The sequence below is a fragment of the Cryptomeria japonica genome, chromosome 5, assembly GCF_030272615.1.
Source record: "Cryptomeria japonica chromosome 5, Sugi_1.0, whole genome shotgun sequence".
In the NCBI taxonomy this organism is placed as follows: Eukaryota; Viridiplantae; Streptophyta; class Pinopsida; order Cupressales; family Cupressaceae; genus Cryptomeria; species Cryptomeria japonica.
In genome coordinates this window covers 645,391,637-645,463,447 of record NC_081409.1, presented here as the reverse complement: position 1 = coordinate 645,463,447, position 71,811 = coordinate 645,391,637, and the positions used below count along the sequence as shown (strand labels likewise).

Genomic DNA, 71,811 nt, shown 5'->3' with positions numbered 1-71,811 from the left:
TTGTCTTAACAAAATACATATCCTTGACCTTTTGGCTATCATCAAGATTCATCTCACTAATTTTAAACTATATCCATTGAATGTCACATTTCATATTTCATTAATATTTAAAAAAGATATAAAAAATTGATTAAACAAGCAATATGTGAAAAATATGTTGAGATTCAATTTATCCATCCTTAAAAATATATGTATTTTACCTTTACTAGTTATTTGAAATTTACTAATATCAGTGAGATGTAGATATCCATCATCGTACCTTTCATAAGTGGTGAACTAATTATAATGAGGAGTCATATGATATGAAAGTCTTAAATTAATTAATGACTTCTCATCAAAAATAGAATTTTAGTGAATAACAAGAGCTTAGTCGAACTTGAACTAGAGAATATTTTGTGCCAAAATCCCAATGCTACTTTTTACCCTTCAACTCTTCCTTGACATGCCCTATTTTGCATAATTGTAACATTTTACTCCATTGTTCTTTATAGTGCTAGATGGAACATAAAACTTTATATTAATCCTTGAAGAATATTGTCATTATTTATACACTTAGCTTCACACAAAATGTACTACACAAAAAATAACCTTGCAACAAAATAATCATAAAACCTCTAGAAATAAAAAGGCCTTGATACCATTTTTTAGAAATATGGTACTTATTTCAAGTACTCTAAAATCTTGGAATATGTGTTTAAATATGATATTAAATTTGCATTTAGATACACTCAATTCAAAATATGTTTCTTCAACATACAAGTTTCAAAATGTCATCATACATACTTTTGAAAAATGAGAAGTATTCATCCCAGCCTTGCTTGAGAGAATCAAGAATGGCAGTGAATCCATTCAAGAGATTGGAATAGTGTTCAATAGCTTCAGATTCTGTGGGATCCTCCTTCTGCATGTTAGATATAAACTCGGTCTTGTGAAATAATAGATTATCGAGTCAGGGGACTATAAAATTTCTAAGCTCTATTACTCTCCTTATTGTGTTGTCCCTTTCCTTTTCTAACATCAAAATTTGATTGATGACCACCAAAATTTGACCATCTAAAGAACTTGTTAGGTTCACTATCAGGTTATTAGAATTAGAGATTTGAATCAAATTATCGTTACAGTCTGAAATTTGCTTGTCTAAGTGAGCAATAAGCTTTGAAAAATCTAGAGAAGTCTTATAAACCTTTCCACCTTCAACTAGTGCTGCATCAATGGACTGTAAACATGTTTGAAGTTAACTCTTCTTCGATGTAATCATCTACAGAAATGCCTGCTTTCGAGCTTCTACAAAGTTATTCTTAGCCTCAGTTATTGAAAGTTTAACCAAAGAATCATATTGATTAGGAAAGAAATCAATGATCTCCTATAATTTACTAGATGAGCTTGCACTCTCCTGTGCCTAGAAATTCAGTACTAACTGGTTCAAAAATTCAATTTATTATTATTAATCAATTCTCTCTCTTTTGATTCCTCCTAGGCCAATTCATGTGTTGCTTTTGCCTAGTGTGCTATAGTGGCCAAAATTTTCTCTATCGGAGACATAATGTGATATGGCTTGTCAAAACTAATAGGAAATTGTGGCACTTTCCCTTTGGCTAATGATGATGTGTCAATTGCCAAGATGGAAGGGAAGTCTATCACTATTTCCTTGCCTTTGTCTGTCGGTGACTTACCTCTGTAACCTTTATCTCCTATGTACCTATGGCTTTGCCTCTTGGTACCATATTCTATTCTAGTGCATCCTTAGAAACCTTATTATCAGTATCTTTATCCTTATTATCTTTATATTTTACAATATCTGCCTCTACATCCTGTATATTTTCTGCTGAAGGATTCTGAGTATTCTCAATTTCAAAATTGGACTCACTAACTGATTTAATAGTAACCGGTGGAGTGCTAACTCATGGATTTGCATTCTGTTCATCTGCTTTCACCAGTTCCTTATCCCTTGATAATTGAATGTTACATGACTATACAAAATTGGGACTTAACTCATATCTTTGACTTAAAAGAGTTCTGACCCAAATATCAATTGTCTCTTTCTGGATTTCCTCAAATTTCTCTAACATCAAGTTATTTATTTGGTGTTTAGGATTGAATTTTGATGAACCTGTCTTATTGATTAAATCTTCTATCTCTAGTGGGGTTATTGATGGACAAAGATTAACTAATTTTGTCTCTTTTATTTGTCCATCCAGAGTTTGAGCACGTAATTTCCTAACCTCTAACTTATCATATAGTTCTTTAGGCAAAATTTTCTCTAACTCAATCAATTTCCTAATGAAAGAATCATGATATAAAACAATAGCTTCCTCTAACTGCTTCTTATCTTTATCATCAAAATCATCAAAGAATGTTGAAATTTTATCTAGATTACCATCATTAATAATCTGATCAATAATGTCTTGAGCGTCTAATTTCTTCTTATCGGTTCTCCTTTTTGCTTCCTATGTAGGTTGCTCATCAGTCTTTGGCTTCCACTTATGTACAATTTTGATTTTGGGTGTCTTCTTGGGAGGCTCCATAGCCGATTCTTTCTTCTATTCTTCCTTATTCTCCTTCACAACCCTAAAAAAACACCTTTCTTCTTTGGAGTTTGTTTGATTTCTTCATTTGATTTAGTCTCCTCATAAGATATAGTCATATACTACCTAGCCACTTTTGTTTTCTTTATACTAATTTTGTCAGCTTGGGACTGGCATGCTCACCAGATGGTGCTTCTAGTTGTTTGGATGATTCTATAGAAACCGGGACCACATTAGGAGTTGTCTGAGCTTCCTTCCTTTCTTCTCTTTCCTCCTTTCTCTTTTTCTTCATCTCATCCTTCCATTGGGCTTCAAGGATTTTAACCTTTTGTTTAATTTTAGCCCTATCATGACCCTCACTGATTAAATTTTTAGCTACAACCCTTGTCATTTTCTTTCTTATTGCTGATGCAACTTGCTCCTGGTGAACCTTTAAACCTTTTTCTTGAGTTGTGCCAATTTTTTCTTCTTTTTCATCAATTGGAGCTTTCAATAAGTGTTGTGCATAAGTGTCCAGTGTGACTTCATCCACTTCATAGCCCATTGGCATGATCCAGACTGTTCTAGGTTGGACTACCTCCATCATACATTCATCCTTATACACCATAAAACAAATAGCATCTTTATATTTTTCTACAATTGCTATAGGGATTCTAGCCTTGTTCTTCATTTCTTCCTGGAAGGTTTTGAAAAATGCCCATAAATTGGCCTTTTGTTTTTTATCACCTTGACTATCCAAAATTTGTGCTAAGTGCATGGCTACTGGTCTATCAAAATCCCACTGTATTTTACCATAACCGGGAATCATTTTTAAAATGTAAAATGCCAGACATATGAAAAAACATCCATACCGGAAAGATTTTTTCTTATCTTGCTTTATTTTCTGAAGGTTTGACATTAGCTCCTTCAGGATCACACTGCATAGGTCATAGTGTGCATCCTCCTTCACCATTTGATGTGCAATAAGGATGTTGTTACCAGAGACAGAGTTCAGCCGATTTGACTGATAGACTTTGTATCTGACTACCATTGTTGCAAATTTCACATCAATATCTCTAATATCATCAACTCTCATTGATCGACCATCAAAGGTGGCACCAGTGAGTTTGCAGAGTTCGGTGTTAGAGAGTTTTGACCTAGGGCCAGATAGACCTCCAATCTTATGAAGACATGTGATATTTTTGAGGACGTCCTTAGTAATTTTGCAAGACTGGTCCAACCAAATGAATTCTCCATGAATGCGACTGATAATATATCAAACCCATTAAGCTTCGTCAAATGTTGAAAATTTTATAAATTGCGTAAAACCCTCCCTCTACAAATGTTCATAATTTGGCTTCAACTAATTGTCGGTGATCAGGTTTTCGGTGAACATGCAGGACAACTCGTAGCTTTCAAGCTCCTCATTGTCATAATGCATGTATGCCCTAATATATTCAGTATGAAGAACACCATGGGAAACACTCGAGATCGCTCCCAAAGGGTCATTCAAAAGAGATTCGAAAAGATGCTTCTTAAATTCAGGACGGGGGTGCTTCTTGATTTCCACCACCAAAGGAGTATCAACATTCGATGAAGAAGCCATGATAGATAACTAGGGTTTCAGTAGATAGTAAATACCTCAAGATCTTTCCAGATGATGAAATGCTCTTCAAATATAGATGCTCACACAAACCGCCTTTAGACTCTTGAAATGCTCTATAAATCTCTCTTCAGAATGCTCGATCTCTATGTGAGGAAATGACTTAACTTTTTCCCTTTTATTGCCATTAATCCTAATTTTTTACTGTCATAAATGCTACTGAGAAAACTAACCAGATCACAAATTCTACATTTAAGTTTTGGTAAACGCTTGAGATCACTTGTGTATCCATCCGCCATCTTAATTTTTTTACTACAAATCTAATATGGGGTGTTTGTATGATCTTCAATGATTTTCCTACCCCTAAGGCAAAGTGTCTTAGTTACCAGTTGTTCCTTCTTTTGGTGAAGGACCTCATAGCTCTACCGGTTGTTCTATCAGTTGAGTATCTGATCTCCTAACCCATCTTCTCTCATTTTGCTTTCTGATATCTTCGACCTTTGCCTTTCCCTTCTCATCTACATTTCCATTAGCTATTGGTGGGTTCTTACTCCTACAATACTTAACGATATGTCTAATCTTATTGCATGCATAATAGATAGTATTGTTCTTCTGAATTGCTTTCTTGTACCCTTGATTTCCTTGATTTCCTTTTGATCTACATTAATTAGCCATATGACAAAATCTACTACATGCATGACATATACCATTTCCAAGACCAATGAATGATGTATTGTTCTGAGTGTTCCTATTTCTGCACTGACTTGCTATATGACCATATTTATTGCAAAAAAAGTATGTACCATTGAATTTGTGAGCATTAGGTTGTCTTACCAGCAATTTCTGGTTCTGTTTGTTGGCATGATTCTTCTTTTGTTTGGATGATTGATCTTGTTGTGCTGTACCAGATCTTTCTCCTTATTCATAGCCGAGACCTCTCTTGTCATTGGCATCTCTTTGACTCTTCAGTAGCTCATCAAGTTTTGCAGAGCTGGATTTGAACTTGTCTTTGTACTTATTTGGAGTGACTAAATGATCTCTCATGATTATGATCTATCTCTCAAGTTCTTGTTCAATATTCCAGGACTCAATCAACTCAAGTTTCAACATGTCTTTTTTATGTGTTAGTCTATTGCATTCCTTAGATCTGTCCTTCAATGCTTTAGCTAGGTTTTCTTCATTATTCTTCCCATCTTCAATCTCCTTGCACATTCTCATGGTTAGGGGTTGCATTTCACTCTTCAAGATAGTGTTCTCTTGAGTGAGTTTTTTTCATTGATCTTTCAAGGCATCCTCTTCATCACTACTTTGATTTTGCAGTTGATCACAGAGTTCCTTTATGTTGGCTTGAACAACTGAAATCTTTCCTTTCAATGAAATAATATATTCTCTATCTTGCATCAATTCATTCTTCAGTTTACTATTTTCCATATGTTAATTATCAAGATCCTCAAGAGAAAGTTGAAGCTGTTGTTGTAGACCAGTTTCCATTGAGGCCAAGTTTCAAGTGTTCCTCAAGTGGTTAAACTTCTACCAAGGAACTAAGCTCTAATACCAATTTTTGGAAACCAAGAACACTGAGAGGGGGTAGGTGAATTGGTGTTCTACCGGTAAGTGAATTTCTAAACTTATTGCATATGAACTAGTTAATAGTAAATATAATTAAAGTGCATAGACCAAATAATACATAAAGAAGCACAACCATAACACCAATATTTATACATGGAAAATACTGTAAAGGGAAAAACCACGGTGGCGCTGATACCCATATATATATATATATATATATATATATATATATATATATATATATATATATATATATATATATATATATATATATATATATATATATACTCGATCAAGGTATAATAAATATTACATAAAAGGGATTGCACATGCAATCAAGCTCACTACCTAAAGCTCACTTCTCAAACAAAAGTCTCACTCACTTACACAATATTATACAATTATTATAATGAAAAATGAACTTAAGGATTGCATCTGACCATGCTGGATAAGTTCAAGTTTATGCTCTATAAACCTCCTTTGTGAACTAGTTTACTAATACTCTATTGTGCCATGTTCTGCTACTGGTTGGAACTATGCACATGAAACTTCACATAATTTTTTTTACTCACTGATCAAATCATATACCATGAATCTCTGACTAATTCTCATACAAAATTACATTACATTTAACCTTGAATCCATCACTAAGAGATCTCCCTTGATTAACATTTAACTTTTCACCATGTCAGTGTCAATAAGAAAAATAATCCTGTCAGTTGTTGGATCATAACTTATATAATATATTATCCAATGATAATGTCGACCTTCACACGTTGCCAAAAATTTATTCAAAGATATTACTGGGACCCTAAAATATCTTAACGAGGTCCTCTACTTAACCGGGTTCCAAATTACTTGTTACAAGTATCAAGACTAATCAATTATAAAGGATAAAGTGAAGTGTAAATATATCAATTGTGTATAGTGTATACCGATTGACCCAAACAATACAAAATGATAAGACAATGAATCTAATTGATAAATATCAATACCTAAAGATGAGTTGCCATCAATGACAACCCTTAATGTAATTTACCTTATCAGATGAGTATCAATTGCCAATAGGAGCATCTACGAGAGTATTTGAATCTTACATAACTAAAAATAAATAAATAAAATTCCCTTTCTTTGTGTTAATATTTGGTACCCTTTAAGGTTAAGTAAATTTATTTATTTATTTAATTGGGTAATTTTTGGTATTGGTGTTATGCTAAAGTGAAAAAATGGAGCTAAATTATTGTAATTTCTATTTTATTTATTGGCCCAAAACTTGTAGTTTTGTGATTTGTAAAATGTAGATTTTTAAGTACCAAGAAAGTTAAAAAAATAAATTATTGAGTAAATTGAGCAAGGTCCTAAACCCTTACATAGAAGCTAACTAATAAAAAAGGGGGTTTCACGAGTTGTGAGACAACCCAGATGATGAGTCTTGGGATTGTCATGATTCTAATTTTTTACTATCCTTTACATTAGGCATTTTTATATGCTTTAGTTGTACAATGAGCCATACATTTATCCATCTAAAGAGGTATATGACATTTTAAAATAAGAATATGTTATTTTGTTTATTATGATTGATATAATATCAAAATGTTGTAAATGATGATTTATATGGACAAATTCTTGTTTTGAGAACTAACATGCAACTTCAAGGATCACAATCAACCTATAGCCAAAGGAAGACTTGCCTTGCTAATCACATCGAAGTAGTTGTGTTGGATTAGGTTGCTGACTTTGTTTGCTAAATGAATATAGGCAAGAAATTGTAGGAGTTTCAAGACCAATGAAGTCTGCTAGTTGAATATAAAGAAGAAACTATAGGAGTTTGAAGGCAAATGAAGTTATGCTTTGTAAATTTTTCTTAAGTGAATCTCTCCACATTCCTAATTTGGTGTTGTTGTTGAATAAAGAGTCCACTCTAGACTAGGAATCTTGTTTGATTTAGTTTTTGTCATAGTTCCTTTTAAGAATAAGTCATCTACATCATTGCAGAATATCAACACTTTTCTTAGTTTTGAAGAATTAATTGTCCACTAATTGCAGAATATTATAAAAATATGTTTTGTCTGAGTTAACTTCTTTGATAGTTTATCTTTAGTTATTGAATATGGATTTAATACATTCTAGATTTTAATCTAGATTTTCTATGTAGTGAAGAATATCATTGTTGATGTTATTGTGTGCTAAGATGAATTAATTAATGCTTTTTACACTTTAAGTTAGCATATAGTTTTCTCTAAAGATTATATATCCTCAAGCAAGGGCCACTTGAGGTAATGTACATCTCTCCTTTCTTTCTATTTAGTTACTTTTATTTATGCCAATAATTAATTAGATTATTATTACTTCACAAAATCATTAGTGATTTAGTTTCAATGGTTTTTCTTTTTAATTTAGTTAATGGTTAGAGTCTATGTTGCAACTGAGTCATTTTTCTATTACACATTGTCACTGTAGAGTTACTTACCAAGTTACGCATAACAACTACTGAATAGTTCTATTTCCTATTCCAACATTGTTCATGCTTTTGTTAGTTATTTTTTCCCTCGTACAATCAATAGAAGGCTTGAGAATCCTCTACTACACATACAATTATAGCATAATCCAAGAAGATACATTCTTGGACAATAATTACACAAGCCTCTTCTAAGGAAACTAGGTTACTACATTGGGCACCCCAACTGAGTTGAGTGCATTGATACTCTATAGCTACGTTATGTACAAACCAGTCATTTTTAGCATCATTTTCATGGTTGGTTCTAATGTTTAGGACTCTTGAATTTAGATTTTCTTAATGTTAATTTTTTTCTATTATTTTACTTTTTTTCATTTACTTCCAACATTGAGAACAATAGACTATAAGAACCTTATCAACCCACTTAATAACAAGTGCAATAAGAGATCCCATAAGCTTGACATTTACATTTTATGCAGCAATAGAGAGACTCTCGATAAAAGTTTATTCCCTTTGTAGAAAGTGTAGGAGAGATCTTGGCTTCAAGAAGGGGGTGGGATGTCTCACCAGGACCAAATAAAGAGATATAATATCCATTTAGTGAACCTCTAAATCCAACATATTATGATGAAATACAACCACAAGAATTACCTACCCAAAATAACACACAAGAAGTACTAGAATGTAATGGTGAGAAGTAGGGTTCACAAGTTCATGCATGCAAACAAATAACTAAACCTATTTAAAAATAATTATATTAGAAGGAGAATAAACTCAATAGGCTCAACCTAAATCTTATTAAGAATGGGATGAGAAAAAGGTAAAATAAGTACTCCTTGATTGAGTTGAAAATGAGCTATTGAAAAGATGTGAATAGATTGGAAACTGAAAAAATAGAGAACTAGGGCTTGAAAGTGAAAATTGGAAAATGGATAACATAAATAATTAAATGCAAAACTGATAATCACAAAAATAACCTAGATTTAGAAAAGGGATGCAGAGAGGAACCTCTGATAAAAAATTGAACAAAAATATAGTGGAAAATTTCCATAGGCCCTTACTCACAAGTCAATTTTTGAGCACTAAACTAAATCTAGATCTCAGAAGCATTGTAGAGGCTCTTGCTCAAATCCAAACTCAATATTGGAGGACAATAGTTTCATAAGAGCCCTTTTCCAGGGTAATGACACCCTAATTGCCCTTGTCCATCCATATGTGTTCGAATGAGCTTTGGAGAAGTCATTTTTGTTTGAATTATAGTTACTTTTCAGCTTCCATCTTTGTCAAAACTATATAGTTGAACCCGATATGCACACAAGGAGAAAAATAGTATTTGGTGCAATATAGGGGTTCAAGTAAAACCTTGGTTTGGGACTCAAACCTACAACTATGATTAATTAAAAATAGAAATCCAAATTTAAATGCTTGAATTGAAATGATTGACTAAATTGATTATACCTTCAATTTGTAATGTAGTTCTCTTAGGATAAGTCCTCCATGTGATGATGCAATAACTATTGGATATTGTGAAGATGTTTTCTGGAATGATGTGTTGTCATTGATGTCAACATATTCTTTTGTGCATTCCAATGTTGTAGTCAGATTGGATGAGTTGGTTTGGCCACTGTGTTGTAGATGAGGTATTGGGATTTAATGGGTTTAGAGATACTTGTCTCTAGTTGATTCAGTAGAAGCTTCAATGGTCTGCATGTTGAATTGATTGAGTTGTGTGATCTAGCATTGAGGTTGGTTATTCTGTTGTTCGTGTTATTTGGTATTTTGGTTTGTGCTCCAAAATTTCTATGTCTTGGTTTGAAAATTAGGAAAAGTGTTAAGGACATTCATATGTGTCCTCAATTTAGATGGTTTTTTATTTGGAAGTTCGCAAGTGAATCTTTTAGTGTGACAGTCAATTCAGTGTGTATTCTTGAGGTTTGATATAATGATGATGAAGATTCTAGTAAGTGATGATGTTGTGGTTGTTGTTGTGGTGATTCATATTGCTTGTAGATGTTTCTAGATTGTTTTATATTTGTGTTGATGCTTTACATTGATCATTGTGCATGTTATTGATCATTTTATTTATTAGATGGTATTCTTCTTGTCATGTGACATTCATGATGATTGTAGCATGTTGTGGATGTTCACAGTGTAATTATTGGAGGTGTTGTGTGCTTGCGGTATTGATTTAGGTCCAGACTATGTCTTAGCCGATATTGTTTTGGTCTTCATGTATTTTTGTATCATGTAAGTATTGTTTTGTAATTTATGTTGAGGGTTTACCCAACCTTAAAATATAGGTTGATAATTTGTATAAATATATCTTGTGGATGTATCTTCCTGGTATCTACATGAGTGAATATTGATTTGATCTTTTAGTAGCAGAGGAGAAGTGTGAAAGAGTGTGAAGAAGTGTGAAGAGTGGAATTTGAGTATACGTGCTTAATTAGAACTATAACCAGGCATGGGAAGATTATATTTCATCAATTCATTATTCTTTGGATGTAATCCAAATTATTTTGTAAGGTAGTGAGCCTACCCGAGGGTTGTAGCCCTTCTTGTTTTGTGAAGTGAGCAGTGAGGTCTAGGTAGTGTGCCTGAATGCATGTGCATTCCCCATTGTAATATTTACACTTACTCCTAACAGGGTATTATCTCATTGTGGGTAGGTTGCCACCATGGTTTTTCCCTTAACTGGGTTTTCCAAGTCAAAATTCTTGGTGTTATATGTGTTATTGATGTGGTGTTGATTTATGCTTTTACTATTTATTATCAGATCTGCATTTAAGTTTGAGTTGTCTAGAGTTTGTGTGAAAACTGATTCACACCCCCCCCCCCCCCCCCCCGCCGTAGTTTTTTGCATTGTTTCCAACAATTTGTATCAAAGCTAGATCCCCTGAAAGAAGATTGACCACTTGAGGAGATCGAGGATGGCAACCTTTTCTTTTAAGAAGGATATTATGAGATTTTATGGAATGAATTACTCTTGGGAAGAACTGAATGGAATGCCATTTGAGATGCATTGGTGAAGACTATTGCAAGATTACTAAGAATATGTATAATTCTCCTTAGAATGGTCCTACCATAGTGGATGAGATGAAGGAAGTTGAATTCAATATTAGAGCTAAAGAAACATTATTGAGTGCCTTGTCTGATTCTGAGATGACTAATGTGATGGATCTACAGACTACTCATGAGATATAGAAGAAGCTAGAGACTTTGTATGAAGGTAACCATCATGTGAAAGTTGCTAAGTTATAGAGCTTAAAATGAAAGTATGAGATGTTTAATATGGGTGAAGATGAGAACATTACCTCCTTAATGTAGAAAGTGAATGAGCTAGTGTTGAACAACAGATGTGTCGATGGAGTATTGGAAGAATCTAAGATTGTGGTTAAGGTTCCGAGATCCTTGCCCCCTACTTACAAGCAATAAGATAAGACATTTTGGTGTTGTATAGAGGAAGAATGGGACAATTCAGGAAACTGCTAAAACCATGATGATTGAAGATTTTTTTTTTCATATCTATTGGAGAGAAGTTATGGGTACTGTAGTGTATACCTTTAACTAGGTGCATATTAAAGGTCATACCAGTAAGAATCCTTATGAGTTATGGTTTGGTCATGTTCCTACAGAACTTAGCTATTTTAGAATTTTTTATAGTAAATGGTATATCAGAAAAGATGAAGATCTACAGAAGTTTAATGTTAAAAGTAATGAAGGAATATTTCTTGGTTATTCTGCTAAGAGTAAGGCCTACTAGTGTTATAATAAGAGATTGAGAAAGATAGTTGAAAGTGCTAATGTGAAGGTTGATGAAGGAAATGAGAAAAAAATCAGATATTTTAGATATGATTCAGATGATCAAGATTTCAGTATGGATAAAACAAAGAAAGTGCAGATACATAATCAAAGTCAGATTGTTCCAGAAAAGCCTGAGAATGAAGGTGCAAGTGCTAGTATAAAAGAAAGAGTTCAAGAGTCCAAAAATCATGAAAAACCTACGACTCCCAGGTATGTAAGTTTAAATCATTTAGAGAATCAAATAAGATGTGATAAGAATAGAGGTGTGATGACTACGAGAAGAATTTTTAAAGAGTATTGCTTGATTTCTAAGATTAAGCCTAAGGAAGTTGATGAAGCTTTTAAAGATGAAAACTGGGTTAAAGCAATGGAAGAAGAGTTGAATCAGATTGAAAAAAATAATACATGGATTTTAGTTCCTAAACCTAAGGATAAGAATGTGATTGGATTTAAATAGGTGTTTCAAAATAAATTCAATGAGCAAGGTGAAGTTGTTAGGAGTAAAGAAAGACTTGTTTGTAAGGGTCACTCTCAGATGGAAGGTATTGATTTTGAGGAGACTTTTACTCTGGTAGCTAGAATTGAAGTTGTTATATTATTTCTTGCTTATGATGCTTACAAAGATTTTAAGGTTTATTAGGTGGATGTCAAGTCATTCTTTATTAATAGTGAGTCAGAAGAAGAGGCCTACATTGAGAAACCAAGTGGTTTTTAGTTGACAGATCAAAAGGATATGGTTTACAGGTTGAAGAAAGCACTATTTGGATTCAAGAAAGATCCAAGAGCATAGTATGATAGATTGGATAAGTATCTGATGAAGATTGAATTTAATAAAGGTGCCACTGATAGTAATTTATACTTCAAGATTGATAATGATAACATCTTGATTGTTAAAGTTTTTGTTGATGATATTATTTTTGGTGGAAATGATGGTTTGTGCAAGAAGTTTGTTGATGATATGCAAAATAAGTTTGAGATGCCTATGATGGGTGAGATGAAAGTATTTTTGGGATTGAAAATTACTCAGTTGGATAAAGGTATTTTTATATCTCAATCTAAGTATGTGAAGGAATTGTTGAAGAAGTTTGGTTTGGATGATGCAAGGCCTATTGGTACACCTATGGTGACTAGATGTAAGTTGACAAAGGATGATGACTCTCGGAAATAAAATCAAACTAGATATAGATCTATGATTGGTGGATTGTTGTATTTGACTTAAACTAGACCTGATATTATGAATGTTGTGTGTCTTTTTGCTAGATTTAAAGTTCATCCTAAGGAATCTCATGTTGTTGTTGTGAAAAGAATTTTTAGATATTTGAAAGGGACAATTGATTTTAGTTTGTGGTATCCTAGAGATGATGATTTCACTTTGAGTTCTTTTACAAAATACTGATTGGGCAGGTAATGCTGATGACAAAAAGAGTACTAGTGGTGGTGCATTTTTATTGGGTAAAAGTTTGGTTTCATGGATGAGTAAGAAGCAGAATGCTATATCTTTATCTACTGCAAAAGATGAATATATTACTATTGCTAGTAATTATACTTTGATGATTTGAATGATCTAGATGTTGAAGGATATTGAAGTTATTTTTCATGAGCCTACTTCTATATAGTGTGACAATTCAAGTGCTATAAATATTTCTAAGAATTTGGTGTTGCATTCAAAAAGTAAGCATATATCAATTTTCATTTCATTTCTTGAGAGGGAAAGTGAATGAGAAGGAAGTTAGATTGGAGTATGTATCTACAAAGGAATAGATTGCAAATATCTTCACGAAGCCTTTGCCTAAGGATACTTTTGAGTATCTCAGAGAGAAGATAGGGTTGATTGTTCCTCCTAATGAGAACTAAGATGCATAGAGTTGCATCATTCAGATGGATTTCACAAAGATATCTTATGATTTGGATTGATGAGTGAGTTTTCTACTTAGGGGGAGTAGTCAATGTGTGGTTTAGATGTTCAGATTTCAGTGTTTATTTAAGGGAGAAATATTATTTGGGAAAAGTTGTGAGAGAATCAATATTTGTGTTGTATGTTCCCTTTTTCATTGATGCCAAAGGGGGAGAGAAGCATGTGAAAAACCCTATGGGGGAGAGAGTCTGTATTACACTGAGTGCATGATCTCATGAGGAAATTTTTGTGAGTTATGAGGAGATTGTTCATTCCATTTTTGTCAGATTTGTAAGCCTCAAAATTTGTAAATTGTATTTTTATCATTTCCTCTTTCAAATCCATTCCTTTACTATTTCCATTAATTGATTTTGATTTAAAAAATAAAATTAATGGACCCTTATGTTCATTTATATTTCTTTATCATGATATAATTTATTTAAGTAGTGAAATTTTAAAATTGACTGGGTATAATAGGTTTCCTTCACATTTAAGGTAAACGAAACAGCAAGTTGATGAATTCAAGAGTAGACTAAAACCCTAAAAAAGGAACTCAAAATATCATCATGGTCATCATGTTGCAAGATTTGCAACTTTAAAATGAAATATATAAAATTTCTTATAGATTTCGAACGTTGGTAAATTCGTAAGTCCGTAAGCTTAAAAAAAGTTATTGAATAAAATGAGGATGTTCAGCCAATTTGTATTTCACTAATGTCCTGAGTTTGCAAACTGTATGAAGGTACACCAAGATTCTCCATTAGCCCAAAACTATCATAAAGATGAAAGAAATGCCCTTCATAGAAGTGTATCAATAAATTCAAAACTTGTTGCACTCATTAATATGCTAGAAAGAAGCTCCAATCATTGAGAATAAAGAAAAGTTATGTAAGTATGGTCTCAATGATTTTAGAGAGTCAACAACATCTTGATTTCTGAGAATCAAGAACATCTGAATACTGAAAAAATGCTTTCGGTAGAATTCAACAATAATTACTCTCAAATATTAAATTCTGATTATTGTTCTAAACAGAATGAACAAATTTAGAATGTTAATCTAAATAAAATATCATTCAATGTGATGAGAAACTTCTTGAAAATCGGTTCTTGATGAAAGACGTTTTCCTCAAACAGAAGTCCATGAGTGCAACATCTTATAAGGGACTTTCAATTTACGGTTTCGGAAAATCTTAAAGTTTAGAAAAAATTAGAATATTGTGTAAAGAGATTAACATTTTCTCTCTTACTGGAACATATTTACGTAGATTGAAAAGATTATTCATAATTCTAGTCAATGTTACTATGTATATAAAAAGTAAAACCAAATCCATAGTTGAGTTGAATTTAATCAGGCAAATCATCATTTGCCTGAAAAGGCAGACTAACAAAGTCTACACGCAGTTTAAATTTTCAACTTTAACTTACAAAACCAAAATGACTATGGCTCAACCGTCTTTCAAGTTGCAGGCCTGATACCATGATTCAATGGTAGCGGAACTCAAATTCGCTTTACTGATATACAGAGATAAACCCAATGAGACTTCAATGTACTATGAATGCCAAAGCAACGAAGATGGATAATGGCAGCAGCGTTATTCTATTTGTTCATCACTACACTATTACAAACGATAAAATTAGCTGCCTACACTCAGCCAATCAATAAGGTCTGGTGCCAATATAGTTGCCCACATTTCATAATAGAACACCCAACACTTGTGGTTGTGGCCCACATAATCTGAGTATAGTGTGTGCAATCTGGGCCTGTGCAAGTGTTACTGGCATGGATATACCACTTCCTTTCATCAATCCAAGCATTAATCGCCTGACGACGTGTCCAGTTTGGGCCTTTGCCCCAGAGTATGTTATCACCGTAGGGCGATCCTTTTGAATGCTCAAGTAGGCAGTCATTTCTTCTTTGTCTAGCATAATTACGAGCAAAAGCGGCAACTGTGCTGTTCCATTTAAGCGCTGGAACTCCAACGGCTTTTCTCGCCACATTCTGTGGATCAGTGAAGTCGGCAATGGCCTGAGAGTTCGTCAAGCCCTTTACACAGCTTAATAACCCCACCACGAACAAGACTAGGAGTATTTGGCATACTCGATTCATTCTTGAAACAATATAACTTGTAATCTCACAATAACAACTGTTAAGAGTTGATGAAAATTGATAATTCGTTTGTAAGAGAGATTGAGATGAAATTTTATTCAACACTAACAATTGATAACCAATTTGTAAGAGAAGTTCAAATATGACAATGCTGTGTAACAACTGTCTTCCTGAATACATGGACGAAATGATTGAAATTGTAAGTTTCAAGTAAATTATTGATTAAATTAGAAGGTGTTCTAGAGAAAAGAATGAGTATGCCCTCATTTCTAGGGTTATTAGAATCAGTATGCCCTCATTTCTAGGGTTATTAGTAAATTATTGATTTGATTGAGTTGTGTGATTCAGTATTGAGGTTTTTTATTCTAGTATTCGTGTTATTTTGTATTCTGGTATGTGCTCCACATTCCTTTGAAATTACTATATCTTGGTTTACGGGTTTGGTAGAGTGTTTAGGACATTCATATGTATCCTTAATTCAAATGGTTCATGATTTCGAAGTCCGCATGTGAACTTTTCAGATTGACAATCAATTCAGTGTGTGTTCTTGAGTTTCGGTATATCAATGATGAGGATTCTAATAAGTGGTGATGATGTTGTGGTGATTCATGTTGCTTGTGGATATTTCTAGATCATGTTATATCCCTTTTGATGGTCCGCATTGAATGATGTGCGTATTATCGATCATTTTCTTGATGCAGTGGTATTCTTCGTGTTATGTGATATTCATGATAATTGTAGCATGTTGCGGATGTTCGAGGCACAATTGTTGGAGGTGTTGTATTTTTGCAGTATTGATTTACGTCTAGACTGTGTCCTAGCTAACATTGTTTTGGTTTGTATGTATTGTTGTTTTATCTGCTTTGTATTTGTGTGTGCGAACATCGATTTAATTTGAGAAGATGCTATTTAATCAGTTCCTGATTCTCCAGATGTAATCCAAATCTTTTTGTAAGGTAGTGAGCCTTCCCTAAGGTTGTAGCCCTTCTTTTTTATTTTGAGTAGTGAGCTCTAGGTAGTGTGACTAAATGCATTAGCATTCTCCATTGTAATATTTACACTTACTCCGAACATGGCATTATCTTGTTGTGGGTAGCTTCCCACTGTGGTTTTTACCCTAACCGGGTTCTCCACATCAAAATTCTTGGTGTGATCTGTATTATTAATGTGGTGTTGATTTATGCTTTTATTGTTTATTGTCAGATCTAGATTTTAGTTTGAGTTGTGTAGAGTTTGTGAGCAAACTGATTCACTACCCCCTTGCTGCATTGTTGCCAACAATAACATGATAAATCATCATAACATCCATCACGAAATCATAATTGAAACATAACTAAATATTCCTTGATGTAACTTATTTTTGATAAAGATAAACGGGTTTTACATGAACCAAAAACCAATTTTTTTACAAAAGCCGACCTTCAGCCAAATAGACAAAAACCAACTGCAAAATAGGGGAGCACCCCAAGATAGCCACGAAAGAAACATAGACACAAACAAAAAAAAAAAGAACTCAATTAGGAGAGTGCACCACCTCCTTGTTCTTATGGATGGAAATCTTGTTGATTTCCTCTAACTCCTCCATAATGAATCTAGCGGTGCCCTTATTTCTACTCTTGCTTCTGATCCTTGAACTAGGGCCTGTGGTTTTGTTGTCTCCAACAGCCATGTCTTCACCTCCAAGATCTTTCTCAGGTTCACTATGAATGGATGTGTATTCCGCAACCATGGCATTGATCTTTTCGAGCCCCTCTATACTATTATTCATGGCTTCCTTGCTTATGTCAACTAGGTTATTGAGGTTTTTCTTTATCTCAACCATAGACTATTCCACCTTTTCAATTCTTTGTTTATGGTTGCATTTCATCACCTCGACATCTTGGGAGAGCTTCTAGGTCATAATCATGAGCTTCTCAAATTTTCTAGGCTCAGCCGACGCTGTGAAGACATCAATAATCTCCTTAACCCCCACTTTGACTGTATCAAATTCTCTCTCCACCCACTTCCAGCAGCTTTCTTGGATTCTGGTCGCTTAGTTCATCAGAGTACTATTCCTCTATAACCCACTATCCTCTTCTTTAGACATGGTCCCTAGCTTTTCCTTCAAGATATTAATTGGAATGTCCAGTTTAATTTCCTGGTCTGAAGTCTTCGGACCATAGTCCTTAGTCGCAAGCTTCTTCTTTTTAGAAAGGGGTTCGGTCTTAGAAATTAGTTTGTTGGTATATTTATATTTGTTGGCCACCCATCTGGGGGGATTCTTACCGCTAAATGTCCCAGAGGTGACCATCATCTCACCTTCTTCCATAGACTTATAATCAAGGTCGTCAAAAGGAATGGCACCCCCACTATCCTCCAAATCTATTTCCAAGTCAGAGAAATATCGAATATTAGTATGTTGGCATTTCTCAGATATAGAGGGCACAACTTCAAGTGTCTTAGCATACTCCATGATGAGAACAATAAGCCCTTCATGAAGGACGAGATTATTTGGATTGTTCGTATATTTTTCAAGACTATTCTCTAAAGGGGAGGCTAGATAGAAAGGAACAAAAATGATTTTACCATGCCTAAAATGATTCAAAATGGTAAAATGGTAGGAAAAGATACTGACATATCTGCCATTGAGCATAATATACCTCATGATGAACTCGGTCATGTCCACCCAGTGAGCCATAAGATCTTTCCTATTGAAGTCGCAATCATCCATTTTGTTAACTCTTGAGCACTCCTTTTTTTGTCAAAAAAAATTCGTCATGTCCTCCCCAGTTTTCTCGTCTCTATAGAACCTTTTGTGATTCATCACCAGACCAATTACTCTCATCACCAGGGTTTCATCCAACTAGTACTCAACACCATATGTCCTCAGGATCCCTTTCTTCCACCCATTGACAAAGGATTCTATGAGTAGAGGAGAAGGAATATGAAGTCTATCCAAGAAGGGGACAATTCCCCCATCAATGATTTCCTACCATACTTCCTTGTTTTTCTTCCATTTCTCACAAGTAGATGGTTCCTGCCTATTCTTGTCTCTGCCCACAACGATCTGGATTGCCAAACAACAAGAAATGGGCCACACTAGAGAACTCTCCAAACAGTCACAAGAAATGGGCCACACCAGAAAAGTCTCTGAACAGTAGCAGGAAATCGGCCACACAATTAGACAAAAAATCCAAGCACAAGGGAAGTTTCTAGATCTTCCGTTAGGGAAAAAAAAGGAGTTGTTTCCCCAATAACTCTATCAAATCATGATTAAAGATCATTGATTAATGCAAGTGGGTGGAATCATCACAAGCTAGATCACACAGGTTTTTTGGGAATGAATCCCTACTACTCCATCATTTAGCCACCACGTAGACCACTGCCAAATTGGCCAGTAGATCCGCCACTTTGTTGCCTTCCCAAAATACATGCAAAATTTTAAATTCTTCCAACTCATTAATTATATCCCAACAATCCTTGATTAGATTAGAAATCATTCTGCTAGGATCCGTGCACCCATTCAGACAATTGATAGTGTTTAGTGAGTCAGACTCCAGCCAGGCTTTTCTAAAGCCTTCTCTTTTAGCCATGTGTAACCCAATGTGGGCAGTGCTAGCCTCCGCAAAGTGGTTGAAATGGGTACCTAGAGGGAGCGCCACCGCAAAAACCAGCAAACCCATATGATTCCTAGCCACTCCCTCACACCCAGTCGGCCCAGGATTCCCTTTAGCCACCCCATCCACATTAATTTTGATCCATCCCAATAGGGGGGATGCCAAAGAGCATTTTTTCTACACTGATTTTTTTTGTACACTAGAATGGCAATCTTCCAATCAATTTTCCACCGATTGATAGTATCCCAATCCTCCTGGATAGTAGGGAAGGGAGGGAACAGTCATTCTTTCTACTGTGGCAGGAGTGCAGAAAATTCTCCTTGGTAGAAATGCGTATTTTAGTAGCCACAACAACTGCAGGAGATTTCAAATCTCTAAAGGCTCTATTATTTCTTTTTTTCCAAATACACCAAGAAATATGAGTAAGAGACAAATTCTAGAAAACTCTCAAAGCCTGATTGTCAAAGGGGAACTTACATTCAAACCACATTCTTTGAACAGATTCACGGAAGACCCAATTAATGTTCCAAATATTAAGGAAAAAATTCCAGATATCCGTGACAAAAGAGTAGTGAAGCAATAGATGACTAGCATTTTCCTCTGCTTCTTTGCAGAGGAAACATCTATTAGTAAGAGGAAGACCTCTTTTGCAAAGATTGTCAATAGTAGAGATCTTACCCTGCATAAACAACCAAAAAACAATGTTAATTTTTGGAATTAAGAGCTTATTCCAGATACCCACTCAGAAGGTGGGGGGGGGAAGTTTCTGGAGATGAATTTATAAGCATCGACAAATTTGAACTTCCCAGAAGAGTAGAAATTCCGGAACACTTTATCCTCCACATGAGAGTGGGGGATGTGTATACAATTCAACCAAGGTTGCATAGGTATCAAAGCATTATCCACAAAAATTGAGATCCAACCATGCTCCATCTCTAATATAGTCAGCCACTAACTTGTTTCCCTTTATACTTAGAACACTTCTTGAAGAGTTACTCTTGAAATCAAACTTGTAAAAATGAATGAATGTGATAATAGAAGATTATAAAATAAACTAGGTGGGATAAATTATATAAATATCTTAAAGTAAAATCACCTTTTAACCACCTTAGAATTACCATATTTCACATTGAGGAGTTTCAGAAATGGTAAGACCAACATATTATCTTCTCTAAATTCGAGTCAAAAAGCATCGAACAATGTTGCACTAACCAAAATTGTCCCAACTCTTTAGGCTCCAATTTTTAAGGTCACGAGATAATAGGGCCCTAATACTAGAAATATAATTTATCTAAAAACCTATAATACTTAGATGCATAAAAATATGCATTTAACTTTGAAATGATATAAGGACCATTGAAGTCTTAAATGAAATAATTTAATAAATAGTATACATAAAATAAGGGCCCAAATAATTATGTTTTTATGTATTAAAGTGAAATAGGACTCATGAGATGGAATTTAATATTAATTTAAATCAATGAAGGTATTATATATATAATAATGGAAAATAATAAAATGGGTTTTAGGAGTGTGTGAAATTGGACACCCTAATTAAACTTCTACAATTAAATGTATTACATTTAGCCCCCACTTTAATGGAGCATAATCTTACAGGCACACTCATGATAAAGTAGAAATGAAAAGATGGAGCTTCTGAGATCAAAACTACTTAGGGATAGGAGAACATCAAGTTTGAGGAATGAACAAGCCCCCAAGCATAGTATCTTATTGTTGGAGTAATTAGGACATTTATCTAATTTTCTTTTTATAAGGTCCTTTATTACTATTTAATGTATCCTAAACTTATGTTTTTTTTATTATCTAGAGTTTTCTCTTATAGCATTACTTCTAACATGTAGTTGTGCTTAATTTAGCTTCTACTTTGCATTTTTTTGAGTTCTCTTAATTTTAGCATTAGGTTTTTAAACTAGGTAATCATTTATCCTTCATAAGGATTCATTAATTAATTATAATTGTAACTCCAATATTGTATAAGAAATAATATATAATTCATTGGTTGTTATGGGCAAGTGCAAGGTAATGAGTCACAAATTTGCGGAAGTCCGCGCGTTGAAAAATGCACTCTTATAAACGGGGGCCCGTTTATGCATCGGGATCCCGAGCCAAAAGGCAATGGGGGCCCGAAGCAAAAATAAACGGGCCCCCATTTATAAGAAAAATGGGGGCCATCTTTTAAACAAAACGGGGGCCCATTTTTTAGAAACAGGGGCCCGTTTTTTAAAAACAGGCCCCCGTTTCTAAATCGTATTTTTCCTTTTTCTTCCACAAGCCGCCCTTGTTTGAAAATGGGGGCCCATTCTGTGGAAGTTGATTCACAACCTGCCACTTGGCTCAAGATTAGGTCTGGGATAGGCCTGGGATGGGCACACCTGAGACATGGACCTGCAAATTCAAATCTCCATGAATGAAAGTACAAATATGAACTTCTGAAATAGTTTACGTGCCTCTAATTAGAGAATATTTATACAAAATTAAAACCCATTTCAGATTATGCTGTCTAAATTCTAAATATGTAAATTTATTTAAAAATTGATTATTTTAACTATTTTTCATTTAATTTATACTAAATCAGGTCCATAAATTTGAAATATTAACTAATTTTGTTAATTTAATAACTTTTTTATTTTAATGAATTTTCGAAAAAAAATTATATGTCATCAATCAACACAAAATTCTTTTGTATTTAAAAATAAAAAAAATAAAAAAATGTTAAGTTTGCATCAAATTATGTGGGTCGTACACATCAAATTTTTAAAGAGATAATTACGGCCATTAAAAAATTAATTAAAAAAAAATTACAGAAAAAAATTACAGAAAAATATGCTCATCACTCTTCAGTGTGTTACAAACCATTTCCCAAAACGGGTTGAGAAAATAGTTTTAATTGTGTCAAAAAGTGTGGGTCGTACACATGCATGGTATGGTCCTGAAACATGCATTTTTAAAACATAGTTTTCAAAATTCCATTCAAAAAGTTAATTTTTATTATGTGGGTATTAAAATAAATTACATATTTGGAAAATACACTCAAAGGGCTATCTTTTATATTACTGACTTTTTCCAAGATTCAATCTCTAAGTGTTTCAAAATTTAAGCTCAAATGAGACAAAATCTGAAAATCAGGGAAAACACTTCCATTTTTTGCCAAAAAGTGGACTCATCTTCTTGCACTGACCCTATAGAGCATGTTATCTTTTCTTGATCTCTTTTATTTGATAGGAGTTTTCCTTGTATATGAATCTTGGCTCCTATGATTGATAATCAATTTCTCCACTATATCAAATCTCTAGATTTATCTTTTTCTTTCCCACATTATTGAGTGATCAAATGTTGACTGATTTTTCTATGCACATTGGGCTCAAATGGAGGTTTCCATTGTGTCTACAATGTCCCAAACCCTTAGATCAAGTATCATTTCATCAAAATTAGAGTAGTTGAAAAATTGGGTCAAATTGGCTTAGGGCACAAAGATTGAGGCAAGGTATTAGGGTAGCTAAAGAAATTGGGCATTATATAGATAAAAGTGAAGGCCACTATCACATACAGGAGGCCCAAAAGCCCAAAAATTGCTTATCAAATCATAAAAATTCAAACCCATGCAAAAATCAAGTATTTATTGGGGGTCTATTCACATTGTATGGAAATTTGTATAGCTGTATGGATCCATACATATATGTACAATGTACAACTCTAACCTACAACACTAATTCATCCTCACAACAAAATCGTGGTGTGAAAAAAATCTCATGCAATATTTTTATTCTTCAAATTGATTTTCTTTTAAACAAAGTTTTTGGTTAAATGTTTTTTTATTTTCATTAAAATTTTAATAAAATGTCAAAATTCGCACCCAAAAAGTTATTGTAGAAGCCCTGGTCTATTCTGTACCATCATTCACAAGCTTGCAGAATGACTATACATTAGCACATGTGAGCTATTTTTTGTGGTGATTTCTAATATAATTTGAGACCCCTCCAAGTATACTAAAGTCAATAATTTTAGCAAATGTTGGTTTTTTTTGGAGAGATAGCATATTCTACTTGGCCAAGGCATATTTTGACAAGCTGATTTTTCTTTTTGGTATGGTTGAATTTTTTGATAATAGGGAATATTTTGAGAATATTCCATTGACAACAATTGTTGAATAGTTTGACTCTATTTTCCATCCAAGCCTTAAATATATGTAGTAGGTTTTTGCTGATAACTTTTTCATACAAAATCAAATTCAAGCAAACAAGATATCATCATAATTCTAGTTCCAATACATGATCTCATGGTGGTAGTTTTGTTATATTCTACACCAATTTTCTATACCAAGCCGCTATTAGTTTTGTATTTCCAGGTCCATATATTGCACATTCAAACTTCATTCAAAAACTAGATATTGTTGGAAAGCTCTTGGAGTCCTTTATTAAGATCTTAGGTCCTTTCCCATAGATTTTAATTAGGTACTCAGAGATCTCAATCTTATCTTTTTTGGTTTCTTTCTTGGAAAACATGCAAATCAATTTTTTTGGCATTGAAAGGATACATATTGTTATCAATGCATTTCTATACCTCTTATTTTGTCATTTATCATGGATTCAAATCACATTACTTCCCTTACTCCACTGAAATACCATGGTTCGAAAAAAAATGGAGATCCACATAAAGCACCAAGAGTTATATAGTGTGACCATGGGTACAAAATTTGAGCCTATACGTACTGCGAAGAAGAGAAAGAGGTTCAATTTGGGAAATTATGCATGTTTATGTGTCTAGTACTTCTCTTTTATGTTAATTCTTGCACAACAATCAATTAGATTTTAATTGCATTTGGGTCCCTATTTGGGATGTAAGATACATTGAGGGGAAATCAATTGAATAATGAGATTATTATCTTGAATCCTAATGATTTTGACAATATCTAGGACCTATTCACTAAACTCAAGTCATTTAAATTATAGTTGAAGTAAAAAAAAATGAGGATTCTCAGTTGACTCTCTCTATCCTTTCCATCCTTGGTCTTGATTATTCATTATTTTTTATAGTTCATGTTACTATATATGCTCTTGGTACTCATTACATCATGTATTCACTTGTTGAGTTTTCTTCTCAACTCACACAAGAAAACCAATTTGGTTCAAAAGGGTTAATTAAAATCCTCCAAATCATAGGCTCTTATTGCTTCTAAGAGAACCATAGATCAAAAGGCTTCACATGACAAAGGCAAGAAACCAAAATACAAAGATTGAAAGTCACATGAGAATCCTATGGACACACAATCAAATGACTCTATGGATTCTTCTTCCTCTTCCAAGAGATCATCATCTAAGAAGGATAAGCCAAAGTGTACGTATTGGACTAAGCTAGGATGTGATGAGCATCGATTTTATGCAAAGAGGATTGATGAGATGACACATATTTCACAAAAACATAATATTCAACCACCTTCATGTAGTACATCTTGTTCTACCACTTCAAGCTTTGGAGATTCTAGTTCGTCTCCTATGGCATATTGTGAAGACAAGATGAAGGAACATGCTCTCTTTGTATCCACACATCATTCCTCTAAGTGACTTCTTAATTTAAGAGCCTCACATCACATGGCATCGCCATAAGGTATTGTCTACTTTTGAGAATTATTAGTTTTTATAGATTTTAGTGGGTAATAACACTCACATTCAAGTGTAATGTGAGTGGTTCTATTGAGGTTGATGGTGGTGCATTGAATAATTTTTTTGTGTCTCTGCAGTATCTTCCAATCTCATTTCTATTTACCACATTACTCATAGTGGGAAAATAAATATGGTTTAGTTGATCCCTAATTCAATGTTTATCAAAGATCTTCATAGTAGAGAGCATGGTGAAGTTGGTAGTGTTGATAATCCATCATGATTTTATGTTATCTAATTTTTCTTGCATTGAGCATGCAAGTCCATTGACTGGTCCTACATCTCATGCAATGAGAGTGGATCAAAACTCTAAAGAGAGGTTTGGTCACTTAAACCAACATATACTTCAATCATCCATAGTGGTTTTTGATACTTTTTTTCATACTCCTCTTCCTCGTACTTCTTTATAGATGAGTTCAGTTTAGTAGGTTGATTTTCTCCTTCTAGTTTAAGTAGAGTGGGATGAGTACTTGCTAAATATTGTAGGGTTGCTTCATGCATCACACACACCAAACTTTGGAGACATAATAGAGGATATTCCATTCCTCCTTGATGACAGATTCACATTCATGTCATTTCATCTTTAGTCTAGAGACATAATAGAGCATATTCCATTCCTCCTTGATGGTAGATTTAAAATTCATGTCATTCCATCTTTTGTACCTTTAGAGCTTGTTCATGCGGTATCTTCACTATTTTTTGGACTTGCATTAGCATCTTTTGATTTATATAGTTGAACAATTGAGAAGTCTTTCATGGCATGCATCTTGAGACTATTTATTCCATCTCTTTTCATGGATTTTCTTATGTCTTAGACACTTGATTTGTTTCTTCCTAAGGGTAGGAACATGGTTTGCCAGTCTTGGATCTTCATCAACATTTATCTGTGAACCTTCATCTTCATTATTGGAGATTCTCTTATGGGGAAGATAAGTTATCTTTTTAATCACTTATGGGCGTGGTATTGATTGTAATTATGTGACTAATTCAATACTAGAGGGGACATATTGAGTCCTTCATGATTGTTACATCTATTTTCTTTTTCTTTTCTTTTTCTCTCTTTTGGAGAAAGGTGTTTTCCTACTGCATTTTTTTTGTTGTCTCCATTGTGAGAGTTGCATTCATTTGAATATGACTACCTAATCAGGCCTAGTTGTAAAGACTCATTCATGCATGCATTCATATTGTAATTTAATCTTAAGGGGTGGGGAGTATTGGATTAATTAGGACACTTATTTTCACTTAAGCTAAACTTAGGTGATCTTTTATCGTCTAGAGTTTTCTTTTCTAGCATTAGTTCTAGCATGTAACTGAGCTTAATTTAGCTCCTACTTTGCATTGATTTAGTTCTCTTGAATTTAGCATTAGGGTTTTGTACCTAGGTTTTTATTCATTCTTTATAAGAATTCATTCTTTCATTCATTGTAATTCCATCTCTAATATTGTTTGTGCAATAATACAAAATTCTCTAGTTGTTATAAAGCATATTATCCTTTGCTTGATCTCTTTTGTGTGATATTTATTTTTCTTGAAGATGAATATTAGTTGATGTAGTTTATCAAAAAATTCTACACTTATCAATTCATGCAAGTAACCTTCAACTATATATAAAGAAAACAACATTAGTACTAAAATGGAGGTTCTAAGACAACCAATTGAAGAGACCTCAATGCTAAAATATCTTAACCGCTAATATCATTCTCAACTTTTTATTGCAAGACCATAAGTGCACTTATAGAAAGAAAAAGGACATACACCAATTGCAGGAAGAAGAAGAAGAAACCATGATCCAACACTAGCAAAGTGTGTTATGCCTGGGTTAATGGGTGAAGGAGAAAGGAAACATGTATTCCAATGGCTAGCAAGTTATGTTATGCTAGGTGATCTATCAAAGCACAAATTCTATGGGATAACAAGTTGTGTCATGCTATGTGATCTGTGTGACAAAGGAAGAGTTGAAACAGTCTAGCAAGTTGTGTTATGCTAGTCAAATTATTCTAGAAAGGGGCTGCTAATTTTTTATTCTTATTGCAAGGCAATTGATCTGTGAAATTTGAATAAGGATATCCACACAAAGCATTGTCCATAAGGGAGTCTACCAAAATTGAAAGTTGTTACTAGGACACTGCAACAAATATAACCAAACAATGTATTGTATGTAATAAAATCCTACAACATTGAACAACAAGGAGGATACATATATGCCCCGTTTAAGATGTCAACATATCCCTATGTTGAAATCTTAAGGTAGAAAAGAACAAGGATAAACACATTCATTTTCAAGAAGATATTCTTTAGGCAACAATGTATACACATTCCAAAATGGGTACTAAAAATAGGTCATAAAAATAGGGACTCACAATGGGTCATCAAAATGGGTAATTAGAATGGGTACTCAAAATGGGTCATCAAAATGGGTACTAGAAATGGGTTATCAAAATAGGTTGTACAAATGGGTACTAAAAATGGGTCATCAAAATAGGTACTAAAAATGGGTCATCAAAATGGGTGTGAAAAATGGGTTAGCGAAATAGGTCATGTAAAAATAGGTCATCAAAATGGGTGCCAAAAATGGATCATAAAAATGGGTCATAAAAATGGGTCATAAAAATAGCTCATAAAAATAGCTCATAAAAATAGGTCATTTAAAAATGGGTCATTAAAATGTGTATTAAAATTGGATACAAAAAATAGGTTATAATTATCCTTGCAAATTTTCAATCATGCCTCCAAACTCAACCATGATGGTGGTTGAAACCATATTTACTTATGGAACCCTTTGTTATCCCCCCTTTGAAATCAACCCCTTCCTTCCTCGAATTCACCCTCCTCTTCTCCTAGGACCAACCCTCCTTGCCTCCCCCTACTATGCCCCCACCCCTTCCCTAGAACTTTACCCTTCCTTTTCATCTATTCTTGTTTCCATCTTGTACCTTTTATTTATTTTTTTGTTTTTCCTTTGGGTTGATTTTATTTTCTTCTCACCTTTTATATTCTTTTCTCTTAGAGTGGCTTCTCTCTTTACTTTTGGCATTTCTTTGTATTTTCTCTTTCCCTTCTATTTATATTTTGCATTTATACATTCATGTACTTTTTTGTTCCCCTTATATGTGTAGGTAGTTCTTTTGTCATTGTTTTCTATACTTGTATATAGGATTTGAATTTTTGTTTACCTTCTTTTCGTAATTGCTTTTTTTGCATATATAACATTTTCCATTTTCTCATTTATTGCATAAAGATTGTACTTACATGCATTGTGTCGAGGCAAGTGTATATCCATTTATTTATTGTTCTCCTCACCTCATTTCCTACTTTTTCTTTATATTCATGTGTTTCTTGTGTTCAATTATTTTTCCTTTGTCCGTTTTTTCTCCTCTTTGTTTATACACACACAACGCTTTCTTTTTTATTTGTGCATGATTTGTATTTGTGCTTTGATGTATTTATATTTTTTCTTGTTAGTTTCTTCCATTGCAATTTCTATTATACTCTATTGTAATTAATTTTATTCATTTATTTTTTTATTTATTTTTTCTTATTTATGTATGTATTTGTTAACCTACCATTGTTTATTTATATATATTTTTCAGTTTTTATTTGGTTTTTTAATTTTACACTGTTTCCTACTTTATCTATTGTTCTCTTTCGTCTTTCCTTTTCTATTTTCATTTCCTCTTCCTGTGATGTTGTTCTAATTTTACTCCCAATGTTTTGGATACCGTCTCTCCTTCCCCCCTTCTCTCTTTAGTCACCATAATCTATTACTATTTTTATTTCTCTTTTTCAAGCTTACTCATCGGATGATGGATCATAGAGCATAATCTGAAACATTGATGAAAAATATTGATCACACAATCAAATCTATAAACTATTAAGACAACTTATCATAGACTGGAAATTTCATGCATTTATTATAAGAACAAATTTGTGTATATACACATCACAAAAACCTACCCTCCACTGATAAAATCAAACATCCAATTTGGAACATGGCAAGAAACTAATATACCTAGTAGATTAAGATGTGAACAACATTTTAATCGACAAGGAACAACTCCTTACCTGCTAAATCTATATTCTTTTGCAAATGTTTTTTTTAACGGCCCCCTTGCATACTTCTAGGAAAAAAATCTTGTATTGCCTGCCATGTGAAGCTTCGGAGATGACTTAGTGATTTCTTGGTTTTTTGGGTCTTTTTTGGCTAAGAATTTAACTTTTCCACGATCTAGACGGCCTTCTTAACAAAAATTTATGACAAACTAATTCTTTGCATGATGGCTTATTTTCAAAGATATTGAATTTTCTTCGTGTCTAACATTTAATCTAGTTTAAGGCGTTGTTACCTCAATTTGCGCAGTCCATTTAGTTTTTTCACATGAGTGTGACGTTGTAATATAGTTTTTTCAGACATCTTTCGGTGTGAATACAATCATAAGGATTGGCAAACGTGCATCCTCGGTGGCTGCTACGGAGATTGAAGTTTTTCTATTCACACTTAAAAGATTCAAAGCTCTGAGTTAATTGAATAATACGATCATTTATCATTTTATCATATGGATTTCAAAGCTCTCGTTGTCAACTGCTGTATTTTAATTGTGTCATTGTGTCGTTGGTTTCACACTACACGATGAAAGCAGAATTAATTGGACAAGTTTCCAATGCAGGAGAATGTTTACTATAAAGTAAACAAAATAACTGTTGGGATGAACTTTCAGAATAAGTGATTTAAATTTCCTGTTGGAAATTCTCTCAACTGTGCCATGGCACGATAGACTATACTTAATTTAGTATTTATTCCATACTCTATTTTCATCTTACGGCACTAAGATAAGAAAAGTGTACGAGAATTTTGAAGGCAAGTGTTTTATAAGAAGATTGTTTTCTTAGTTTTTGTTGGATATTATCGAAGAAGACACATTATCCAAGAGGATGTAATATTGAAGTACGAGAAATTTAACGAGTAAACATTTAAGCAGTAAATTGATATTTGGCAAATGGCATATATTTATAAATAAGTTTTAGATTATTGCATCGAAATGATTTTTTTTATATAAATTTAAATTTATTAAATAAATGAATATAATTAAGCATAAACTTATTTGGATTTAATTAAGAAGAAAGTTATCAACTATTTCCACGACCCCAACATCTTATAACGTCTTTCAATCTACGATTTAGGAAAATCTAGAAGCCATTAAAATATCTTCTCAAGAGAGAAACATTTTCTCTGTTACTGAAACATATTTACGTAGACTGAATAGATTATTCATAATTCCAATCAAGGTTACTCTTTATATAAAAAAATTAAACCAAATCCATTGTTAAGTAGAATTTAATTGGGCAAATCATTAGCTGCCTCAAAAGTCAGACTAACAAAATCTACATGTAGTTAAGATTTTCAAGTCTAACACACAAAACCAAATAACTATGCCTCAACCGTCTCTTGAATTGCAGGCCTCGTAGCACGAGTCAATGGTAGAAGAATGCAAATTTGAACTCAATTTCATCTTTAGCGACATACAAAGATAAACCCAATGAAATTTCAATATGTTGTGAATGCCAAGGCAACAAAGACGGATAATGACAGAAGTGTTATTCTATTTGTCCATCACTACACCATTACAATCAATAATATTAGCCAGTTCTCTACTGCAAAATATATGCTGCCTACACTCAGGCAATCAATAAGGTCTAGCGCCAATATAGTTGCCCGGGGGATCATAGCTGCATATAACCCATGTGTCATTGCTCTTACATTTTATAATAGAACACCCCACACTCGTGGTTGTTGCCCACACCATCTGCGTATAGTGTGTGCAATCTGGGCCTGTGCAAGTGTTATTGGCATGAGCATACCACTTCCTTTCATCAATCCAAGCATTCATTGCCTGACGACGTGTCCACTTTGGGCCTTCGCCCCAGAATATGTTTTCACCGTAGGGCGACCCTTCTGAATGCTGAAGCAGGCAGTCGTTTCTTCTCTGTCTAGCATAATTACGAGCAAAAGCCGCAACTGTGCTGTTCCATTTAAGTGCTGGAAGTCCAACGGCTTTTCTCGCCGCATTCTGTGGATCAATGAAGTCTGCAATGGCCTGAGAGTTCGCCAAGCCCTCTACACGGCTTATTAACCCAACCACCAAAAAGACCAGGAGTATTTGGCAAAATCTACTCATTCTTGACACAATATAACTTGTAATCTCAAAATGACAATGCTAAGGATTGATAACAACTGATAATTGGTTTATAAGAGACGTTGAGATGTAATCCAATTCAACAATAACAGTTGATAACCAGTTTGTAGAGGAGATTAAGATATGACAATGCTGTGCAACACCTGTCTTCTTATATACACGGGCAAAATGATCAAATTCTAGGTTTCAAGTAAATTATTGATTAAATTAGGTAGTGTTCCAGGGAAAAGTATCAGTCTAATCCTTATCGCTTTAAGCTTTGATGCCTTCATTTCTACGGTTATTAGTCCTATGCCTGCTGGCCTTGTTCACCAAAAACAACCAGCACGTTGAGCAACGTGAGGGCTGTTTACGTAGGGTAACGTGGCGGTTATTTTAGCGTATGTCGCTTCAGACATGAGCAAAACCACAGACAACTTTTGAGATGATTAATGAGTCTTAAAGTATTTTAATAATTACTCACGCAGTAATTATTAACCTCTGCATTCTTCGCATTTAATAGAAGATTACAAGTTTGAAAAGAGAGATTAGTAATGATAACATACAACATTTTAAAACGTATGATTCAAATGTTTCTAAAATTTTCTTTTAAAAATCATATAAGTGCCTAAATTATTTTAAAATGCAAACATAAAACTTTTCAAAAGCTTTTTAGAAAATTTTGTAGAGTTTCCTCTGTCAAAAGTCTTCTTTCTACAATATAATCTTGTATTTATAGGTTCTTCTAATAATTAATAACCACTTTGCATAACTACTTAGAATAACCACTTAAGATAATCACTTTTAATAACTACCTAAGTGATCACTTCTAGTAACTACCTTGGTGATTACTTCCAATAACTACCTTTCAGAAATAAGTTAGAATTTACCAATATTTATAGAATTTAAGCTTAAATTCTAACTTTTAGTTACAATGAGTGACGTAAATCACTTTTACAAAAAGACAATTTGAAACTTGTATCTTTCAAGTTAAGAATGTGCTAAGGTACTTCTCCATCTTCATTTGGTTCTTTTGTACTTGTAATAATCTTGTCATCTATCCATTTCAGGACACAAAAAATATATATCTTTCCTTCACAAGGATGAAAAATAATTTTATGTTCATTGAAACATCTTTCTTGTTCTTTTCTTGACACCACCATGAACTTTAAGCTAGAACGCTAGTACATCGGATTTGATATCATGACATTTTTCATTCTCATGTGCTCATCTTTATTAATCTCCTTAAAGGTGATAATACATCCCTTGCTTAATTAACTCACATGTTCCCATTACAATATTCATATTCTTAGGAATAATTGACATATGTGGTCATTTCTTTGTGATAATCAAGTTTGAAGCAAGGCACAGCTATACCCAAATCCTTTAATTATTCACAGAATCTCATGGGCTGACACTATACTAAAGACTTGGCACATTTGAGCTAGCTCACGACAAAACCCATAGGAAATGCTCTCTTGAACACTTCATCAAAAGTTAATGCAAGCATAGTGATTAATTGTGTCTTCGCTCACCATTTTCTTATTGACCATCTTGGGGTAAGCAAACTTTTTCCTAATAGGTACCTTAATACTTCAACCACTGCAATATCCAACAATTATTGCATTATAATCAACAAGTTTGTAAGCAATCAGTAGAGACGCATGCGTAGCCATATCATTGAAAAATACAGGGTGCCTATCATTTCCTTAAGGTGATTGCCAACTGAGTTTTAAATGCTTTTTCCATCTCCTTATCTTGTGCTTTTGTGACTTCATATGCTAGTTATTTCCTTTTCAATAAATTCATTTTGTGTGTTCTCTACAACATTGCATTTCGTTCCTTGGGATGACATCTCTTTGAAATATTCGGTCAAACAATTCACGGGCTTCGATTATGCTTTCACTTATTTTGCATGCGTATGAACTGAGCATTTGCAACCACAACATTCGACACAAAGTTGCCTACTATCAATTTGTTTGAACGGAGAGGACGCTGCCAAAAGTTGTAATGTTTGGTTTTACATATGCAAAGTGCATTTGCCTGTGATTTTCTAAAGCCTTTTCAACAAATCAACTTTATAGTTTATACATATCATGCATGTAGGATAGAGTATAAAGTTGTTTATGCTTGAAGTGGGTAGAGACTGGAAAAACAAGGGAGGGACTCAGAAAAGAATACATGTACTGCATCATTTAAAAACAGATTTTTCATTGCTTGCACTTTTTTTTAAAACAGATTACATCTACCTCCTTTATAGAGGTTATTAGATTTTTCTAGAATACAGTAACAGTAGACAAACGTGAGAAATAAAAGTCGGTGAGAAGTCGGTGGCATAGTCAACTAGATTTCGGTGGGAAAGCTCTGTATTTAATTTTATAGCTGGAGGAAGTTTTTGTTCAGTGGGAGAAATTAATGTTTTCTGGCACTTCCCGCTAATTTCTATTACTAATTACATCAAAATTTACAATATTCAATTTTTCTCTTAAATATTTAAATTGTTCTTGTGCTAATGCCTTTGTGAATATGTCTGCTAGTTGCTCCTTTGATCTGCAATGTTGTAGAATGATCTCTCCATTGTTCACCAACTCTCAAATGAAATGATATCTAGTGTCAATGTACTTTGTCCTCTTGTGAAAAACACGATTCTTTGATAGTGCAAAGGTGGACTTGTTGTCATAATAGATTGTAGTAGGCTCCTTTGGCTCATGCTTTAGATCCTTCAAGACTATTCGTATCCATATTGCTTGACATGTTGTTGATGTACCTGCTACATATTCTTCTTCTAATGATGAAATTGTCACTATAGGTTGCTTCTTTGATGTCCATGCTACAACACCTATTCCCAAATGAAATGCATATCTAGATGTACTCTTTTGATCATCCATACTCCCCGCCAAATCAATGTCTGTATATACAATCAACTGAAAGTCATCTATAGTAGAATACAATATCCCATAATTCATTATTCATATAGTGTACCTCAATATTCTTTTTCATGTTTTCCAATCTGAGTTCATAGGTGAATCCACGAATCTAGAAATCAAGCTAACTCCATACATACTATCCGACCTAGTTGTTGCGAGATAAATCAAACTACCAACAAGTTTTCTAGATATTGCTGTATCAAATCCGTCTCATCATTTTATTTACTAAGTTTTGTGCCTATTGCCGCAGGGGTAGAAACTGGATTGTAATTTATCATTCTAAACCTTTTCAAAAGATCTTTTAAGCATTTACTTTGACAAATGAAAATGCCCTTATCATTTTGAGTGACTTCAATGCCAAGAAAATACTTCATCAATCTTAAATCTTTCATCTCAAATTCTTTCTTCATTGCAAATTTAAACATGTCAATAGAAAGATTACTTGTAAAGATCAAATCATCAACATACAAGCAAATAATCAAAATATGACCTTCCTCATTGACTTTGATGTATAAAGTAGGCTCACTAGTACTTTTGTCAAATCCACTCTTTTTCATATATGATTATATCCTATTGTACCATGTTCTTGGTGCTTGCTTCAATCCATAAAGTGCCTTCTTCAACCTATAGACCTTGTCTTCATATCCTAGTGGTTGTTGCACATAGACTTCTTCTTTTAGATAACCATTTAAGAAAGCTTATTTGACATCCATTTGGTAGACATTCCAATTATTTTGAGTTGCAACAGCTAGTACCATTCTAACGGTATCAAGTGTTTCTATAGGTGCAAATTTTTCATTATAATCAACTTCATGTTCTTGTGAAAATCCTTTAGCTATCAATCTTGCCTTATATTTATCAACTTCTCCATTTTCTTTATACTTAGCCTTATAAACCCATTTCACACCTTTGCATTCTTTGTCCTTAGGTAACTCACCTAATTCCCATGTATCATTTTTCTCAATAGAATCCATTTCATCATTCATTGTATTAATCTATTGTTCTTCATTAATTGCATCTTCAAAATGTATAGGATTGTGATCAAATAAAGAAAAGTTTGATTGCAAATTTACCATATCTCTTTGAACATAAATTTCTTGCAAACTTTTATTTTTCTTGATTTTAATCTTTTGTCTCAATGATACAACTGTAGGATTTGAATCATTATATACTTGTGGACCTGATGATTCTCCTTGCTCAACTTGCCTTTGTGAGTTATCTCCTTATGGAGCTCTTGATGGAGTTTCTTCTTGTTCGTCATATGGCATTGTGCAGCACCTATAATTGTCTTGTCTATATTTCCACCCCAAGATTCTTCTTCTTTGAAAACAACATCTCTACTTATAATTACTTTCTTGGTTATAGTATCAACCAACTTATATGCCTTAGAATGTTCATCATAGCAAATAAAAATGCATTTTTCACTCTTATCATCCAATTTATTTCTTGCAATACAACCAAATATTATGTAATGAGAAACATTATGATGCTTACCACTCCATGCTTGTTGTGGGATCTTGTGCCTCACACTCTTTGTTCAACTCCAATTCAAAATATAGATTGCACAAGCTAGCGCTTTTGCCCAATACTCATTAGTTAGATTCTTGCCTTTCAACATGCTCCTTGCCATCTCCATTGCAATTTAATTCTTTCTTTCGACAATGCCATTTTGTTGAGGCATGTAACATGTAGTGAACCGCTTCTTTATTCCATGATACTTGCAATAATTCAAGAACTCATTTGACTTGTATTCACCTCCTCCATCTGATCTCAATACCTTGATAAATCGACCACTATGTTTCTCAACCAATGCCTTGAACTCCTTAAACTTTCCAAATGTCTCAAGTTTATATTTGAGAAAAAAAACTAATTTTTTCCTACTAAAATAATCAATAAATGTTAGAAAATAAATTCTCCCCCCTAATTATGGTGTTTGGATTGGACCACATAAATTTGTATGCACAATTTCTAAAGGTGCCCAATTTCTATATGACTTTTCTTTTCAAAAACTTTCCCTATGTTTCTTAGCTAAAATACAACATTCACATGAACTCAATGGTGCTTCAATAAGGGGTAAATCTCTTACCATATTCTTCCTTTGCCACAAACATATTCCTTTGAAATGGAGATGACCATACCTCAAGTGCCATTTCCATGCTTTATCTTGACTTGATGCTTTTAAAATTGCTCCAATCTCCTCCATCATTTCACTTTTCATACAAAGTAGGAACATTCTATTGTTTGTCATTACAACCTTTGAAATCACCATGTTACTAGGAGAAATATCAAATATATTGCACACATTATTTTCAAAAGCAACTCTATAACCTTTTTAAATAAGTTGTCCCACACTTATGAGATTATGCTTCAAACCAAGTACAAAATAAACATCAAGAATATTTTTTTTACCAATCTTTGTTATCATATTAATTGCACATTTTCCCATGGTTTCAAAAATGTTTTTAATTATGGGAAAAAACAAGTTTTGAGGGGACCCAAAACCCCTTACAATAGGTTTTGGAGGGACCCGAAACCCTTAGATTTTACCAATATCTCAAACTCGCAATACATCGCTACCATAGAGAATAAACCGTGAAAACCAACAACTCAATCACAGCTGAGCTGACAAAAGCTAGCCAAACACCAACACTACCACAAGCAGAAAGAACCAGCCAGACACTTAAGATATAATCAATACAAGTCATGTTGGCCACACCAACTAGGCTATAGCCTCAAACTTAAGAGAACATGATGAAGGTTAGCAGGAACCCTCAACCAAACAATAGGGATGTTCTCGACTCCCTTGACCTGAGACTTTAGACTTCAAACAAGAACAAACATGACTAGCCCATTACCAAAAACAACCACAATCTGAATTGGGCCCTTCAAAACTATCAACTGCGAGCCAGATAAGATAAGACAAGGCAAATAAGAAAAGTTGACTAGAAACAAAGGGATTTTGAAAGGCTTCTCTAACCTTAAAACTAGGTTTTGAAATAGCTCCTAGAACCACATCAAAGGGTTTTGAAGTGATACCCTCAACCACCTTGAGCTGAAATAGAGGCCTAATGAAGATATCATCCAAACAAGCAAGCACCGCTGCACTCTCCACCTCTATAGGAGAAGACAGAAAAGAGCTTGAAAGCAAAGACCCACCAACCAAAAAATCACCTGCCTCAAGAGAATGGTCCTCCAAAATGGAAGAGGAAGCACCTGGATTTGACAAAACACTCTCCCCCAGCATCACCACCTTAATAAGAAGAAAAGGGGCAAAGAGAACAAAGAGCCCACACTCAAATCCAAGCCAAACAAGAGCCATAAGCTCCAAGGCCTCCCTCCAACTTCGCCAAACAAGAATCACAACCACCATCTCCACATCAGTAGGAAACTGCATATTTCCAATACCCATCATCTCAACCTCAATATGAGACGAAACCACCTCAAAAAGAAATATTGAAAATAAACCAGATGTCTGAGAAAAAAGAGTGACAAAAATAGGAGAAGGAGGGCAGACAAGGAGGAAATAAAAATAGGGCATAAGGCCCCCTGCAGCCCCACAACCCAAAAGCAAGAAGGAGGAAGAGCCCCCCAAGTACGAACCAAAACTATAACAGAAACATTGGAATCCAAGGAAAAACCTCCTGGATCCCAAATATCCCTGTTGCATCCAAGCACGACCCCTTTAACAATACTCCCTTCCTCAGCCACAAGCATCTCCACAAGAGTAACAACCATCAGGGAGAACCAAATCCCAGAACAAAAACACCTCCTCATGGGGGAGAGGAAAGAGGGCAGGAGCAGCCAAATAGAAAAATATCTGCCCAAGCAGAGTGACCACAAACCTTTAAACCCACCGAGTAGAGCTATAGAAAACCAAGGAAGAAACCCACAAACTGCAAAAAGAATGACATAGAAGAAAACAAGTTGCAAGACAGGTACATCTTGTAGCACTGAGGTCTCTCCCTCCCCCACCATCTACAGTCACTAAACCCAGACACCATCGTTGACCAGGAAGCAAGCCTCACAAGAGCCAAGGCACGAGGAAGAACAGGGCAAAAGAAAAAAGCGCCGCCATCGCCATCTTCATCCCCTGCATCATCTCCATCTGCAGAAGAAACCATCGAACTCCTGCTCCCACTCAGCTCCCATGTGAAGTATTGTTGAAGATATGACTTCGGGACATTCATTTGCAAAGTGACAATTCTTCTTGAAATAATAACATTGAACATTTGATTTCTCATACCTTTGTGATGCTTGATTTTTATTGCACCCCCTTGAGGTGTAAGTTTGATTTCTCCTTCCTCCTATATTGAGACTGCCCTTTTCTTCTCTTTGGTAATTATGTCTGACTAATCCTCTAAATCTTGGATTTCCTCTTCTTCTGCCTCTACGAAATCTTATTTGTGTTTTAAATGCATTCTCTAATGAGGTATTGTCATTCTTGTTCAACTTGCCTTCAAATTTTTTCAAAGAACCCACCTACTCATCCATGGAATATGTAGTCAAATCCTTAGATTCCTCAATTAAAACAACAATTACATCAAATTTTCAGGCAAACTTCTAAAAATATTTTCTACAACCTTTTGATCTATTAGGTCATCGCCATTCTACCTTATTTGATTAACCAAATCCATAACACAATATATAAATTTATCTATTGAATCAAAGTCTTTCATTTGCAAGTTCTCAAATTCTCTTCTAGGTGCTTGTAGTTTGGCAATTTTACCTTACTAGTACCTTGATATGTCTTCTCTAGGATGCCTCGTGTTTGCTTGGTTGCAATGTCTAGTTTAATCCTTCCAACCACTAGATCATCCAATTCTTGTCCAATTATCTACACAGCCCTTATATTCCTTTTCCTATTTTTTCTAAGCTTATTCTTTTCATAAGTACTCAAAGTAGACTCATCTTGTGGTTTTGTGTAACCTTTTTCAACTATTAGTGATAAGACTTGTGAACAAATATCAATTTCATTTTATATGACCAATTATCACAATTCTTGCCAGAAATTAGAATTAAAGGTTGAAAACTACCTGATGCCATACTTTAAAAAAAATAAAAAATTATTCAAAAATATAATCCAAACTTTATCCTGGGCAACACAATTTTGTGAACATCAAAACCTTCATAAATTCTCCAAACCAATGTTCATATTACAACCATTACCTCTATTTGAACAACAAATTTGAATGCTCCAAATCCCACATGCCCTAGACAATCTCTAATTTTATAAACAACGATCTTCAACTGCAACCCAAGGCAGCGATTTCCCTTGCAACAACAACTTACTCAATAATGAAGAACTTCAAAATTTTCTTCCTTCATTCCTTGTCAGCACCAGCATACACAGTTTGCAAACAACAACTTTACAATCTTCCAATCTTCATTTCCCAAAGGATTTGATGTCAATATGAAGGGGCAAAGATAGGAAAAATAGGAGAGGGACTCATAAAAGAATACACATACTATTGCACTTAAAAATAGATATTTTATTTCTTGCCCTTTTTTAAAGATATATTACATCTATCTCCTTTATAGAGGTCATTAGATTTTTTTTTTAGAATACAATAAAAGTAGACCAACATGACGTATAGAGTTGGTGAGAAGTCAGTAGTATAGTCAACTAGATTTCAGTGGGTAAGCTTTGTATTTAGTTTTACAGCTGGAGGAAGGTTTTGTTCGATGGGAGAAATTAATGTTTTCCAACAAAGTTGTTATTGATGTTAGTAATATTTTTAAAGCTCTCATTTTGGACATGATTGGAAGGATGGCAATAAAGATTATGGAATAAAATTTTCACTTGTCAGATGCATTTGCTTGATAGTTCCTAAATTATTTTCAATGATCTTATTTCTCTATTCACTACTACCATTGCATTCCATGAGGTGACATCTATTTGACGTATTTCATCAAACACTTCGTGTGCTCAGTGTATTTTACAATCATGACATGTCATGAAGCTATATTTCTTCGATGGATTTTATGGAACAATTCTACCATTTGGCTAATGTTTCAACATTTTGTGTGCATCTCTAAGTGGTTATTTCTAGTTACATCTCTGTATCTCGCACCAATCTATTTTATAGCTTGTTACACCTACTCACCACTATTGGCTATTAACAATTACATCCACCAGCTCTATTTACTTATTGTAGTGTCTTCTCCAGTCCTGTTTAGTCATTACGACATCCTCCTATTTCTATTTTGGTTCCCAACCAAGTTTCTATTGCAATAATCTATTTTCATAGAACAGTCTATAGTGAATGATTTAGTCATTTCCTAATGGTGGATTGAAGTCAGTTGTTATTAGTTAGTAAGTAGTGCTTCTATATAAGCTTCTCTATTTCCTTCGTAATTATGTTATATATAAAAAAATAAAAAGTGTGAATTCTTGAATTCAATACCTATTATTATTATTGTTATTGTTGTTATTATCGTTCTTGTTGTTGTTGTTGATGTTGATGTTGTTGTTGTTGTTGTTGTTAGCAAGAGGAGAGCCTATTATTATTAGCAACAAGAGAGCCTATTTCAGAGTGACTAAATTATAGCATGGATGAATTGGTAAAACTAGAATCAAATTTGAAAAGTTTTGATAACGAGGGCAAGTTAGCATTAGAGCCAAAATATAATGCTTATATCAATAAATTTGTAATGGTGCTTGAATTTTGGTTGTCTTGGAAGGAAATATATGCCACAAGGTTAACTAGATATCAAGCCTAAATATTAATTCAAAATCCATATAGTCCATGCAATGACTCCATTTTTTTCTTCTCGTCTCTATTTCAAATACATATGCTTCCCAACAACCCATACTAAAATGTAAATGGAAAATGCCTTATAATAATTGATTCTACTTGTTTTGTTTGAAGAGAAATGTTGTTGTCAAATGTAACATGTGACACATCTGAATTGGCTCACGACCCTATGTTCTCAAATTGTATATTTAAGGGCACTTTAGCACTTTTATTTTAGGCACATATTTTAGCCTATAGTATTGCCATAGAGTATCGTGTATAAGTTATTTACATGAATCTTTGTTAGATGCATATATATTTTAATTGATTATATGAATGCATACATCAATACTAGTATCTCCAATTTGCTTTTCTTGGGTTTTTTTGGCTAAGAATACTTGACTTTTCCGCGATCTCGACGGCGTAAATAACGAATTTATGACAAACTAATTCTTTGCATTATGGCTTGTTTTAAAAGTTATTGAATTCTCTGCGTGTCTAACATTTAGACTCATTTATGGCGTTGTTACCCCAATCTGCGCTTTTTCATAAGGATTGGCAAACGTGCATCCTCGGTGGCTGCAGCTACGGAGATTGAAGTTTTTCTATTCACACTCAAAAAGATTCAAAGCTCTGAGTTAGTTGAATATTATTATTGTTTATCATTTTATCATACGGAATTCAAAGTTCTCATTGTCAAGTGGAGTATTTTTATTGTGTAATTGTGTCGTTGTTTTCACACTGCATGATGAAAGTATAATTAATTGGACAAGTTTCGAATGCAGGAGAATGTTTACTGTACAGTAAACAGAATAACTGTTGAGATGAACATTCCTTCAGAATAAGTTATTTAATTTTCTTGTTGAACATCTTTTAACTGTGCAATGTCACGATCGACCATATTTATTTTATCTTTTATTCAATAATTAATTTTTATCTTGCTGGAATTAAGGCTTATTAGCTTGTTATAAAAACAAAAAGTTAGTGAATGAGAATTTTGAATACAAGTATTTTATAAGGACATTGCTTTCTTAGATTTTTTTGGGATATTTTCGAAGAAGATAAATTATTCAAGGGGATGTAATATTGAAGTATGCGAAATTCAACGAGGGAAATCTTTATTAAATTGATATTTGGCAAATGTCATATATTTTAGATTATTGTATGAAAATAAATTTTTGTGTATATAAATTTAAATTAATTAAATAAGTAATTAAAATTAATTATAAAATTATTTAGATATAATTCATAAGATATGGGATTTGGTATTAGGAATATATAAATATTGAAAAAAAAATGAGGAAAAATATTAAATTTTGAAAATTATTATGAAGAATATATAATAATATTGTTTAATTGGTTTGACTCAAATAATAAATGTGTCTAGTTTGATAAATGTCTTGAACTTCTATACAATCTTTTAATATTGTTGTGGGTTGAATCCATGCTAACTAGGGTCAAATTACAACACTATAAATAGGTATAGCCTAATGCATAAGAGCACTCACGATGAGATTAATTTGATGACTTACATATTTTTACAACTCTTTTGCATCAAATATTAATGGCTGAAGATTTTAGTGATCCAAATGGAAATATTTTGAAAATGCCTTCTTCCTTTTTTAATAGATGCTTATGAATTTATATACATGAACTAATTGCATAAGTTGATGTCTTCAAATACCACCACATTGCAATAAGTTTTGCTTAAAGAAATCAATGCTAGTAGATTTCCACAATCCATGAGACTTTTGTATCCTACTTCTAGATTTGATTGTGTGAGTATTTTTTACATAATCTTTCGGATCACACTCCATGATCCATCAACAAGATTTAATCTCCTTGTGTTTTCCATCATCCTAATGATGGATCATGGAGTGTGGTCTGAAACGTTATCCAAAAAATACTCACTCAATCAGTATATTGCAAAAGTTAACAAGAAAAGATTGATAGTCAATAATTAAAATTTTAAAATTTTGAATTTTAGGTCAAGCCCGAGTAGCTCTAGATCAATCTTTCAAACTACAAGATTAACAAAGAATAATAAACTATAAATCTTGATGATATATCGATAAATGTACTATGGTAGGTAACATAAATGGATAATAGTAATAAAAATGTTGAAATATGTGTAATTAGAGATTCAAGAAATTGAAATGCATCAACATAAGTATAAATGAATGTGGCATGGGACTAGAAAAGGAATGGGGATGGAGTAAGACTTAACATAAGAGCATTTCACTTGGTACATATTTTTTATAATGTATTCTATCATAATGGGGGCAAAACTAAATGGAGTCATTAAGGGTATGAAATTTTAACATTAAGATGCATTTAAGTAAACCATGAATATATATTTTTAAATATATGAAAATTGTTTATCATCATGCAATGTAAATTATCAAATAATAAATATGGAACCCATTTAAAATAATGGGTCAATGGGTCAATCTAGAACTATTTATGACTTCCACTTTTAAATTTTATTTTGATCATTTCCTCTTTCATCTTCTTTCTTTTATTTTTTCAAATTTCTTTTATTTTTTCCATCAATGAAAATTTCTTTGAGAAAATTAGTAGACTCCTATATTCACTTATACCATTTTATTGTGATATTTCTCCCTCACCTTATATTTAATTTATCAATTTAAATTATTTAAATACAAGTTTTCAGTTGTGTTTTAAGTTAGACAAAATAGAAATTTGATGAGCTCACTAGTAAACCCCAAAAATGAAACTCAAAATATCATCTTTGTGATGTTGTGAGGCTGACAACTTAAATTAACTTCGTAAATATCTAACAAGATTTGAAACGTTGGCAAGTTCACAAGTCTGTAAACTTACAAAAAGTTTATTGAATAAAATGAGGATGTTCACCCAATTCGTGATTTCTCAAATTTCATGAGTTTGGAAACTCTATGAAAGTGCATCAAGATTCTCCACAAGCCCAAGACTATGATAAAGATGAAAGAATTATTTTATTAAGTGTTTCAATAAGTTAAAAACTTGTTGAACTCATTAATAGGCTAAAAGTAAGCTCCAATCCTTGACAATAAAGGAGGGAAATGCTCCAATCCTTGACAATAAAGGAGGGAAATGCTCCAATCCTTGACAATAAAGGAGGAAAATTATCTAGGTATGATCTCAATCATTTTTTTTTTAGAATCAACAACATCTTGATTGAGAATCAAGAACATCTGATTATTAGCTTAAAATGAATCTTTCGATTAGAATTCAAATAAGAAAAATTACAGTAAAATATTAAATTCTGAATATCACTATAAACGGAATGAACAAATTTAGAATGTTAATCCAAATAACATTATTCAATGTGATCAGAATTTACGCTTTAGGAAAATCTATTGTTTAGAAAAGCTTTTTCCCAAGAAGTGTCAATAAAAGCTCTCAAGGGATCAATATTTTCTTTATAACTGAAACATATTTACGTAGATTGAAAAGATTATTCATAATTCCAGCCAAGGTTACTATTTAGTTTTAAAATTAGACCAAATCCATAGTTGAGTTCAATTTAATTAGGCAGATCATCAGTTTCCTAAAAGGGCAGACTAACAAAACCTGGATTCAGTTTAAATTTTCAACTCTACCTTACAAATCAATATAACTCACTTTTAATTTTCTCAATACAAAGATAAACCCAGTGAGACTAAAATATGCTATGAATACCAAAGCAACAAAGACAGATAATGAATCCAGTTCTCAACTACAAAATATATACGGGCTATATTCAACTCATCAATAAGACCTAGCGCCAATATAGTAGCCCGGGGGATCATAGCTGCATATAACTGTTGTCACATACATTGCCAGAGCATAGAAAAGAGGTCAGTAACACACCATCTACAAGAGGCTTCCCTTCTGCCATATGTTTTATATAACACAATCTTGAATAGAGATAACGTACCAAAATTTTCATCTGTGATGAAAGAGCTTAGAGTGGTTCCTTTAGTTTCAACTAATTCTTTACCTTCTCCTGAATCTACTATAAACTATTTTTCAGAATCAATTTCAAAATGATCAAAATCATTTTTAATCTCTAAGTTCACCTGATTTCTTCATGTAAGCAATTTACGATTTCACCTTAAATTTGGAATATTCTAATGGTATGGGTTATCAAATGATTTTCTATATTAGTAGGTTTTCCATATTTGTTTGTGTGATTTGTAATGAAATTGAGAGGCTTTCTTTCTTGTTTTTTTTTTGTTTTTTTATCAATGTTTTTGGTTTGAATGATGCTTCTGATGCAATTATTCCTTTATAAATGTAAATTTTTTTGTGTCCTTTTCAATTTGTAAATGTGATATAATCATCAATTTCTTGAAAATAAAATTATTTATGAGTGCCTAATGCATTTTCCTATAACTGTAAATTCCTTTTTATCAATTATAATTGTTATCTAATAATCTCTTACTTCAAAATTAAATTATTTTATGAGTGCAAAAGCCAGGAAGACTTTTCCTAATGCATTTTCCTATGTTTTTAGTCTTTTCAAAATTTTGTTTTCAATGTGAATTAATCTAATGGAAGCAGTAGCTATCTAATGTGACAATATTATAAATGGAATCTAAATATAATTAAGTAATAAAATTATTATCTAACCAAGAGAAAAAAACAATTTTATTTTTCAATGGTGACAATGCTTGTTATTTACTAATCTAATTACCTCTGAAAAGAAAATAAAGAACTTATGATACGATGGTTGATACTAATGCTTGGCTTATGTCCTCAGAGAATCAAACAGAGATGGAGGGATTTAACAGTGAATGTGCTCAAGCTAGGTTATTTTGTTGTTTATGTTATGTTCCAAATGGTTCTAAATAATTGCTCATATTGATAATTGTTTATAATTTGACCTCATTTAGTTTATATTGCCAAATTTAGTGGTCATCTCGATGAGTATAGGGGTTTAGTGTTAAACATCTAATTATGTTATTTGCACCCTTTTTTCTTTATGATCTACTTGAATTTTTCCTACTGGTGCCATGTCTTTATTAAATGTCTACAAAACATTTGAGTAATCAATCTATGTATGTCTTTATACATGATTTCCCTTTTGGATGTGGAAGAAATGCCCCAACAATCAGCAAAGAAATATTGGACCACTATTACCAAGTTCATCCAAGAAGTGAATGTGTAACTCTAAAATTTTAAGAAGAGCCTAAACAAGAACCCAGTCCAAAATATAATTTTAAGTCTTGTATCTTGTATTAATGTGGATGTATGTGAAGCACCCTCAGCTTTTGTACAAATCTATCTACCTTTTTAAATGCTACTTATGTGAATACAAATGCTTTGACTTTCCAAAACATGGTTACTTAAAAAACTTGATTATGCATTTCCTTTTACAGATCCTCTCATATTCTTTTGGGCCTTCATGGTAAAGGAATGCCTGATTTTTGTTGTGTATTATTATTTTCCCATTAACTAATAAAAAAATATGCTTTCAAATCACATTGGTCAAGAGCACTAGAAATGTTAGAGACCAAAAAAAAGCAGTAGGTTTCTAATAGGAATAAAATTATATATATTTTTTAGGATTTTGGGATACTAAAACAAGATATAAGCACTCAAATGGGACAATTTCTCTTATAGATACAAAAGAACATAGTTTTTTTAGATATTTTGTAAACTGAACCAAGCTTGCACTATATATAGTTAGTGCATTTTTTAATAAACATAACATTTGATGATTGGTTTTGAGAGTAAAAAATCGCAGCTAGGAATCATAGTGTGGAATAGTATAATACACTCAAAAATCTTGACCAAGTCATTCCTCAGCCACACACCCACCTCATAAATTGTAAAGTCTCAAACCTTTATGTTTCAACCCAAGGTGCTCACAACTAGTTGTAAACCTTTATAAAAAGGCATAGTCAAAATGATCATGGAGGAGGAAATTGGCCTAGAACAATTTGTCACTCTATTCTCTAGTAATAGACTTGCTTGCAATTCTTTCTATATCAACCACTTGGCATGCTACAACTAATAAGATGAGATAATTATATTTAAGAATAAGAAAATATAGTTGATATCAACAATATGGCATTGAGTTCAATGCAACCTGCATTCTTTTTATTTGTTTCTACTTTGTCTAAAATCATACTATCATCTAGTTCAACTATAATACCTTTAGTGCAAATTCACCTAAGAAGTTCAATATCATGCTTCTTATATTTAATAGGCAAATACACATCTTGTAGTCATACAGGATATTTATTGTAATATATTTTGTAAATTACCAAAGGTACTCACTTACAACTTTAAAGAGATGTTTAGTTAACAATGGTTGTACTACCACTGAATCAAATCAGCATTAATTATTACCAAAGGTGCTGACTTACAACATTAAAGAGATGTTTAGATAATAATGGTTGTATTGCCACTAGATCAAGTCACATTACTTAACATTGTTCAATTCCAAAAAAAGGTTTTTGGTCATTATGTATCATTTTTGGTTCATATTATAAGGTTGTCTTACCACTAGAGATTTTACTTGCAAGTGTGTGCAACCTTATTTCACTATTGAAAGGCAAACATAAAATTACTCAAATAATTGACACATGATTAGAATTAATTTTTTATTTCTAATATCAAGTCCTAATCTCAACTTCTTTAACATATGAAATAATCTATCACTTATGTTCAGAATTTTTTATTTCCCTTTTCCCTTTCTATATTGTTGAGTTTGAAATGTGATTTAATCCCTCTCATCATGAGCCACAATTTGTTGTTAATATATATTGTTGATAGGATAAATTGGTTGAATTTAGGAATGATAACAAATAATTCATATCAAGAATGTGGGATTGAATCCAATACAATGCATGTTCTTTTAATCATAATTACCTTCTTGATAAACTATTTATTATGGCGGATACTTTTTTATTATGGCAACTAATTTTCCTTACTTTCTGTGTGTTTCTTTTGACTTGCAGGTCACATGTTGTCTTTAATGTGTCTGCTTTCTAGACCATTGGCATAGAGAATGACACATATAGCATTCAGAATATATAGTTGCATAGATTAGAACTAGTAAGATATTTCTCACTTGCATTTTTTATCATTGAGTTGTTAGTGTATTAGGCATATTATGAAAATCAAAATGAAATTAACAAAATCATTAGAAAATATCGTAGATGTGGAAAACTACAAATCGGTTAATAGAGAAATATTTTTCCAGACAATTGTCAGAGCATTGGAAAACAATAACCTATTTAGGATAAAATGATTTGTATATAATTATCTAACTTCCTTTTTAACTCTTTCTAGGTGTTGTTACATCTAAGATACACTTCTATAGAACTATGCAATGGAAATATTGACCACTTTGTAAATAAGCTAGAAAATAATGATCCTCAAGCTCTGTTTTCATACAACTACGAGCTAGATTGACACATTGTATGAAATGCATGGACTGGATGATGTTGATATTTACCTCCATCGTATGTGATTGACAATAGTTTTCAATCCAAATTGCAATGAGTATGGCCTTTGGGGCGATCTCTTTTGTATTAAGTGGCTAGCAAAATGGCGAAAGATTCAAGTGTATCTGATCTTCAACAAGAAAGTCAAAGTACTTGCAATTCACCGAGGGCTCACAAGCTAGTTCATATTCTATCTTGTTTTATGATGAAAACCATATTTAGGGACACTTTGAACCACTCATTAATAAAAAAGACTTGTTGGAAGCACAGATTCACCATTTTGAAAATCCCAAGACAATCTTCAATGCAAATAATAGTTTTATGGGTACGATGGATGGCCTATGCAAACATGCATTTTCAATATCAGAATGTGGTGATAGCATTTTCAACACCATTTCTATCTTGACAAACAATTAATATGATAGCCAATCACTTAGGAAATACATCAGTTAATCATTTTGCAATGTTATAGTTTGTAGAGACAAAATAGCAATCACTTGTATGGAAACATGCATCAAATATAACCTGGCCATTAGTTATGAGGTTGGGGGTTGAGAAGCATTCATTGCAAAAGTCAGAGACCGATATGAACGAAGTGGAATCGAAGGAGCTGATTTTTGTTTTGAGTGGTTGTCCTACATCTTGCAAGTAAAGATGAGACTTTGGTCAGCAACCATAAACATGTATATAAAGGAGCACTACAAATGTCTAATTCAAACCAAAGAATACAATATCAAGTGTTACAAATTCAATGACATGCATACCCACTACATTCCATATGGAGCAAAGGTTATAATGGAAGGTAACTCTCACATTGAACAATCAAAAAGCATTGCATTGGTCAAAGGAAAACAAAAAATTAGTGTGCACAAATTATTGAAGTGTTTTATTCGAAGCAATGAACATCTACATATCAATACCCCTATAGAATCAACAAATGATTTACATAAAGTCAATTGAAACCTCCAGTCTAATCAAATAAATGCACCTGTACACATGAATACCTTTGTGTGATTGATAAATGCATTTAACAAAATCCCAGATAGCTCACTTCGTAAAGTAAAGCAACAGATGTATCAAGCTACTAAAATTCAAAAGGTTGAAGTGTCAACAAAAAAACCAAAGACATCAGTAGAGTCTTACTTGGCAAAAATACAAAAGACACCCAAACATGTGTGTGCAATATGTGCAGGGCTCCGGTTTAAGAAGAACATGTCAAAGCTTACAAAAAAAAATGATACACATATATCAATTGATGTTTTCAATGAAAGAGCATTTGGTTGGTGCCAAGATATTCAAGTTTTGTAAGCGATAGTTGCAGTGAAACATAAAGTCGTTGTATGCGACACAAGAACATATCAAGACAAATAGGTCACTATGACACATAACTACACTTTCAAATATTGAAGAAAGGCTAGTGTCACTTTGAATAGTATTTGTAAAAATCTAGCAGCTAGGCCATAAGAGATCTCAATTCAGACTAAATGGAACTATTATCAATGTGCCAATAGACATAGACATTATACAAATGATACTACCATGACCATCAAATACAACATGGACAATTATTGTTGCATTAAAAATATGTCTATAGTACACAAACACATATCAAAAAGCTAGACTGAGGCCAAACACTATTAAGAAATCCCTCAAAGCATTATGCAAAAAAACACTATACAAAATGCAAAATGTGCAAGTTAACAACAATTGGCATGGACATTTGTACTCTTCACAAGAATATGAACCTACTAGCAACTCCTCATCAAGTGGCAATGACAATGCAAATCCATCAAGTGATGATGACAATGAGATTCCAAAGGTTGCAGAAATGAAAAGAGACACATTGGTACCTGAGTCAAGAACTATACACCCCCTCCAAGACAAAGTAATAGAAATTGTACCAGCAGAAAGAAAATAACCCCTTAGAATATTTCAAGATAAATATATAGAAAAAATGAACTTCCCGACATTGTTTTCTGGGGAGCCACGTGACGAAGAAATTGGCAAAAGGATTTCATATCAAAAAATTGCCCAATGGGAACTACAAAATTCAAACCGATCATTTGCATATCACACAACCAACTTGTTTTTTAAAACTATCAAAATGCTAATTGGCCAAGTATTTTCCGCGATATGGATAAGAATTCAGAAGGGTAAACTGAAAGGCAAAACTCTACTAGCAAAAGATGTCAAGTACAAGCCAAACCTTAAAAAAAAATTGTGATCTGATATTGGATATATAGATTTAAAAAAGATTAGAAATTCACCAGATTATTTGGAATACCTTAAGAAGAATGTTTTTGCAATGATACGACAATTAGGGCTTCCTACCAATTTTTTATGTTCACTAGTGCAAAGAAGAATTGGTTTCTATTATCAAAAACATTAGAAGAGCTATACATGTCACACTTTACAAAGACAAACAAAAGCCAAACTGCAATTCCTTCTTCCATTGACATTTTCTCTTTGATTAAAAAGGATCCAACTACTTGTACCCGCTATTATAAACATAGAATCAACACAATGAAATAATTGTTATGTTCAGATGACACATTATTTAGAAAGGTAGTCGACTACTTTTTAGTTATAGAGTTGCAAACTCAACGGAATGAACATGACCACTTCATCCTATGGGCTATAGATGCACCAATCTATGGAAAGGATAAAAAAATTACCATTGAATGATTTATTGATAAATATATAACTTGCAATATAGAAACTTTAGATGATCATCTAGCTAAATTGCACATACACCATCACACTAGACAATATACAAAGAAAAAGAGAAAAAAGTGTTGCTTTGGTTTTCCATAGCCACCAATGAAAGCAACAATGATACTTGAACCATGTGCTAACAAAGGACACCACAACATGCATATTGCTGAAAAAACTAGTTGTATCTTAGAAACTTCAACCTATAATTCTTCTATATCCTTTGAAGATTTTCTCCTGAACATAAACATGATTGAAGATGAATACATACTAGCCATATGATCTACATTGCTTTGGCCAACATTGCTCTTGAAAAGGAATCCAACTTAGATATGGAAAAACTCATTTGTAATGCACATTCCATGTCTCGGGGAAGCAAATACAGACAACAATTAATTCTAAATGCACATGTCGCAGCAACTTATTGTTGCTTTTACATGACGAAAGTCAATAACTCAATGACAAATGAATTCAACAAGATACACACAAAAAATAGAGAAAATAACATTGATGCCATCAATATGATAAAAAATCTTGGCAATGCCTTGCTCAACTTACAACAAATATCTACTCAACAAGTTGTCCACATTGTGCTTTTGTTGCCCTTAAAATATAGTTCACGCAAATGTAGATTCATAAACAGGTATATTGTTGAAAACTACACATTTATTTTAAAGACTTCCAAGCTTTTGAACGAACTAGATGAATCACAAAATGTTGCTTGCAAAACATTGATTGACCATTATATTGCACATCCAAAACCATTGGCCAACATTTGCCTTGTAGAAATTTTCACTGAATACACATTTGCAAATAGGAAATTTAAGCAACACACAAGGAAGAAAATTGTTATTTTTATTAAATATAATAAGTATGTTGAAATTGAAAAAAATTACAGAGAGAAACTTTTTCTATATGTTCCTTTCTTGACTGACGAAAACACATTGAAACAAGATTTCACATCATGGCAAGAGGCTTTTACCAAAAATGAAAAAACAGCTCGTCTCAATGAAGCAAAGTATACATATAGTGTCAATGAATTGTGGGGTGATATGGACAATGCTATTATTGATGTCAACAAGGAAGATGGCAAATATAATGATGAAAACAATATGTTTAGGCTTAATAGAATCAACAACGAGCAATACCACATGCAACCAGATTTAGAGACAATAAGAAAAAATGTGTACACAAGAAAAAATCCAAGGCCATTTGAGATTTCTACTCATCCATGCCTACTTGACAACATAGGATATTATAATGTTCATAGAGTGTTGAACAATGAGCAACAAGTGATAGTGAAGGATATACTAATGTGAAAACAACATGAAAACCTGGAGCCTCTCCATTTTTTCTTAACAGGAGGTGCTAGCAAAGGAAAAACCTTCTTTGCAAAAGCAATATATCAAGGCCTTCTTCGTATATACAATAACTCTATTGATAGTGATCCAGACAAGGTAAAGAGGAGATTCCTTGCATACAAAAGAAAATATACTTATAATTTAGGTGGTACGACCTTGCACTCTACACTTCTCATACCATTTAAACAATCTACTTATACTCCCTTGAGCTCGGAAAGATTGGATGCATTGACAAAATAATATCAACAATTTCATGTTGTCATTATACATAAGATAACACTAGTTGGAGCAAGGCTACTACACTGCATAGATAAAAGATTGTGTGACATAATGCAAATTCCGACTAAACATTTTGGTGGCCTAGATGTTTTTTTTTGTGGTAACTTGTACCAAACAAAACTCATACATGATTGTACAATGTTCCAAACTTTTACAATGGATACAGAGCTAATACCATCTGACTTTTGGCGAGAGAACATCAAATACTACAATTTGCAAATAACAATGTGCAAAATGATTACATATTTATCACTATTCTTAACAAAATACGCACTAGATCTCAAATAGAAAATGACATAGAATATTTGATTAGAAAATTCTTATGCTCTCCACCTACAAATCCAACATTCCCATTCCTTTTTTACAAGAAAAAGGATGTACATGCACACAACCAAAAGGTTTTATTTTCTCTTCCTATAGAGATTATTGCAATCAATGTAATTGATGACCATCACAACTTTTCAAACATAGAGCAATTGCTGAAACATAGTGCAAATTTGCCAACTCAAATAATGTTGAAAAAAGACATATTGGTATTTCTATTTGTGCAGTGATATATATACACACACATACATATATACATACATACAGTTCTTTCTTTTTCATTTCTGCATTGATGTATTTATATCATGTTTTGTTAGTTTCCATTGCAATTTCTATTACACTCTATTGTAATAAATTTTATTCATTTTTCTTTTTTTCTTATTTATGTATGTATTTGTTTACCTACCATTTTTTGATATATATATTTTCAATATTTGTTTGGATTTTTAATTCTTTCCTACTTTATCTATCGTTCTCTTTCTTCTTTCTTTTTCTATTTTCATTTCTTCTTGTTTTGTTGTTGTTCTAATTTTACCACCATTGTTTTAGATACCATCTCTCTCCTTCCCCCTTCTCTTTTTAGTCATCGAAATCTGCTACTATTTTTATCTCTTTTTCAAGCATACTCATTGGATGATGGATCATAGAGCATGATCTGAAACATTGATGAAAAATATTGATCACACAGTCAAATCTAGAAACTACTAAGACAACTTATCATAGACTAAAAATTTCATGCATTTATTATAGGAAATCCTCTCAACTTTGCCATGGCACGATACACTATACTTAATTTAGTATTTATTCTATAGTTTATTTTCATCTTGCGGCACTAAGATAAGTTAACTATTGTGGCTTATTACCTTGATATAAACCAAAAAGTTAGCGTATAATAATATTGAATTCATGTGTTTTATAAGAACATTGCTTTCTTAGTTTTTGTTGGATATCATTGAAGAAGATACATTATCCAAGGGGATGTAATATTGAAGTATCTGAACTTTTACGAGTAAACCCTTAAGCAGTAAATTGATATTTGGCAATAAATAAGTTTTAGATTATTGTATGGAAACGGCTTTTTAAATATAAATTTAAACTTATTATATAAATGAATATAATTAACCATAAATCTATTTAGATTTGATTAAGAAAAGAGATATCGTCTACTTTTGCGACCTCAACTTCTTATAACGCCTTTCAATTTACGATTTAGGAAAATCTAAAAACTATTAGAATATCTTCTCAATAGATTTACATTCTCTGACACTGAAAAATATACACGTAGACTGAAGAAATTATTTATAATTCCAATCAAGGTTACTCTTTATATAAAAAATTAAACCAAATCCATTGTTGAGTAGAATTTAATTTGGCAAATCATCAGTTGCCTGAAAAGCCCTCTACACGGCTTAATAACCCCACCACAAACAGGGCCAGGACTAGTTGGCAAAATCGACTTAATCTTGAGACAATATAACTTGTAATCTCACAATAACAACTGTTAACAGTTGATGAAAACTGATAATTCGTTTTTAAGAGAGCTTGAGATGAAATCTTATTCAAGACTAACAATTGATAAATAGTTTGTAAGAGAGATTGAGATATGACAATCTGTGCAATAACTGTCTTCTTAAATGCTTGCGCATAATGATAAAATTGTAGGTTTCAAGTAAATTATTGATTAAACTAGGTGGTGTTCCAGAGAAAGGAATCAGTCTGATCCTTATCGCTTTGAGCTTTGATGCCTTAATTTCTACGGTTATCAGTCCTATGCCTGCTGGCCTTATTCACAAGTTTTGTGATTTTACACTTAATTTTGTTTTAAGAAACTATATTCAACTAGAAAACAATGCGTTTGGCGTTAATAATGCAGCCGACGGTGTAAGAGTAGATCACCAAAAACAACCGGCACGTTGAGCAACGTGACGGCTGTTTACGTAGGGTAACGTGGCCGTTATTTTAGTGTATGTTGCTTCAGACATGAGCAAAATTGAAAACTAATGATTGCTCCAGACACAATTAGATAGCAGAAATAGATACTGTATTAAAAATACAACAGGGAACAAACTTATGCTAAGCCATATGAAAGATATTTTTAATGATGCTAATACAAATGCAACTGCAGATACATTAGCCAGTAATTGATCAACTCGCTCAAATTTGAGCGCTGATGAATACAAGCCCGTACATTAGATCTATGGGAAAACAGATAATAAATTCGTCATACACTGTAGAATCAATAGCGTGGGGTGTGTAAGGCGGTTGCAAACGGTGCTGGATGGCTAGAGATGGCGTGAGGGTCCTCCTGGTCTATGCCGATAGACCTTTCTACGTCGTAGCAGGTGGATAATTAATTTAATCTTTTTAACATATTTTTATAAATTAATTAAAACCAAATATTTTAAATATTTTTTTATGATCTATAAAAGATGGGTTCAGGGCTAAAGTCTTTTTAGGTATTTATGTACAATATAATGGTCAGGATTCACAATGATGCTTCCTCAATTTACATCACAAATGTTTCAGCAATAACAATATGCAATTTTTTTAATGCTATTAATAGCTTTCTTCTTCTTTCAAGTCTTTAGAATCAAATATTTTTTTGCTTGATAAAATCAAATTGTCTCTACGATTTTCTGATTTTCTCTCAATCATGATGCCTTTCTTTTGGCTTTGTCGAACTGTTACAGAAGTCTCTCAAATCTTTGGTTTTCAACTCTTCCCAAGTTCAATCCAATTTTTTGCGCATTCTTTTTCTCTAGACATCTCGCTAGACATTGTTTTCTTTTGACCAAAAACATCTATGATGCCTTTTGAACATACAAATCTTCCATGATTGCTATCAATCATCAAGAAGAGTAATCTTGAAAAACAAAAAATTAAAATAGTAGCAGCATAACTAAAAAGAAAGGGGGAACGAGAGGCACAATATCCAAAATAATGGGAGTAAAATTACAACAACACAAAAGGAGGGAGAAATAATAGAACAAAGAGAACAATAGATAAAATAAAAATGAATGTAAAATTATGCCTCCAAACTCAACCATGATGATGCTTGAAACCTAAATTTCTCTAGACACCCTTAGCTATTGCACCTTCGAAAAAATCCCTTCCTCACTTGAATTTGCCTTCCTCTTCTCATGACTAGCCCTCATTGCCTCCCCACACCTTGCCCCCACCCATTCCCTAACCTTTCCCCTTCTTCTTCATCTAGCCTCATTTCCATCTTGTGCCTTTTCATTGTATTTTCTCCTTTTTCCTTTAGGTTGATTTTATTTGCTTCTTGCACTTTTTATTCTTTTTTCTTGTAGTGGCTTCTCTCTTTGTTTTTTTTGTTTTTTTTCTTGTAGTGGCTTCTCTCTTTGCTTGTGTATTTTTTGTATTTGTTCTTTTTGTTGTTTAATATTTGTCTGTTCATGTATTTTTGTGTTCTCTATGTATGTGTATGTGGTCCTTTTGTTGTTGTTTTGTTTGGTTGTATATAATACTTCAATTTTTGTTTACACATGTTAATGTACTTATATCTTGTTTTGTTAGTTTCTATTGCAATTTCTATTATATTGTATTATAATTATTTTTATTGATTTTTCTTATTTATGTACGTAATTGTTTACTTAATTCTTTTTTACATATATATTTTTTAATTGTATATATTGTTTCTTTTTCTTGCTTCCTTGTTAATTCCAATATTTGTCTATATTTTTAATTTTACACTATTTGCTATTTTATCTATTGTTCTCTTTCTTCTTTCTTTTGTGTTGTTCTAATTTTACTCCCATTGTTTATTATTTGCTTGTCCTTGAAAATATGAAAAAATGGTCCGAGAAAAATGATAATTGAAATAGATTTGCTAAACAAGAATAAACAACATACTATAGAGCCCAATTTACACAAGTTTACAAAATTATTTCTATGAACAACATTCACACTTTTATTATTCTGTAAAAATGACACACTTACAAAGGAAACATAGTAGCTTATATAGAAGCCACACTTAATAGAATATTGATAACATTACACAAAAAAATAGAAACTAACTACTAAGAATTGATCTCATTCCAACATTTGGAAAATAACTAAATCACTCACTACACTGCTTTATGAAAAGAGAATCTTTCAATAGAAACTTGGCTGCAATCCAAAGTAGAAATTGGAAGATGTCGTAATGACCAAATGCAACTAGTGAAGATGTTGCAATTGCTAAATAGAACTCATCGATGTAGAAACTAATTGCTAACATACTCCCCCTTGATGTGGAGATGAGACACAAGATGATCTCGGAGCATCAAAAACTGACTCTTGGCAACTGCCTTTGAAAATATCAACAAGTTGTTTTGTAGTCTTTATGAACCTCAGTTCAACTTCCTTCTTCTACACCAAATCTCTAATAAAATAGTATTTTAGATCAAAGTGTTTAGTTCTACTATGATGTATGAGATTTTTGGCCAGCTTTAGGGTGCTCATATGATCACAATATATAATTGTAGGCTGAACTTGTGTTTCACCTATCTTTTAAAGAACTTTCCTTAGTGACAATGCTTGAGAACCTATAGAGGTGATTGTAACATATTCTGCCTCTACGGAAGATAAATTATGCCTTTCTTCTTTGAACTCCATGAAATCAAACCAGAACCAAAAGTAAAACAATTACCAGAAGTAGATTTTCGATCATCCACACTACCTCCCCAATTAGAATCACTAAAACTAACTAGATTAAATCTTTTATGACTATAGTAATGAATGTCAAAATTCATAGTTCCTTTCACATACCTGAAAATTATTTCTGCAGCCTTCATATGTAACTCAGAAGGTTCTGACATATACATTAAAACAAGAGAGACGACATATGCAATATCAGGCCTAAAGCGATTGACAAACATCATGCTCCCAACTAAACTTCTATAAGTTGTCCCATCAAATTTTTGAGCACCATCATCTCTACAAAATTCAAATCATTGAGAAAGTGGTGGGGAGGCTAGTTTACAATCAGTCATATCAAACTTTTTCAACATTTCTTTGACATATTTTGTTTGACAAAGGAAAATTCCATCCTTACTTTGATAAACCTTCATGACTAAAAATATTGCATTGGGCCTAAATCAGACATCTCAAATTATTTCATCATAGAAGATTTGAAGTTATCTTTCATCATAGAATTTCTACCCATATACAACAAGTCATCAACATACAAACTGACAATGATAATGTCATTACCTTCTTGTTTATAGTATAGGGTAGGTTCACTCTTACTTCTAGTGAATCCATTCTCTTGAAAATACCCATAAATCCTTGCATACCAAGCTCGTGCTACTTGCTTGAGACCATACAAGGCCTTCTTCAACTTGTAAACTTGATGCTCCTTACCTTGCACTTCATAACCTTGTCACTACTCCACATTAATTTCTTCTTCCAAGTACCCATTCAAGAAGGCACTTTTTAGATCCATATGATGGATTCTCCATTTCTTTTGGCCTGCAAGTGAATTCAGTTACATTTTGATAGTCTCTTGGCATGTTACGAGTGCAAATGTTTCTTCGTAATATATGCCATACCTTTGAGTAAATCCTTTAGCAACTAATCTTGCTTTGTGTCTTTCAACACTTCCATCACTATGGTACTTAGTCTTGTATACCTATTTAGTACCAATCTTTTTCTTATCATGTCGAAGCTCGACAAGCTCCCAAGTACCATTTTTGTGAATAGAATCCATCTCTTCTTGTGTATTACTTGTACCCAAACTTCATTAGTACATGCATCCTCATAACATGATGGTTCAAAATCAGCTTGTGAAAATAAAGGAAAACAGATTAGCTCACCTCTAGGATTTTCATCATGGTCTTGAATTACACTTCTTTCATAAATATCAACTAATCTTTGAGCCTTCCTATTATGACTTGGGGTTGATGCTAGTCTTTCTCTTGAAACTGAAGAGCCAGAAGACGGGTTGCTTAGTAGCTGTGTTGCACTTGGAATTAAAGTAGGAGATGGTTGTCCATGTTAAATATCAGCAAGACTACCACCATTCAAAATAGATTTAGACTTCTCAACTAGGTCCTTTTGATGATCATAAACTCCCCCTTCATAAAAAAATATGTCTCTTGAGACAAGAGTGGTATTAGTGCAAGGGTTATACAACCTGTAAGCTTTACTATGCTCACTATAGCCAACAAAAATACATGGATCACTCTTGAGTTCTAATTTTTTTTCTATTTTGATTAGCAACATGTACATAAGCTAAACAACCAAAAAATCTAAAATGAGTAACATTAGGCTTCTTTGCATACAATGCTTCATAAGGAGTCATCATTACAAGTGCTCTAGTGGGACTCCTATTCAGAATGTACACTATTGTATTAACTACATCACCCCAAAAATAATTGTTCAAACCTTTATTTTTCAGCATACTCCTTGCCATTTCCACCATTGTACGATTCTTCCTCTCAGCTACCCCATTCTGTTGAGGTGTATAGGCAGTGGTCAGTTGTCATGTTATGCCATGCATGTCACAAAAATTCTTAAAATCTCTTGAGAAAAATTCTCCACCACAATCAATTCTTAGGGATTTAATTTTACAACCTTTCTCATTCTCAATAAGGTTTTTGAACCTTTTAAATGTTTCAAATGCTTCATCCTAATACTTCAAAAAATAAACCCAACAATATCGTGAGTAATCATCAATGAAATTAAGAAAATAGGATGAATTACCCAAACTTTTGGTTTGCATAGGACCACCAATATTATAATGAATAAATTGAAGAGGGTAATGGGCCCTCCATTCTTTTCCTTTAGAGAATGATTCTCTTGCATGTTTTCCTTCAGCACAACCGTCACAAGGTTCTTTGTATTCTTGTACCTTAGGCAACCCAAAAACCTAATCTTTTGATGTAAGAAACCTCAAGATATTAAAATTCAAATGGTCGTACCTTAGATGCCACAACCAACTTTTGTCCTCATATGCCACATTGACAAGATGGCTACTATGTTCGGAAAACTTCAATGGGAACATTCTATTTGTTGACATTGGAGCTATTGTAACCACTCGATTACCTTGATTTTTATCATAGATTGTACATTTTTTATTTTCAAATACAACCTTATAATTCTTTTCACATAGCTACCCAACACTTAGTAAATTGTGCTTCAATTGTGGAGTATAAAAACTTCGCAAAAACATTTCATACCTTCCTTCGTAGGACCATCCATGGATCCTTTCATTGCAACTTCCAAAGTGTTGTCATTACTAGGAATTATCTTGGATTTAAAACTTTCATCCATGTTAGAAAATAGCTCTTATTACCCGACATGTGGTTTGAGCATCCCGAGTCAAAATACCAAACATCTTTCACATCATTTTCAGCTTTTCCATAGGATAAAAATAAATTAGTTGAGGAAGCCTCTTTATTCTTTTGAGCATAATTAGTGCTTTTATTATTATTACCCAATTTAAATCTACATTCTTTTTTAAAATGGCCATACCTGTTACATTGGTAACATTGGATATTTCCCTTATCGAATTGGCCTCTACCTCTTCGTCCTGGACCACCTCTTCTTTCTCTATTTTCTCTTGAATAATTCTGATTTTGGCCTCTACCTTAGCCATGATTACTCTTGGAACTGCTACTTGCATCTTCAATCTTTGAAAGATGAACTTTAGATGAAAAGGCTTTCTCATCAACAACTCAAGATGAATTTGTCAATCTTTCCTCATGTGACATAAGAGATCCAACAAGCTAATCATACTCAAGAGTGGTCAAATCTTTGCTCTCTTCAATGATGATGGCAATATTATTACATCTGGGTGTTAGCAATCCCAACACTTTTTTAATTACAACTTCTTTGCTCATAACTTCATCTAGAGTAACCATTTTATTTACAACATCTTTGACCCTTACACAATAATCACTCACATCCTTTGTTTTGTGCATCTTTAAATTTTCAAACTCCCTTTTTAAGGTTTGTAGCTTGACAACCTTGATCTGATCACTGCCTTGGCAAGCTTCCTTTAGAGTCTTCCAGGCATCCTTTGCTGATTTTGCATTAGCAATTCTAGGAAACAAGCTCTTATCAATAGCAATCTGAATATGAAACAGTGCATGTGCATTCTTCTTCTTTGCTTCCTTCTTAGCCATCTTATCATTGGGTGTAAGTGCATTCCAATCAGCTGGCTCTTCATATCCTGCTTCTACAATTTCCTATAGATCTTTTCCAATCATAAATGTCATCATTTTAATACACCAGTAATCATAATCACTACCATTGAAATCTAGGATTGGCAAATTATTAGTATTTGACATTATGAAATTGAATCAAATCCTCCTACTCTGATACCAAAATGAAAATTGAAAGAACAGTCCCAGAAAAAATATAATTGAAATATAATTGCTAAACAAGAATAAACAACATACAATAGAGCCAATTTACACAAGTTTACAAAACTATTTCTATGAACAACATTCACACTTTTAATATTTTATAAAATTGACACACTTACAAAGGAAACATAGCAGCTTATATAGAAGCCACACTTAATACAATATTGACAACATTACACAAAAAACAAAAACTAACTAATAAGAACTGATCTCAATCCAACATTTGGAAAATAACTAAATCATTCACTAGACTGTTTTATGAAAATAGAATCTTTCAATAAAAACTTGGCTGCAATCCAAAGTAGAAACTGGAAGATGTCGTAATGATACATAATGATCAAACACAACTAGTGAAGATGTTGCAATTACTAAATAGAACTCGTGGATGTAGACGCTGATTGCCAACAGTCCTTCCCCTTTTCTTTTTAGTCCACCTGATGTGTTACTATTTTTATTTCTCTTTATCAAGCTTACTCATCATGATGATGGTTCATGGAGCATGGTCCAAAACGATGAAAAATATTGATGACACTTTCAAATCCAAAACTATCAAGACAACTTATCAAGAACTGTAGAAATTTCAAATATTATATTGTAAAAAAACTTTATATATATAGATATTCAAAAAAACCTACTCTCGACAAGATCAGACCTCTAATTTGGACCATCGTAAGATTCCAATTAGATTAAGATGAGAACAACATTTTGATCGACACGTAACAAATCTTTACCTGAGAACTCCATATTTCTTTTCTAAAAAAATAAAATTCACTCCCCTTGCTTACTAAAAAGAAATTTATAAATCTTGGATTACGTGCCATGTGAAGCTAAATAATTCTTTGGATATTTTCTTACAATCCAAGTTACTGAATTTTCTGCCTCTCTGATATTTAATCTAAATTATGGCGTTGTTACCCCAATTTCCGCAGTGCATTTAGTTTTTTCACAAGTGTGACGTTGTAATATGGTGGCAATTCGAAGCAGGGCATCTTTCTGTCTAAATATCCTCGGTGGCTCTATTCAAGGTTTCTATTCACACTTAAAAAGATTCAATGCTCTGAGTTGATTGAACAATATTATTATTTATCATTTTATCGCATGGAATTCAAAGCTCTCGTTGTAAGTGCAGTACTTTTATTGTGGCATTGTGTCGTTGGTGAATAAATGTTTGGGATAAACATCCTTTCTTAATAAGTGATTTAATTTTCCCCTTAAACATCCTTTTAACTGTGCCATGGCACGATATACTATACTTATATTAAGTTTTATTCCATAAGTTAATTTTATCTTGCAGCACTGAGAAGTTATCTATTGAGGCTTATTAACTTGTTATAAAAACAAAAAGTTAGTGAATGAGAATTATGAATGCAAGTGTTTTATAAGGACATTGATTTCTTAGTATTTTATGGATATTTTAGAAGAAGATACATTATTTAAGGAGATGCAATATTGAAGTATGTGAAATTCAATGAGCAAAATCTTAAGCAGTGTATAGATATTTGGTAAATGTCATATATTTATAAATATATTTTAGATTATTGTATGGAAATAATCGTTTGTTTATATAAATCTAAATTTATTAAATAAATGGATATAATTAAGTATAAATCTATTTTGATGTAATTAAGAAGAGATGAGATTCAATATTAGTAGTACATAAATTTTGAAAAAAATAAATGAAAAGAAAGGTAAATTACAATGATAAATATATACTTATGTTACTAAATCATTTTTATCCAAACAATTTTATTTGATTGTCTTAAGTTTCTATTCAATCTTTTAATATTGTTGTGGGTTGTGCTCATGCTAAATAGGGACAAAATAGAGCACTACACTTAGGTATAGCCATTTCCATAAGAGAACTCAACATAAGATCAATTTGATGAATTGTTGTTTTTTACAATCTTTCTGCATCAATCATTAATTACTAGAACAATTAGTGACACAAATAGAAAAAAATTGAAATTATTTTTATAATAGATGCTTATGAATTTTTTATATTTGAATTAATTGTATAGGTCCATGACTTTAAATACCACAACATCACAATAAGTTTCTTAGAAGAAAGTCAAGTTTTCTGCAAAAGTTAGCAGAAAAAGATTGATAGTTGATAAGTTAAATTTTGAACTTTTGAATTTTGGGTCAAATTTGAGTAGCTCTAGATCAATCTCTTAAAATACAAGATCAATTTAAAATATTATTATATAAATATCGATGATGAATGGATGTGTACTGTGGAAGATGAAATAAACAGATAATAATGATAAACATGTTGAAATGCATATAACTAAATATGTAAGAAATCGAAATGCATCGAGACAAAAATAAATGAATGTGGTATGGCACTTTGCGCAAGAGTGTATGACTTGTATATATTTTTGATAATGCATTGCATTACGATGGGCCAAAATTAAATGGAATCAATAGGGGTACAAACTTTTAACATTAAGTTGCATTAAGTATAGCATGAATATGTGTTTTGATGTATATGAGAATTATTTATCATTATGTAGTGTAAATTATCAAATAAAAATGAAACTCAAAATATCATGTTTGTGATGTTGCAAGGCTGGCAACTTTAAATGAACTTAATAAAAGTCCAACGAGGTTTCAAACGTTGACAAGTTTGTAAGTCTGTAAACCTACAAAATGTTTATTGAATAAAATGAGGATGTCCACCCGATTTGTGATTTCACAAATCTTATGAGTTTGCAAACTGTATGAAACATGATTCTCCACTGGCGCAAAACTATGATAGGGATGAAAGAATTGCCTTATTATACATCTGTATCAATTAGTTCAAAACTTGTTGAACTCATTAATAGGCTCAAACGAAGCTCCAATCCTTGAGAGTAAAGGACGAAAATTATGTAAGTATGGTCTCAAGAACATCTGATTATTAGGTTAAAAAGAAGCTTTGGATTAGAATTCAAGTAAGAATAAATACTTTAAAATATTAAAATCTGATTATTACTCTAAACAGAAAGAACATATTTAGAGTGTTAATTCAAATGAAAGATTATACAATGTGATTGTAAACCTCTTCAAAATCGGCTTAATTTTAATGAAAGACGTTTTTCTTAAACAAGATTCCTCGACTACATCATCTTATAACGCCTTTCAATTTATGATTTACGAAAATCATTAGTTTAGAAAAGCTTTTTCCGAAAGAAGTGTAAAAAAAAGCCATTAAAATATCTTCTCAACAGATTAACATTTTCTGTCACTGAAACATATTTACGTCGATTGAAAAGACTATTCATAATTCCAGTCAAGATTACTATTTATATAGAAAAATAAGCCAAATCCATAGTTGAGTTGAATTTAATTAGGCCAATCATTAGTTGCCTGAAAGGGCATACTAACAAAATACACATGCAGTTTGAATTTTCAAATCTAACTTACAAAACCAAAATACCTATGTCTCAACCGTCTCTCAAGCTGCAGGCTTGTTACCACGATTTAATGCCAGAGTAAACCTAAATTTGAACTGAAATTTGCTTTACTGACAAACAAAGATAAACCCAATGTGACTTCAATGTAATATGAATACCGAAGCAACAAAGACGGATAATAATAGCAATGTTATTATATTTGTGAATCACTATACTAACACAAGCAATAATATTTAATACTTCCTAACAGCAAAATGTATGCTGGCAACACTGAGGCCATCAATAAGGCCTATCACCAATATAGTTGCCCGGGGGATCATAGCTGCATATAACCCATGTGTCATTGCTCTTACATTTTATAATAGAACACCCTACACTTGTGGTTGTAGCCCACACAATCTGAGTATAGTGTGTGCAATCTGGGCCTGTGCAAGTGTTATTGGCATGGATATACCACTTCCTTTCATCAACCCAAGCATTCATTGCCTGACGACTTGTCCACTTTGGGCCTTCGCCCCAGAATATATTTTCACCGTAGGGCGATCCTTCTGAATGCTGAAGTAGGCAGTCATTTCTTCTCTGTCTAGCATAATTACGAGCAAAAGCGGCAACTGTATCGTTCCATTTAAGCGCTCGAACTCCAACTGCTTTTCTCGCCACATTCTGTGGATCAATGAAGTCCGCAATGGCCCGAGAGTTCGTCAATCCTTCTACGCGGCTTAATAACCCAACCACCAAAAGGACCAGAATTAGTTGGCAAAATCTACTCATTCTTGACATAATATAACTTGTAATCTCGTAATTAACCGCTGTTAACAGTTGATGAAAACTGATAATTCGTTTTTTAGAGAGCTTGAGATGAAATCTTATTCAAGACTAACAATTGATAACCAGTTTGTAAGAGAGATTGAGATATGACAATATGGTGCAACAACTGTCTTCTTAAATACATGGGCAAAGTGATCCAATTGTAGGGTACAAGTAAATTATTTACTAAATTAGAAGGTGTTCCAGAGAAAAGAATCAGTCTAATCCTTATCGCTTTGATGCCTTCATTTGTAAGGTTATTAGTCTTATGAATGGTGGCTTTGCTCACAAGTGTTGTGATTTTAAACGTAAATTATTTTAAGAAGTTATATTCAACTAGAAAAAACCGCGTTGTGCGTTAGTAATGCGGCCGACTCGGTAAGAGCGGGTCGCTGAAAACAACAGGCACGTTGAGCAACGTGACGGCTGTTTACGTGGGGTAACGTGCCCGTTATTTTAGTGTATGTTGCTTAAGACCGGAGCAAAACCACAGATGAAAAGGATTTATGAGTCTTGATAATTTAATTATTACTCACGAAGCAATCATTAAATTCATGATTTAGCACACGTTTAGGTTCCTTATAGTCACAATAATCTTTGGTTATCTTGATTTTAGTTCTAATGGTGTATCTAAGACACATCTACACTACTCATAGGTGCAATCAGCTTGGGTAATCCACTAATCAATCATTCATATAAGTGACAAAGATAAAGGTTCTAGAACCTTCTTCTATATATTCCGTCACTTAGAACAAAAAACAAGTGGTAAAATTTTTTCAATAAATAAAATTGATATTTTAAAAAAATTGGATATAACTCATCATTGAAAGTTAACTAAAATTGAGAAAAGATAAATATGTCATTCTTGAAAAGTATATAATGGAACATGTTATCACAAACAAAATAAACTTTTTCGAAGACAATCAAGCTTCATGTAAAGAAAATGAGCTATAGTGCTAAAAATTTCCAACATACAATGTAATATAATAATAATGTGCATAATCTTAGAAGTAACAGGATAAAATTTAATATTTTATATTTCTCTATTGTATTTGAAGTTCAAATAAATTTTCATATTGTTAAATATGAATATTGTATCTTTTTTTGATTTAATGATTCACAAACAAAAAAATGTAATCATTCAAATTCTCTAGTCCAATATATGTTAGTTTCTTTTATATATTTTTTCTTGATCTTGACAATAATATCATAATAATTAAATGTAAGTTTACATAAATATATGTTTTCTATATATCTTATTAAATAAATAGGAATCATATTGTAATAGTCTCTCTTTAATAGGTTAAAGCTTATTTAACATTTAATATTTCTATTTGTTTGAAGTAATATATATTTTTATTATTATTGAGAAGGTTTATAATAATATCTAGTTATTTTAGCAATTTATTGGTATTTTGAGTAGTACAAGCTTTTAATTTTATGTGATAACGTGGAATTTATATTATTTTGGATTTTCAATTTTAAGGTTCAAGGTTTAAATTATATCCACTTTAGAGTTTTTTAAGGGATCTTGGATTAAATTGGTTAATGGTATTCAAGTTGAGGTTTGTGAGATGTCAATCTATTAAAGGGAGTACCACATAAACTTTCTTTTCAAATGGTTATATAGTCAATTATAAGTTAAGATCTTTGATACAAATTGGAATAAGTTTGTTTCATTTATTGAATCTTTGTCCTCAACTTTGATTTATGATTATTTATTCTGTAATAGTAGGAGTTGTTTGTATAATTTTAATGTCAATCTTATTTTAAATATATGAAAAGTGAAAAAAAATAAAAATAATGATTGTGTAATTGTATTTGAAAATGCTTTCTTAAATTACAGTTTTACAACATTTTGATTATATTGTTTAAAAATAAATAAATCAATAGGTAGTCAAAATCTATAAAAAAATTTAGTTTACCATTATGTCATCTATATATAATATAATGTTTTTCTTAACATTGTAAGAACAAGTTGTCTTGAGAGTTTTTCGATTTTGATAGTTTGATCAATAATTTTTCATCAACATTTTAGATCATGCTCCATGATCCATCATCAAAAGAAGAAATATTGAAAAAAAGAAATGAAAATAGTAGTATATATCGTGACTAAAAAGAGAATGGAAGAAAGAGAGACACGATATCCAAAAATACTAAGAGTAAAATTAGAACATAAAAGGAGGAATAAATAAAAAAAGAAAATGAAAGAAGAAAGAGAACAATAGATAAAATAAAAAAGAATGTAAACTTATGTCTCCAAACTCAACCGGAATAGTCCTTGGAACCTTAGTTTCTCTTGGCACCCTTTGCTACACACCTTAAAAGAAACTCCTTCCTTCCTCGAATTCACCCCCCTCTTCTCCTAACCAACCCTCCTTTCCTCCTTGCACCTTGCACCTACCCCTTCCCTAGAGCTTTCCCCTTTTTCTTTGTTTATCCCCATTTCCATCCCATGCCTTTTCTTTGTTTCTTCTATTTTATCCTTTGGGTTAATTTAATTTGCATCTAGCCTTCTTTATTCTATTTTCTTGTAGTGGCTTTTCTCTATCCTTCTAGTGTTTATTGTATTTGTTCTTTCCCTTGTTTATTTTTGGCTATATATTTTTCTTTTTTTTTTTAACTTTTTCATTAACTACTATTTTTATTTCTCTTTTACAAGTTTACTTATTGTGATGATGGATCATGGAGAATGATCCAAAACGTTGATGAAAAATTGAACATAGTCAAATCCAAAAACTATCAAGACAACTTATCATAAACTATAGAAATTTCATAAATTTAATTATATATATATATATATATATATATACCCTCAACAAGGTCAAACCTCTAATTTGGACTATGGTAAAGAACTAATATTCCGATTAGACTAAGATGAGAATGACATTTTAATCGACAAGGAACAACTCTTTTTTTCTTTTGGGAAAAAATAAAAATTGCTCCCCTTGCATACTTAGAAATAAAAAAATCTTGGATTAAGTGCCCTGTGAAGCTTCACAGACGACCTCGTGAATTCTGGTTTTTCTTGGTTTTGTTCATACTAAGAACTTGGCATTTCCCCGATCTCGACGGCCGACATAAAGGAAATTTATGAGAAAAATAATTATTTGCATATTTTCTTACTTTAAAAGTTATTGAATTTTCTGCGTCTCTTGACATTTATTCTACTAAATAGCGTTGTTAAAGCAATTTACGCAGCCCATTTAGCTTTTTCACACGAGTGTGACGTCGTAGTATAGTGGCAATTCGAAGGAGGACATATTTCTGTGTGAATATCATTATAAGAATTGGCAAACGTGCATCCTCGGTGGCTGCTACGGAGATTCAAGATTTTCTATTCACACTAAAAAGATTCAAATCTCTGAGTTAGTTGAATAATGTTATTATTTATCATTTTATCATATAGAATTCAAAGCTCTGGGTGTCAAGTAAAGCATTTTTATTGTGTGATTCTGTCCTTTGTTTCACACTACACAACGCAAGCAGAATTAATTGGACAAGTTTCCAATGCAGAAGAATGTTTACTGTACAGTAAACAGAATAACTGTTGGGATGAACATCCTTTCAGAATATGTTATTTAATTCAAGGGGATGAATTATTGAAGTATCTGAAATTCAACGATTAAAATCTTAACAGGAATTTGATATTTGGTAAATGTCATATATTTATAAATATATTTTAGATTATTTTATGGAAATAATTAATTTAATAAATGGGTATAATTAAGTATAGCTCTATTTAGATTTATTTATGGATATATTTATAATCTTTTGGTATAAATTATTAGTTAATTGCATAAGTCAATGTATTCAAATACCACCACATGGCAATAAGTTTCTTAAAGAAGACCAAGTATACTACAAAAGTGAGTAAAAAGGATTGATAGTCAATAATTTAAATTTTTTACTTTTGAATTTTGGATCAAGCTTTAATAGGTCTAGATCAAAATATTAAATTACAAGATCAACATAATATAAGAAAATATAAATCTTGATGATCTATGGATATGTGTACTATGGTAGGTCAAATAAATGATAATATGATAAACATGTTGAAATACATGTAATTAGAGATGCGAGAAATTGAAACGCTTTGAGACAATTATAAATGAATGTGGTATGGGAGAGTAGAAGAGGATTGGAGGATTGAGACTTAGCACAAGTGTGTATACTTATGATAATGTATTTCATCATAATGGGGCCAAGACTTAATGGAACAATGATAATTTTAAGAAACTCCCCCGCAAAAAAAGATATAAAATCTTGGCGAATTTTTTTTTTTTGATATTGGGATCTATGATCTGTTTATTTCCTTAAGTGAATGCTCTTAAATGTGAACAAAATTCAAAGCCTTAAACTTAATTTCAAGTTTTTGAAAAGACATTAAAGAATTAGAGCAAAAAAAATAATAAGATAGAAGAGAGGACAAGAAATAGAAAAGAAGACAAGATTTGATGATGGAGTTCACCCCTCAGGGCTATGTCTCCCAATCTGCTTAAAATAGAGTGATCGATGCCATTAAAGATGTCAAAACTACAAATGCTTTAACATCACCTTGGTCTTCTACATGCAAGAGCAAATTAACACACTCCTAGGAAGATTAAAGCCCTACAGGCTCTTCCTGATACAGGAGCAACAACTTATTGCTCTCGAAAACAATAACCAAGTCTCTAGCTCAGGCTAAATACATTGTTCACTTACAATACCTAAAATTTACAAGTTTCCTCTAAACAAAATAGGAGGGATTGGTTTGCAAAAACCATTAAAATCCACTCTCTATAGAAAACTAAACTTAAAGTTTAGAAGAGCATCAAGCTCTCTGATAATAAAGATGTGGTTTAAGTTCATGAGACTAGAAATCTCTACAAAAACTCTTTCAAAACCCCCATTGTCTTCTCAAAGCCACAACTCCTCATTTTATACAAAGAAGTTTCTTAACTTGGCCTATTTTAGAGATAAAATTCTTATCCCTTACAAATCTTGTAAACTCCTCTAAAACAATTTAGGCTTAAAATTTTAAATATTATTATCAATATTTTAGGGCTCGGGTTGCTTTATCCTTGGTCTCTTCATGATCTAAGACTTTAAATAGTCCTTGACTCCCTCTAATCATGCTCAAAATGCGTGGTGCAATAGTATAGCGGCTTCTAAGGGAAATGGGTGGTCGGTGGTGTTGACAATTTCTAGGAATTGATTATGTGTTACATTGATGTTTGTCATTGATGTCAACATTGGTTGTTTTTCTATCTATTGGGTTCCAGTAGAGTGGTTGGATTATCATGTTGATCTGGAGATCTTCTCTGATATGATTCATCTTGTGGAATTGGTTTGGATTTGTTATTCATATGTTTCTGATGCATATCACATTCATTTGGTTCAGGATTTGATGATCCAGATGCTATCATTTGTTCTAGTAAGGCTTTCGGTTACTAGTAAGGGATTTACCAGCAGAGCTTTGTTGAAGATCTTTTGATGAATCCGATAACTGGTGTTGGTGTGGCTTCTAGAAGGTTATCAGGATGCTGATGGTTATCATGTTTGTGTTCTAGTTGATTGGTGGTGTTTCATTTTTCTTATGGCGACCTATTTTAGGTCCCGTGGTTATTCTGTTAGGTTATGGGCCGGTTTATGTAACGTGTTGGTTGATGCTCCTGATGTGTTACCGGTTGGATTTATTGTTTGGTTTATATTATTTCAGTCTTAGGCCAACTTGGTTTATCATTGGTTTGCACGATTATGTAACAGATTTATTGTATTATCTTTTAAGTAGCCGACCTAATTGTTTAGGTCCCAGGTTGGTATAAATTTGATGTAAGATCTCTTTGTAGATCACGGGATTATCTGTGTGCAAATAAAGTTGTAATCATATGTAGAGGTTTTGGTCAATCATAGATAATCGAATTGGGTTTGTGGAAGAGGTTTAAGACCTCTGGTATTGAGCTTAACCAAAATTGTACTCAGGAATAGGAGATTCTATTCTTCTAGTTCATTCATCTTTCAGGATTGTAGTCTGAATTTCTTTTGTAGTCAATGAGGCTCCTCTTGTGATGAACAGTTTACTCTAGGTTGTTG

The 71,811-nt window shown here is 32.7% G+C and overlaps 3 protein-coding genes across 3 annotated transcripts; all 3 read right to left on the bottom strand.

Annotated features, from left to right (window-relative positions):
- Nucleotides 1-15,480: 15,480 nt before the first annotated feature.
- Nucleotides 15,481-15,939, bottom strand: LOC131876018 (pathogenesis-related protein PRB1-2-like). Its single transcript, XM_059220774.1, has one exon. The coding sequence runs from the start codon at nucleotides 15,937-15,939 to the stop codon at nucleotides 15,481-15,483; it is 459 nt and encodes a 152-aa protein (XP_059076757.1).
- Nucleotides 15,940-30,894: 14,955 nt separating this feature from the next.
- LOC131876017 (pathogenesis-related protein 1-like) lies at nucleotides 30,895-31,386 on the bottom strand. Its single transcript, XM_059220773.1, has one exon. It carries the CDS (start codon nucleotides 31,384-31,386, stop codon nucleotides 30,895-30,897), a length of 492 nt encoding a protein of 163 aa, XP_059076756.1.
- Nucleotides 31,387-65,172: 33,786 nt separating this feature from the next.
- Nucleotides 65,173-65,805, bottom strand: LOC131050348 (pathogenesis-related protein PR-1-like). Its single transcript, XM_057984510.2, has one exon. The coding sequence runs from the start codon at nucleotides 65,707-65,709 to the stop codon at nucleotides 65,209-65,211; it is 501 nt and encodes a 166-aa protein (XP_057840493.2). The 5' UTR covers nucleotides 65,710-65,805; the 3' UTR covers nucleotides 65,173-65,208.
- Nucleotides 65,806-71,811: the final 6,006 nt, after the last annotated feature.

Coding starts and splice junctions, on each gene's coding strand:
- LOC131876018 (XM_059220774.1), bottom strand. CDS start 15,939: ATGAATCGAGTATGCCAAATACTCCTAGTCTTGTTCGTGGTGGGGTTA.
- LOC131876017 (XM_059220773.1), bottom strand. CDS start 31,386: ATGAGTAGATTTTGCCAAATACTCCTGGTCTTTTTGGTGGTTGGGTTA.
- LOC131050348 (XM_057984510.2), bottom strand. CDS start 65,709: ATGTCAAGAATGAGTAGATTTTGCCAACTAATTCTGGTCCTTTTGGTG.